Below are 67,190 nucleotides of genomic sequence, written 5' to 3'. Positions count from 1 at the left end.
GTGGCAATGGAATAGGTAGACGCCCGGGTTATCAGCTTTGATACGGAGCACCACATACGACTTAGGGTTGACATTCACCGTGTCTCTCTTCGGCGGTACGTTATTAGCATTAACATGTCCTACCCAGTTACCGGCCTTGCTCGCCGGACGGTCGATGATTTGGAATTGGTGTCCGTGCAGGTGGAAAGGGTGGATGGCGTCGTCGTGGTTGTTGAGGATGATCTCGAGGACCTCGCCATACTCTACGAGAAAGATGCCAACCTGTCCGTAAGCCTCGATCTGCGTGTTGTTCTCTCCCAACGACGTTGCAGTATACAGGGATGGGACCGGCTGCGCGACATAGGTCGAGTTATTGAAGCACGCCCGAGGGTAACCGTTGGCATCGTGGCAGTAGTCGAAGTCCAGCACCCACTGCTTATCGACGGGGCTGTGGGCATTCTGGTTGTCGTACGGCTTGAGGCGGGCGTCGTCGAAGGGATCGAGGGACTGTATGCTCAGTGTCCCGCTAGTGTCCTTGCTAGAGTCTGTTACCAGCATCCCCGTGAAATTGTACGGGTATTCAATCGGCCTCGGGGGGTTCGACTCTGTGTAGTCGACGTTTATGTCCAGGACAACCAAATACGGGATATTCCGGCCAGCGTCGTCCGGGATCGTTACCAAGACATCGGATCGCTGGCCAGGAGAGAGGCGTAGTTGCTGTACACTCTGCCTCTGCACATATGAGGCGTCTATTGTAATGACATCCATGCTTAAGGAGTCAAATTGGATGAAGGTGGAAAACATCGCGGCCCAGTTGATCAGGCGTAAGCGGTATGTCTTACCAGGCTCTACAGAGAGTTCGCCGGACCCCCCCTCGTTAACAAGAGTACTGTTGGGTAGCGGAGGAGCGAAGCCGATGTTGTTGGGCTGTATCATGTCCGACATAAGCGATGGTGTTTGATTGCGGAACCTGAACAACACATGAGCATCCCGGAAGGGCGGCCTCCTTCTCGCCAGCCTCAAGACAAATACACGCTCACCAGTCTGAAAGGGTGATGATGATATCTTTCTCATACACGTTCTTGTAGGGGTCTTGGGGGTCATGGATGATCAGCGCACCACGAAGGCCGTCAGGATACTGCCCCATGCTATGTGAGTGCCCTTTTCCCCGTCACGTCAGCGGCTGGAAGCGTTCCGGTGGTCGAGACTGTCCTAACTTACACCAGTATGTACCCGGCGTGTCTGCCTATCCACGTCCCTAGTCAGCATCCGAGTTCTCTCCTCCCTACCAATACAGATAGAATATCAAGTCTCACGAAAAAACGGTATTCAACGGTATGGTTCGGAGCCAGGGGGCATTGACTCGCGCCAACGGAGCCGTCCATGGCACCCGTGCCTATCTGGTTAATTCCGTGGAAATGAAGGCCTGTAGTTTGGTTCCCCAACTCGTTTAATAAGCGAACGACGACTGTATCGCCGACGTTGGCCTCGATCTTCGGGCAAGGCCAGACGCCGTTGATACCGATAACTGGCCTCGAAAAGCCATCCGGGCTGCCAGCGACCCAAGTCGCATTCCATTCATATGTCACCGTACCTGCCCACGACCTGGGGATCTGGGCCAGCACAACGAGTAAGGGAAGAAATCCCCTATGCATCGTGCCAATCGAGCGCTCTGTATATTGGTACAGGAGAAATGGGTCCTCGAGAACCCGAGAGAGGATCGTCTGGGTCGAATGTAGCGGCCTAGAGCATGGAGGAGATGAAGGTGGCCACCACTACCGTCACTTTTTAAAAGTCAAGTTGACAGCGACATTAACAGCTGATCTCGCGTCTTATGAGGACATAAATTACTCTTTCTGCGGTGAAAAATTGGTACCGCCACACCCCCCCCCCCCTCCTCTGTGGAGGCAGAGCAAGGTGGGCTGAACAGCATCCAAAACTAAGCATCAGTCTACGAAAGCCAGCATATCTAACCTTTGCGATCTAGACACACGGAATTAATATGATACGGCAGGTATTTCTGCGGTAGGTTTTCGCTGCGAGAGTGACATCCGCAGGGCACGCCGCCTTTGGCTTCCTCATCTAGACCTGCTGCCCAGGACAGAAGAGTGGCCAACCGATAAAGGCCATGGGCACGAGAGACGACCGCGGTTAATTTGCCTGTGCATAGGTTAGTTAAATGCGAACATTACTGAGCCTAAAGGGGCAGCCAGGGCGCATCTCAGGGATTAGGTACACACAGAAACCCCGAAGCTACGGGTCAAGCCGAAAACGCGACGAGATTGGGAATCGGCGGACTCGAGAATCACTACGTAAGGCTTACAATAAACGGGGGCTGGGAGGACCTAGTACGATAATCTCGAGATACTACCCCTGGGCTTGGACGGAAGATACGAACTCACCAAAGGCGCAAGCAACGCCTTCGTCGACCTCGCGCCTAAACTAGACGGTCATAATTCGAACCCTACAAGAGCACCCGGAGATCTGACGCATGCATGTCCGGTGTCTATCCCGACCATACTTGCAGCAGGTGGTTTTTCGATGACGACACGACAGGCCGCGGCCGATATACCTAGGTAGGTATGTGCTGGGAGTGCCTCCCGGCGACGGCCTGTCACGAACTTTCGCAGCCTCATATGAGAACTCGAGAAAAGCTAGATTACCTACCTGCATCGAACGCCCACTTAGCAACGGTGCTTGCGAGGTAGTGAGACAAAAAGAACCACGGGCGACGAATTCTGCACGACAAAAGACATCCAACACGGAGGGACAGGCTCTGCGTTTAAGCTCAGAGTCAGGCATGCCACAGACCCATGGGAGCCGGGGGCTTTTCATCGGGTGGGCATCAATACCTCGTCCCCTAGATGGCTCCTACATCATATCTCACGGTACCTTGTCGGGGACGAGAACCTTTTTTTAAGGATCGAACCATTTATCCTGCAAACAAGACATCCACCAGCCCCCTGGCCGGCACGGTTCGGCGAAATCAGGAGAATCCTAATTGTTAGGACCAGGGCATCACCAGGCGAGCATTTTGCATGGTGCCATTCGCAGCCAACGGGTTAGGAAGACAGCCGTAGGCCAAGGAGTAGAACTCGTTCAAAGTTGCGGGCGAAGCAGGGGATAACACCCCTACTCTCTCTACGTATATGAGCTACTTGCTTACAGCCCCTCCTTAGGCCTCCGCTGAAAGCATCGCTTCAATAGTCCCAGCATTATCCCGACTTAGACGGAATGGGGACCCGCTTTGGGAAAAATACACCTTGCCTACACTCGGCTCCTCTTGTAACCCTCCCGTTCCCCTTCTCCCCCTCCGGAGGGGTTTGTCGAACTAGCGAGCTTGTGATGGCACCCCCAAGAAAGCTATGGCAGGGCCGAGGGATAGTCCGGATCGGGGTTGTTCGCCCACATCCTGTTGGCGGAGCCGAAGACCGTCAGCGAGTCCCCGCTCGGCTCGAGCTCGAGGACGACGAGCTCGTTCTCGGCGCCGCCGGGCTTCAGCACGGTGCCGGGCAGGTACAGCGACTGCTGCGGGCCGACGACCCAGTAGCGGCCGAGGTGGAACCCGTTGACCCACACGTTGCCCTTGACGCCGTCCGGCACCGCCACGAAGGTGTCCAGCGCCGCCGGGTCCGGGTTCTCGGCGCCGCCGCCGACGCGGAACGTGCCGCGGAAGAAGACGGGCGGCGACCCTGCGGCGACAGCGTGCGGAGCGGCCGTTCCGCCACCAGTGGGCAGCTCGTCCAGTGGCAGCGGGTAGATGTCCCACCCGGACACGACTGCGGACCCGACCGTCACGTTGCCCACGATGCCCTTGTACGGGTCCTCGAGCGCCACGAACGTGTTCGATTCCCGCGACCAATACCCGACCCGGCCGAGATTCTCGACCAGCAGCCGGAGCGTGTCGCCGGGCAGCAGGGACAGGCGCACCTCGGCTGGCTCGATGTACGAACTGTCGATGACGCCCTGCCGCACGCCGTTGACGTACACTATCACCCGGTCTCGGGCCCGATCCCCCGGCTGCAGGACCCCCTCGAGGGCGGTGTCCACGGTGTGCTCGTACAGGATGAACCCGTAGGCCTGGTCCAGCTCCTCCATCGTCATAGGGGATGCGCTCGTCGCCTTCGCGCCCAGTGCGCTAAAGAGGGGGACCGTGGGCGACAGCGTGATATTGCTGATCTCGAGGAGGGGTCTGTTCTGCGGGTACTGGGGGATGCTGCCCCGGGGGGCGTACTTCTGGATGGTGCTGCGGAAGGCAAGGTACAGGTCGGTGATGCGGCCGCTCTCGTCGACGGGCGAGCCGTAGTCGTAGCTCGTCGTGAACGTAGCTGTGTAGTTTCTCCACAGCGCGCCGCTGCCGAAGCCGAAGTTGGTGCCCCCGTGGAACATGTACAGGCTGATGGAGTTGTTGGCCGCCAGCACGAAGTCGAGGTCGTCGACGAGCCGCTGCACCTGCGCCGGCTGCCCCTCCGACGTCTGGTGCGCGTTGGTCGCCCCCCACAGGTCCGGCGCGAAGGTGTAGTACTCGCCATCGAGGAGCGGGCCGAGCTCGCTCGGGTCCGTGATGTACTGGTCGCGCGCCGCGAAGCCGGACCGCGGGTCGCCGTCGATGGCGGCCAGCACGCCCGGCACCTCGCCGCCGCGGAGCGTCCACTCGACGCCGCCGTCGGTCGTATAGAGCGGGACCTCGAAGGCGTCGAGCAGGATGTCCCGTAGCGCGCGCGTGTACTCGTGGTCCTCGCCGTACGACCCGTACTCGTTCTCGACCTGGACCATGATCAGCGGCCCGCCCCGCGTCGCCTGCAGGCCGCGCAGGTCGTCGGCGAGGCGCCGCAGGTAGCGCTCCGAGGCCGCGAGGAACGGCGCGTTGTAGGCGCGCACGCGCAGCCCGGGCACGCGGCTCAGCCAGGCCGGCAGGCCGCCCCAGTCGCGCTCGCCGCAGATGTACGGCCCGGGGCGCAGCACGACCCTGAGCCCCGTCTCGTCGGCGAGGCGGAAGAAGGCGGCGATGTCGTTGGCGGCGCTCGCCTCGCCGGCGCCGTCGCCGACCGCCCACTCGCCCGGCCGCGGCTCGAGCAGGTTCCAGAACACGTAGCTGAAGATGGTGTTGAGCCCCATGGCGCGCGCCTTGGCCAGCCGGTCGTGCCAGTACGCCCGCGGGATGCGCTGCGGGTCCATCTGCCCGCCGATGATGACGAACGGCTCGCCTTCGAGCAGAAACGAGTGGCGGTCGTACGTGAAGGCGGGCACCGGCGCGGACAGCGTCGCGCTGGGCTCCACCGCCGCTAAGCGGCTCGAACCCGACGACGGGGCTGCCGAGGCGGCGAGGAGCAGAGCGAGGAGACGCGAAAGAGGCCGCATATTATCTGTCTGTTGATCCAGAGACGAAAAATGCTAAGAAGAATGACACCCTGAGACGGCCAGGTTACCCTTCTACCCTCCCCTCCACGCTTAGGGGGAGAGAGAAGACGTGCGGTCTCTCTCCCGGCGGGGTTGGAGCGGGTGCCCATCTTCGCACATAGCCGAGAGATTTTCGATCGACCCCCGCACTTTTGTCGGCCACGGGCACGCGATCCTCCCTCCCCTTGGAAATATGCGGTTCAAATGAGGATGAATCTGGTTTCGCGCGTGAACGTTACATCCCGCGGGCAGGGTAGCTAGCCTTCTTCTGCCCTGCTCTCGAGGCCGGACACGCCATCATCTGACCGATGTGCCCGCGCTCGCCCTCGTCCAGCGTTATCAGGAGGCGAGCTACGATTTTGCCGCCGGTGATGCGCCGAGTTACCTGTGAGTCGGGTGGTTTATCCAGGAGCTTCCAGCTGGGTGACGGAGGACCCGGGTTAGAACTATGTCGAGTTTCTCAGAGTTGCACCTAGTTTGGGAAAATGTAATAGATACCTAGGTGGAATTAGGCGAGCAGAGACCACATGGCAAGAGAACAGAGAGCTGCGAGAGAGGAGAGATGGAATGGACGAGGGTGAACGAAGAAGTTCTCCTATGCACTCACTCGCTCCGAGTACTTGCATATACCGGTTGATCGCATAGTGCCAAGAGTTATGGATTTACAAAGCAGGTATGGCCTACCTGCCAGCCACGGTGAGCTCCAAATCCACATCCATTGTATTAAGCCGGCGGTAAACTGGAGGAGGATTTCTCACCACAATACAATCGCCGCACAGAGCACAAATCGCCATATCGGCCGATGCCAGTATCGCCCTAGAGAGTTGGTGCTGTAGTCTGCATCACAGCCCCTAGGCAAAGTCCGCCTAGGCATAACCAGAGAGAATCAGGGGGACCATCCATCTATCCCATCCATCGGCCCAATCGTACATACATCGTAGCCAGATCACCTACCGACATATAGCCACGATAACAGCAATAGGCCCTGCGTCTCTGGCCGGCTATCCAGCCGTAGGTCGTAGAGATGATGTCGAGTTAAACGTCGATCACGTCGCACGTATTAGAACGAAACAAATCTAACCGAAAATAAAAGTAGATATTGCCGACGATGCTCGCTAGGCTAAAGTGCGAAGATCTAGATGATGCCGTCTAATTCTCGAATCCTGTGCGCTATATGGCGTACGATGCCTCTCCTTCCTTCGTCGTCTCTCTCTCTCTCCTCTCGGCCCGTGGCACTAACACCCCATCACCTTTTCTCCAGAGCGTCTATTCGTAGTCTAATTATCCCTTCCCCCCTAAATACCGTCCTCTCATCATCCCCTGTCGTATCCCTGCGGTCGGTGTGTGACGCGTCACTCGCCGCTAGACGTCAAAGATGCGCTCGACGCCCTTCCACTCACCTTTAGCCCTCTCCTCCCAGTAGTTATCCTTGCCGACCTTCATCCGCCACATCTCCTCGCCGTCGGGCGCCTCGGCCACCTTGACGAACCACCGCGGCCGGTGCTCCTCGCCCTGGGCCTCCATGTCCCGCCTCCGCGCCCGCTGCGCCTCCTCGAGCTTCACCTTCCACTCCTCCGCCTCGTCGAGCTTCCCCTGCTCCGCCAGCCGCTGGTCCTGCCGCAGCCGGCAGTCCGTCGGCGGCAGCCGGCCCTTCTCCACCGTCGTGATCTCGTTGAGCGACGCGCTGAACGCCGTCATGCCGTACGTGTTCGCCGCGTTCGGCACCAGCTGCCCGGCCTTCCAGATGTCCGGCCCTGTCGCCTTGCCGCCTTCCGTCGCGCGGAGCGACGCTGTCCACGTGCCCACGAGGCCGCTCCCCATCGACATGCCGCTCGCGTCGAAGCACTCCACCTCGACCTCCTCGCTTCGGCCGCCGAACATGCCCTTCGTCTTGAATTCGATGTTGGCTTTCGTTCCCGCCGAGTCGTTGCACACGGTCATCGTGCCCACCGGCTCGACGTATTTCTCGCCCATCACCACGTTGCGGAGGAACATGGTAGCCATGCTCCACGAGTAGAATTCGTCGGTGCCGTCCGGGAGCCGTAGTGCTACGCGGACCCGCCCATCGGTGGTTAGCTCGGCACTCTTGCCCCAGAACTTCTGTGCCGGAGCAGGGCTCTGCGTGAGCGACCAGAGGGCCGCGTCGGCGTGCATAGCAAGACGGACCGGACGGTGCACGACCTTTTCGACTATGAGCCGAAACCCGCCGGGAACCTCGCTCTCGGTGCGCAGAAGCTCAAAGGTCTCGCCCAGGAGGGGGTTGAAGGGCTTGCGCATAGAGCGCTCCTTGACACGGTTCACGCTGAACTGCGATATGGCAAAGGCGGTAACGTGGAGAAGTCGATCCTTGGGTGTTTTCAATTTCGCGGCCTCGTCGAGAAGCTGGGCGTACTCGAGCTGCTCCGAGACGCGCTGGAGAGCAGACAGCGGCTCGTTGGACGAGACCGGCATGCTAATCGTGCTTAGATCTTTGCCCACATTCTTCCGCACGAACGCGATCAAGCTGGGCGGAGGGACCGTGGCCGGTGGGATGGTCTTGCGACGGTCGACCGCGATGTCAACGGGTAAGGGATTGAGACTTTTCGGTCTCGCGGGGAAGAGAGCCAAGGCACCACTAGCTCCAGTGGTTCCTTCGCCCTCTCCAGTAGATAGAACTGAAGAGGAATCATCTATAGAGGCGTCGTCCGCTTCGGACTCGTGCGAATCCTCTTCGCCGCCACTTCCACGATTGTCAATCATCATGACCTGCGTTCTACTGTCCGTGTCGCCAGCCTCGGCGTCGAAAAACTCCTCGGTTGACGCAGTAGATTCGAAGCTCCTCCTCGATGTGGCGGACACCGGTATGGTTATACGCCGTCTCTTGCTGTTACCAAGTACCTTGGTAAACTCGGTAACGACCAGATCCAAGTCGTTAAGAAGTGCTGCACAGTGCTCCTGAGTGCGGCGTTCGTCGGATTCGCCGAGGCCGGAATTCTGGGTCGAGAGTGTCCCGTTTGGATTCGCTACACCCGGCGCTGGGACAGCCAAGGCCGACGCCGGCGAGGGGGCTGAAGTTGGCGTTAGGGTTGCGGCGGTTTGTTTCCGCTTCCAGAACGGACGCTTGTCCTGCGCTTGCGAGACGAAGTAGCCGTCGCTCGTCTCGGACACGGCGGGCGAGCCCGGTGACAGGTGAGAACTTGCCGGACGTGGCGGCTGCCTCTGGGCAACCAGATCATTTACCAGACGGCGCAGGGCGTCGCGCGTGCCGACGATGCGGCTGACAAGGGCCTCGACTTGCTGCCATTCTCGGTCCTCTTCCTGTTGCGTATTGGGGGGATGAACGTGTATCGTAGTGGCTACCGTGAGCGTGTCGGGAGATGGATCGAGCAAGGGTTCCTCGAGTCCCCGCGCAATTCTGCTCGCCTTTTCCAGGGCACGCGCCCATTCGTTGAAATCCTTAGCATTGGATGCTCTCAGGTGCCAGACCTCGGCCCCAGAGTCGATATTGATCTCTCTCCGTCGCTCGTCGGCAGCAATGGCAGCTAGACTCAGCGGAATCGCGCCTCGGAGTGCTGAGGAGTTCCTGTTGTGATAATACGACAGCGTGCAAGATAGATAATCGAGAGAGAAGAATCGTCGAGCGTAGCCTTGGCCCTTCTTTCTCCGCCTCTTCAACAAAATCCCCGTAAACGCAGAGCTGCCTCCGGTGTCGCTGCGGCCGGCTATGGACTTTGCCCGTTGGCGGCTGGCTCCGTGGCTCTGCAGGCTTTCGGTCGACTCGGCGGCGGCGGGGCCGGGGTGGGGGCCGGGCTTTCCCAGGCTGGTCTTGCTGGCATTCGCGTTGGAGGCTTGGAGGTTGGTTAGATGGTGCGCAGATTGCGGTGGTGCGTTGGTAGGGTAGGTGAGAAGCACGAAGGTGGCCGTCTTGGAAGTCTGTTTCGAGAAGGTGTTGTCGAAGATCAAGCCAAACATGCCGCCGTGGCCCCTGACCACGTCGTAGGTGCCCATGGTTACCTTGTCGGCCTCGCATTTGCCGTGCCACCTAATGGGAATGAATCCCTTGTTGGCCAGCTGTTCTTGTGCCGTGCTCGCATCTTTCTTCCCAAACCGGGCACCGCCTTTCCCGCCATCGACTTGTTCGTACGGGGCATTCGCGTCGTCAACGGCCGTGGCCTGGTTCGTGCCGCCGGTTCCGGGGTGCTTAACGATGCCGAAGTTGCTGGGACGGGAGGTTAGCGTTGGGAAGGGCTGGGACGGGACGGGACGGGGGAAGGGCACTCTGCTCACATTGACTTCTTGTGCGGCTGGACACTCCACGAGATGGTTCGGCCTTCCTCGACCTTGACCCATCGCATAATATAGGACTGTTCGAGCGGGATCAGGCGTCGGGTCTCCCAGCGTGAGGTCGGTCTAGCCGTAGTAACATACCTTGCTGTGAATCTCCAGCTGCTCTATGCCCGCCATTTTCTTCTTTGTTCTTCTTATATTCCCCGCGATCACAGGCAGGATATCGGCAGGATGGGGTGCATTCGGTATGTGATCATGACAGACTGTTCACTGCCGGGGAGGGAGAGGGACCGGGGCAGTTTTTGTACCTGAGACCCGGGGTTGCAACGGTGGTGTTCAAGGGACCCAGCAGCGTGTCAGCCTATCGTGTCTCACTCGGCTGCAAGGTGTAAGCTGGCAGGATGGAGAGATGGCTATCTATATCTCTGGCGATATAGCGCGGGCAGGATTCAGCCCTACCACGACCAGGACAACAGGGAGCAGCGCGCGAGCCGACCGTCCCCGATGCCCGGGTGTGCTGATTCGTGCCGGTGTCTGTCGCGGGTTCAACAGCGTACGAAGCTATACGCAGCCAGGAGAGAGCTAGGCACGGCAAGGGGAAAAGGTGTTGGGAGTTGAAGGGGGTTTATTTTGAATTCTCCTGGCCTGGGAAACAGGAGAAGGGCGGGCGGTGCGAGGTGCGAAGTACCGGTACGAAGCGATTCGGAGCGGATCCGCTACGCTAAGCCCGCGTACCTTGTACGCGTATTCAGGTACGTAAGTCTTTACCTGTAAACGGGTGCCTGGCCAGGTAGCGGGTACCTAGAGGCAGGTACCTGTCAAGCAACCTAGGTAGCTCGTAGACCCGCCAGCAGGGGTGTAGGAATAGGTAGGTATGCGACATCGCAAGTACCGACGGGTGGGTGGCCTGTATTCATTAGGTGCAGGTACCTACCTCCCTAAGGATATAGGTAGAGGTACCTACCTCCTATCCAAACTACTATTCACGATCCAATATATCGGTATTCCACCCTTGTTAGATCCATCATTCTCGTGCCAAACTCGCTTATCTGCATATCGGTGAGAGCAGCAGAGTCCCACAGCAGGTACCAGATACCTCGGTCAGCCCCGAAGATGCGGTAGCGCTAGGGTCGAAAAGCGGGCATCGCGCTACAAGCCACGGAACGGTGTAGGTACATATTGCATGGCAGGTATATCTTCATTATTCCCGCCAACCTCCCCTTCTGGTGAGGCGCCCTGGATATCCCGTGTACCTGATGTACAGGTATGAGATGAGACGAGGTAGCGTAGCCTATGGATGTTGGCTGATACCGCTGAGAAAGCCGACGTGGTGGAGCCGAAACAGCTGGCAGAGGCACAGCGCGTTGTCACCGATTCTCCTTCTATCGAGTCCAACCTCCTCTCTCCCATGGTTCCTCTCCTTTTCCTGGAAGGAGAAGACCTCTAGCTACCCATGGCCTTTCCCATGTCACGTAACCCCTGCAACCCCCCCCGTCGTCATCCCCCCTCCGCGCCCTGCCGCGACAGGAATCTGCCTCGGTGAGGTACTCTAAACGAGTTCCGAACGTGCCGAGCCCCGAAGTCAGCCGACCAAGGAAGCAACAGATGATTGTTCATCCAGACCATCCCAAAATCAAGAGACGGAGTCGATTCGTCTTCCGTAGGCGTCTCCCCCGGATTCCTGGCCTTGTACGGGGGTTGGAGTAGTTTGGAAGGCCTACTAGATATCTACTCCGCGACTGTTGGTGGGTTAACCTGAGGGGAGGGATACTTGTGTTATACTGCAGGTATGAGAGAACGTTCAAGTTGCAAGCAAGAAAAAAATTAAGAGCAGGAGTTAAGTAAAGAGCCTAAATTAAGCGGGAGGTAATAAAATCGGCTCGGGGTCTTCGTAGTTCTACCTCGGACGCCTAGCAGCAACCAATATTACGATATGGGACGGCCGAGGCGGAAAGTCTAGAGAGGTTTGTAAGCTCCCTACAACACATACCCAAAAAAAAAAATAGGGGCCGTATAGAGTTGAATTGGGAGTCGGAAACACGCCCAAACTCAGTCGGATGAAATGGCCGAAACAAGCAATCAGTCATAAATCATCTCGAGTAGCGAGGTCCTTTAAAACCGGCCTCTTCCCAAATCCCCCAGGAGAAGGCGGACACGAAGGCAGTTACACAGACGTGTATGTCTCTCGTAAGACTGAACTCTCTGTCCAGCCTAATTCCCTTTCCTGAGATGTGAGAATATCCTGGTACGGGGGCTATCAGAGCCGGCATTGTCTCGAAGGGGCGGGAGTGGCTAGCGGATGAAGAGCGACATATCTCCTGCCACCAACCTAGTCGTGCTTGGATTATTGGCGCTGGGCCTAAAAGTAATCCGCGTCGAACGTCACACCCGCAAAGCTTACCACGACTGAGAGCCGTCGATTAGACCGGGAACCCACGTATCAGCTAAGTTTTCTAGTAGTAGCAAGGTCGTACTGGCATCTCGACCGGAATGCCTTGAACAATGGCGTCTAGTTGTCGTGCTCTGCAGGGTTGACTTCCAACCCTGGACGCGAAGAGCTTCCACGTCCACGACAGGAAAGTGAGGTCGCTGTTCTCGTCCGCGAGGGGTAACGGCATCGTCATGGGTAGTATGACCCTCCGTGTACGCGTTATGTCTAAGGCAAGCAGCGCTCAATCAGAAGGCTGATATCATCTCCACGTCATGGACTATTCCCATGCCGGATAGCGAGGGCCAGGTCAGGTAAATATGTGAAGCAACGACAACGGCATGTGCTGGTAGTCAAGCAAAAAAAGGCTCAGCAGTTTCGGGCAACGATGCGTGGGGGCCATAGCAGCACGCGGGTGAGTTTCGAGGAAGCAAGGTATTCTTCGTAAAAGCATGGGATGCTGTGCGTTTTTGAACCTCTCTAAGACTATATGCGTGATTCCCGGCAGCCATTAACCGTAGCGATATCGTGACTCCAACGCGATCATCCAGCATACATAATTAACCCGCTAATATACATGCACGATAGTCAATGGCTAAACGCCCTGGCCCTGTGCCTGTCTACCTCCTCATCTGTTGAAGTTTGCTGATTTCGCTATTGAATCGCAGCTTGAAGCCGTTACATAGGGCGAGCATGTGGGGATACTGGTTCTTCATCATCTCGAATGCGTGGGGCACCACCTTCACATCCCACATGTTGATCGGCGATGTTTTGCTAGCCTTGAAGCACAGGTAGAAGTATCCGGCCCGTTTGGGGTTGATGCAGAACAGGTAGATTGAGCGGGTTGGGTTGGCGTCCGAGTACGATGTCAACCATTTTTCTACCTCGAAAATTAGCATTGTCATCATCCCCGCTCCGAGAACACCCTGAGTGCACTTACCAGCATCAGCGACACTTCCCTTCTTGAACTTCTCATGTCCCATAAGCTCGTCAACCTTCTTCGCCATCGCTTTGACGTGCTCCACGATGAGCTCGTCTAGATCCGAGTACGTGTATTTGCCGCCGATTCGAAGCGTCTTCCCGACCGAAAACTCCGTCTCTTTCTGCAGCTCGAGGACGTCGATGTGTTGATAGACGCCGTCGGCGACCTTCCAGGTGACGGTGAGATGGTCATTCCCTTTCGAAGACGGCCGAATGATCACATCTCCCGAGGCCTGAGAGCCGAGATACTCCTCAGCCTGAGTAGAGTTGAACGGTTTAAAGAGAGGGTGTTTGATAACGCGTTGTGTGCGACCCGTGGCCTTGTCCTTCTCTCGCAGGGCATCTTTATCGTCTTCCTCGAGTCTCACGTCCCAGGTTCCGCGGTCATGGTCGCTGTGCTTCTTGTAGGGACGCCGTAATGCGTCCTCGCGTAGGGTGAGCTTTGCAAGGAACTCCTTGCGGTTGAGATCGACAATCTTCGATTGGACGGTTTGGCCCACATGAATAGCGTCGCGAATGGACATATTGCTTCGGCTGACCTCGTGCGCTTCGATGCGACCCTCGATCCCGCAATCCAGCTTAGCGATAGCGAAGTCGTCTTTGACCACCCGGATATTTACTGGGACGATCATGCCTTCTGCGAGAGAATCTTTGGTTTCGCCGGTAAACATGACAAATATCTGGTCAGGGTTCAAGGTGCTGAAGTTCCTACGGAGCTCCTCGTATGGTGCCTGCAGTTCGGCTCTGATGGTCTCCAAAGTCGCGCGCTTTCTTTGGTTGTAATTCTTCTCTAATTGTTCGGCATATTCCTCCAGGATAAGCTCGTTAACTTTTTCTTGTTCGTCCTCCCGGAACAGCTTGCGGACTATGGCACCAGCTCCGTTCTCGTCAGTCTCGGCCTTCACATCTTCTTCGTCTAGCTCCAGAGCATCTGCGGCCATCTTGCGGCCAAGTTCGTAATCTTCGGGATGGACACGAGTGTTGTCCAACGGCTCCGAAGCGGGGTTTGTAGGATCGTACTCGATATAAAGAAAACTGGCGCAATTGTTCCAAACTCGAGGACCAACGACAGGCAATTTGTTGTTGTCTGGATCGCCGACAAGTTCGTCTCTCGAGGTTACCACCCCACCGTTAGTGTTGATGGCTTTGAGGAAACTCGTGGCTTTGCGAGGGCCTAACCCGGCCACGTAAGGAAGTAGGTTGGCCGTGTTGGCGTCGCTGACCGCCTCGTTGATATCGACACCGCAGAGATTCACCATGTCCACCATCGACGTCTCGAGATGTCTCAGCAGTTTTTCCTGCGGTAGAAGATGCTGGCACGGGTTGAATAGCAACGAAGTAACATCTTTACCCAACGCCGCATACTCCTTCATCGGGTTCTGGAGATACCTCGCGAGCGCAACACAATACCTCGTGTTGGCAGACAAGGTCGGGTGGCTGGCCTGCGCTCGCGGACTGTCTTTGTAAAGCCTCGCAACCTCGTCGTTGACGACTACGACCTCGAGGAGCTCGCTGCGGTAGTCATCGGTATCCGGGTCCGGGAATTCGGGGCCAGTGAGGTTCTTCTCATTAACGAGGCCTTCTATATCACGGACCAAGCGGTGAGTATCTGTCGAAAAACCGCTGACGCCTATGACATCTGGCTTTCTGCGCTCGATCAGATCAACAAATGCGTCCCTCTGCTTTTCGTCGCGAGCCAAGTTTCCGAATTTGCCATGCTCGATGACCCGTCCGTCCTCTTCGACCCAGACCCAGAAGATTGGGTCTCGGCTCGGGTCACCCATGCCATTGGAGAGAGCAAGGACACGAGGTGTGGTACCCAACACCATACCTTTCGGCTTGTATGGTGCTTGGTCGAGTCGCTTCGAATACTCTTCCCGACAGAGCTTCAGGAGCTCCTCTTGGCATGCAGTCCGTAACGAATCCTTGACTCCTTTGGCTATCACTCTCTCAAGCTTAGCGAAGGCTAAATCGAGCACCTTAAGGCGCTCTTCATTCCACGCGTCGGCGAGTTCGCTGTAATTATCCGAGGCAAATTCCACGTGCAATAGTCGTCGGAACTCGCGCTCGTTCTGCAGCCGGAGCCTGACCTCGATCAAGCCCTCCTCTTCAGCCCTCATCATTTTCAGAAACAGTTCAGGCCGGCGTGCGAGGTCGTTAATCGTCTGATTGATAAGGTACTTTATCTCGTAATACGGATGAGACTCGTCAATTCTCTTCAGACCTTTCTCCGTTCGATGGCAGCTGACTTCGCCCATCAGATAAAAGTGTCGTCGAACGTGCTTTCGCATCCGTGGGCTCATGAATAGCTCTTCGGCGTACATGTGTCTTGCCTCATACAAGACTTGGTCACCCGTAGGGAAATCACTGTCAGTCAGGCTATCCGCCAAGTCGATCGGTGAGCTTTGCACGTCATCCGATATCACCTTCTTGCCTTCGCGTAGAGCATTCTGTGCTAGCCTGTCGGGAGAGATGCCGTAGGCCTCAACGAACTTGTAAGCGCCGCTCTTGCGAATACGTTCGAAGATGGATGATTTCGCGCCGGGCCGTTTGGTTCCCTTGTTGACACCATTCGTGGCAGCAATTTCCTTCAGCTGGGACGCGTACTGGAAGTTGATATAGTCCTGCAGGTCCTGCAGTTCCTCCATAGTCACAGCCTGGCTTATCAGCTCCGGGACCATGTCGTCGCTCACCTGAGCAGCTTCGCGCAAGTTATCGTAAGTCCTTTCAAGCGTGCTGCGCTTGTCGAACAGTGATCGAAATTTAATGTCCAACTCCAAGATACGCCAAAGGTCATCTTGAGTGAGCAGTTTCTCTGCGTTGACGATATACTCTGGCGCTTCCGGATCGTCGCGGTGCTCCGGGTTGCGGCTCTTGCGGGCATGGATGAGATAGTCCTTACGATGCTGGAAGACGTAAGGCACCTCGAGGTCCTCAAGGACGAAATACTCGAGGACCTTACCAACGGCTTTCTGAAAGGGGCCATGCAAGTCACCGGAGAGTTGCTTCTTCGGCCACATGAGGTCGGCAATCCACTGTGTTTCCTCCTTGAGCTGCTCGCCTTGTATATTCAGATGCTTGAATGGTTTTCGATCGAGTTGGAATCGCTCGGGTTCGTCTTGGTAACGGATGCTGTTATCTTCGTCTGTCAGAAGCTTCTCTGCAAGCTGTGAAGGTTCGAAAACGTCTTTAAGTTCGAGGGTTTGCTCCTCTCGTTGACGCTCCTCCTCCTCTTCCTCTTCATCTAGAGCCCACTGGTAATCTTCGCCATTTCCGAAGATAGCTTCCATGTCCTCCAAGGCATCCTTGTCGAGGCCGGCCGGATCGACGATGCGGCCAATCACCCCTTTGTCTCGCGGGCGCGCGACTTCCATGTCTTCCCTCTGGCGCATGCGTTCATCTTCGTCTTCGGGGAAATCCTCCTCGATGAAGTCGTCGAATTCATCGGCGGCGGCCCGGTGGCTTGGTCGGGCGTAGTGTCGATCATCCACGAGGTCATCATCCTCTTCAGAAAAGATTTCATCAAGGCCGCGTCGCTCGTTTCCGCGGGTGTCATCGTCTCGGTGGCCACGCTTGAGCCTCTTGAACTTGCCCTGTCCAATCCGGTTAGAAACCAAGGCTCGTAGATAGCCCGACAACAGATCATACCTGCGAGGGTTGCTTGCGTTCCCATTCGGGGATGGATTCGCCAATCAAGTCGAGATCCTCCTCGTCCAGCTGTGCTTCTTCCTCGCGTTCCTGGCGGCGCTTGCGCTTCCTTCGCTTGCGACGTTCATCCTCGCCCTCGACTTGGTCCTCGTCTTCATCTTCGTCCTCGTCGACGATGAAACCTTCCCGAATCTGCGAGCTGCGTGGTCAGTGACGGCTAGCGACGATAGGTGATGGCAAGGGAGTAGGGCTCCGTCGTATCGTGGTGCGTCGCGTCGCGGCGTGGCATACCTTTCGGGCTTCTTCCTCATCCTCATCTTCATCATCCTCTTCGCTGGAGTCGTCCATCTCCTGGTTCTTGTTTCTGGATCGCTGCCGGGTTTCGCCCGTCTCTTCATCAAAGGAGTCGTCGTCCTCTTCGTCATCCAACTCAGCCTCGCCGGCGATCAGGTCTCGCATGGAGTTGCTCATCTTGACGGCCCGCCACGTGAGGAGAGGCGAGGCGCGGAGTGAGGCGCGTTGCGACGGTCGCGTACGGGAACAGAACCTGCAGCGGGAGCGGTTGGGAGTTTTGGCGGTCGGGTGATACAGACGTTCAAATGCGGAGCTGGTCGAGTTACTGCAGGTTACAGCTCGCCGATGGAAGAGAAAGTGAGGAAGATGAGAAGAATGAGCCGCGCCGAACAAACACGGAACTCAGAATATAGGTTGGCAAGGAAATTCTACTAAACGTGTAATGCATTACCGAGGCTAGATATGTAAGAATGCAATATAGTCATTTATGAAGTGTGGATATGTGCGGCCGGAACTGGAAAAACAAGTCCCGCTTCTTCAACCGGGAAGACAAGAATGGAATTAGAATACCTTCTTCCATCTCTACCTCTATATGCCTGCGGACGAAGTCACAAGATGACCAGTTGATACATTGCACACGGTACACGATACGCGAAGTATGGGTATTGCCTACCTGCCTCCTCTAGTCCCTGCCCTTGGCGTTCAGCCACATCTTCAATCCGCCCATCTCGTGAGGCGGTGCCTCCGCTAGTACCCACGTTTCAATCCTCATCAGATATGCAAATGGTTACGTGGGGACCGACGTCGTTGTGATCCCGAACATGTCCCATTCCGGACTCATGGCACGAGCTGGCGGAAACAGACTCAAGTCTTACCTGACTTGTAACGAAGGTCGTCTTTATAAAATTCTACCCCCCGCCAAAAAAGAACCCTCTAAAAGTGCCCATCACTGTCTTCACAAGCCGCTTAGTAATCGAGCTGTTTAAGGCGGCAGCGGCGAGAGCTTCGCGGGGGGAAAGGATAGTCTCTTCACTTTCAACTACATCGAAGATTTAGGCGCGGGTCGTCGTTAGATTTATATATCTACGTGTATTCGTAGCCGTATGTATCCCGCGACTACCTTGATCTCTCCTCTCGAAGGTACTCGTCTCCGAAGCAGTGAAATCGTATTCACCTCCCGATAGCTTGACGCGCGAAGTTTAAGATGCTCGAGCCCTGGTAGAATCGATACCCACCTCTAGTTAATGTTTAGCTATTCTAACTACATGGTACGAATATTATCTTAGCAACATAACTGGGTATGGTAGGTATTTTCTAGGCCGACAATCCTTCTCCCCCGTTGGTGCCAAAGGAATTAGTGGTAGTTATTACTCTTCAAGTCAGAGTTAGCACGCTTCGGGCGAGGTGTAGCTCGGAGTCCCGCCCAGTTAGGACTACGCCGTTCATAGCAAGTACGTATAAAGCTATCTCAAGGAAAGCCACCAGATTATACATATTATAAACAATGCCCTACCCGTATGTTCAACGCTTGCTGTAGGCGCAGACCGCTAGATCGGGTGGCCTTGTTGGCGGTCTACTACTAGTAGTGTAGGCGTGCACACGCATATTGATGTAAGTGCGGTGGTATTGACTGACTCGAGGTAACTATGCATGTACGTGTGGTGCACGCCGACCGAAGGAATACGCCCCTTGGGAATGCCATCTATATATATACCAATAAACATAAGAGGTAGTAGGTATATATATATATACCTCTACGTAGGTAGGTAGGTAGGTGGGTAGGTAGGTGAGGTAGCCAGCGCTCACGGGTCGCTCTCTGGATGACGGAAACGGGTTTCCTCGCAACTCGCCACAAATGGACGCGCAGTAATACCTGCCTACATAGGAACTATTGGAATGGTGCATGCATTGCTTGCTCTTGTCCTTGCCCGACCGATACCTATCGGTGAGAGAGGAATAATTAATTAGTGAATGGTAGAGTAGGAAAAGTTTTCACAGCATAGTCCCGATATCATGCCGAGCCAAAAGCAAAAAAAAAAAAAGGGTGTGAATAGCTGCTACATCGCCACATAGGTAGGTAGGTATGGAGATCAGTAGAGGTGTGCATTCTACCGGTGGCCGGGATATAAATGTAGGTACATACATATGCATACCAGACAAACGAAGATTCTCCACGGACCCGTCTTACGGGTTGCCTTAACTGCCTAGGTACATCTGGTATCTACCCGCCAGATTGTATCGTACAGATGTTCCCCAAGAGGCTTCTTAAAAGCGACGAGTCTGAGGACCAATCATGCTAGGTATTCCACATGACACACCAGAATCAAGCTGGAAGGGGAAGAAGACTGGCGACGACAAACCGGTGTGGAGTTGGTAGAGAATAGGCCTAGGGCCCGCGAGGAAGAGGACGCGTGCGTCGGGCGTGTAGGGCTCGCCAGCCCCCTAAACTTTGGCGTGTCAAGTAGATGAAGGGGAACGGGCTACGTCGTAGGCCTTATCGCAGGTAGGCTGGGCTGGGGTGAATAAGGGTTCGCGGATACGATATATTGACATACGAGATGCACCCACACTCGTGTAGTATACCTAGTTACCCCAGAAGTGAGTCTGGGTGTGCGAAACACGGGAGAGGTGAGTGAAAAGGGGGTGGCAGAGGGGGGTCATGGTTTCTATCACGGCATGTTACATGTAACCCACTTAGGCACTTGCCCAAGCAATCGGGTAGTAGAGGTGATGCTGGGTGGAGATGGAAGATGGAGATGGAATGGGGACCTCAGAGCTAGGAGGTTAGAGGTAGGGAGGAGGAAATTCTACATGTAAAGAGACAACTAAGCGAATTCGACCGCTTTCTTACACATGTCACTTGCTTCCCTCTTAGTATATAGGATTGATGCCTATCTACCTAACCTGCCTACATTCCTCCTAGCGACCCAGCGCCTCTTCTATTAGTACATAAGTTACCTAAGGTATGCATGCATGGCCGGGATACAATGAATGTCTCCCCTCAGATACATACAATTACCTGCCTCCGGCGTACGAGTAAGGGTAGCAATTCCATACGGGTGATACACGGCAAACCGACATAGGTTAGGTATTGCGGTTTCGAACATGCAGATACATTCACCGATCGATCGGATATCGAACCTCGTCGGTCTCAGTCCTACCCACATAGGTATACTGCTTGGATATACCTACCTACTCACACGCAATCCTGCATTAGGGACTCTTTCTGGTAACCCCCCTAGGATGAGCATTGAAGCTCCCATCATCACCACCTAAGGTATGCCTCCGATTTGCCAGCCCTGCAGGCAAAGGTACTCTCGGCTATGATTCCTACGAGCAGCACATGTGAAAAGCGAAAGGATGTGTATCGTACATAGGCCGGTGGAATCACCAGAGGTTAGGAGGTTCGGTCCCTGTCACAACCAGCGGCTTGTCGCATGGCTCTTCTGTCACCCACATGGGACGACACCTCTGTGTAGGTAGGTAGGTAGGTAGGTAGGTACATAATTGCTACCTGGCAGCACGTAGGTGCGGACGCACACATCACCACGGATACCTCAGAGGCAGGTACCTCAAGGGTACCCAAAAGCCACCGGACCCAACTTCAACTCGCAAGGCGCCAAATTCTTCCTCAGTTTCGTCACTTCACCTCCGGACCCCATCCCTTCTCCCACCTCAGTAAACGCTTTGAACCAGACCTGGCGATGTGGTTTCAGTCTCGAAAACCGTTACGTAGCATCGTCCGTCTCTCCGTCTCTCCTCCTTCTCACACATCCACCCCTTGGATAGGGAACCATTCCACACGTCTTTTGCCATCCTTACCGCCCGCTCCCCGTCTCAGTTCCCTCTGATAACTGCCACTTTGTCTCCTCTTCTTCACCACCTCGACTCTCCCTCCCCTCCCGTCTCACCAGCAGCTGTGGTGCTTTGCCTTCTGCAGCTGTCTCGATTCCGGTTCTGTGTCTCGTCACCTGCATTGCCCGATTCCCATTGTTGCTCCCAGACCAATCAACCGCCCAGAACCGCGTTGGGGATTCTTGGCCCAGGTTAATTATACATCCTATCAGGAGCCTCGAGGCCTGGGACGACCGAGCACCCGGCCAACCGACCAAGCCGTGTACATCCCGCCCGCCAGAGCTACGAGAGAGCTACGAGGCCTCAAGCAAGCGAGCAAGCAAGCAAGCAGACCCGCGCAGGGCAGCAGCCATTGTATACCCGGGACGCCCTTCGACAGGTAGGTTGGCACAGATGCCTGGTGTCTCCATCCACCACCAACCAACCCGTCAGTCAAATTAAATACCCGATATCGTGGGGATCTGCTGGCCGGCGATTGGGTTGGTAGACCGCTTCTGTCGGTTTGGCGGGTTGCCTACCCTACCCTCTATTCCATGCTGGCGATCATTGATTACATACCTACCGATTCTCTCTATCGTCTGTCCCACTCATCGTCCCAGTTGGTCTGTCTACATTGTAGAGGGCATGGGTGTGCGATGCCTTCCTACATCGCAGGTATTATGTGTCACCCATTCCCACTTGTCACTTGGCTCCATCGTCAACTCGCTCTCAGTCCCTTCGCACCCAGGCCATCATCATTGTCCTGTCACTCGTCTGGTCGTCCACACCGAATTGGCAAATATCAATTTTTGGCGCCTTGATCTCTCCGGCTTTTAATTTTCCCCCCTTCTCCCTTCTTACCGATCAAGTTGATCAACCGCCGTTTCTACCCTTCCACTCGCGAGCTTGGTCCACCTACGCCAGGAGGCACCTCGACTAATTATATACCTACCGTAGATACCGAATACTGTTCCTTGCCTCGAGGAGCCTGGACGGTATTCTTCTCACCAGGTGGTAGGTAAGAATTTCAGGTCCCGGCCCCGGTCCCCCGTCCCACTAGCCCACTATCGTCACCAACAAAGTCCACCAGCCTCAGCGCTAGCACGCACACTTACCAGCACCGAACCTCCTGGCCAGATCCACCGCCGCCGCCAATCAGCAACGCTACGAAAGTACCATCGCCATCGCGGTCACGGGCACGGGCACAGACACCGCTCTTGTCGAGTACTTTCGTTTTGTCCTTCTCCATCTGCACACTGCATCTTCCTGCGCTTCCACAACGCCTGATCTTTTTCATTTACTGACCTCGCATCGTCGGCCCCCTCAGCCCAGCCCTCCCTGTGGCGTATCGCACAGCCGTTACACACCTAGTCGTACGTCGCCCTTCCTGCAACATACGGGGACCGCCATCCTCGTCGGGTCTCAATTCCATTCCCAACATTCGATCTCGCCTGGGTTCGTGAGGGGCAACCCCGGGACGCGCGAGGGCACAACCGCCGCGACCCGTCCGTGTACACTCGTCTAGTCGGGCCAAGTCATCGCACCGCCGCCTGCTTCTGGATATGCACATCGCCTCTCCGACTAGGAGCTGCGCTTGTTTGGAACTGTCTTAACGGTCCTGCATAGTGTCCGATCCCCCCCGTCTCGGAACTCGACCCGCCTCGGATATCCCTCGACCCTCTGCCCATCATGTCCGACTCATTCGCACCGCGCTCGATGAAGCGCAAGAATGTCAAAGGTCTGGCGCTAGCTCCCGCAGCACCCAAGCCCTCTGCGAACAACACCGACCGCCAGCCTGACTGGGGCTTTGGTGGCTCGCGAGCGGACGAGGTGGGCCAGGAAGCCCAACTCGAGATCGGTATCGAGTTCAACCTCGATCTTCGGCAAGAAGATATTGAAATTGTGAAGGAGCTCGGATCCGGAAATGGAGGCACAGTTAGCAAGGTCAAGCACTTGCCTACAGGCACGACGATGGCTCGCAAGGTAATTGATTCTTTTACGTGACAAGATCCCCCCACACTCCGGCTCGGGGATGGGAATTGATCGAGAGTCTAGGTCATCCACGTCGAGGCTAAGAAAGAACTACGGAAACGAATCGTGCGCGAACTCCAGATCATGCACGGTTGCCATTCCGACTACATCGTGACGTTTTACGGAGCCTTCCTGAACGACCACAACGATGTGATAATGTGCATGGAATACATGGATGTCGGGTGAGCACGGCCGAAGCACGCGTGATGGTCGATGCGGAACTGATTAAGCAATCATAGATCACTGGATAGGGTCTCGCGCCTTTTTGGCCCGATTCGCGTCGATGTGCTTGGTAAGATCGCGGAGGCGACGCTCGGCGGTTTGACGTATCTGTATTCCAAATTACACATCATGCACCGAGATATCAAGCCTTCCAACATCCTCGTAAACTCGCGGGGGCACATCAAGCTCTGCGATTTCGGAGTGTCCGGAGAATTGGTTAACTCTATCGCCGATACCTTCGTCGGCACGTCGACGTATATGGCCCCCGAACGAATCCAGGGCGAGAAGTACACGGTCAAGTCGGACGTGTGGAGCTTCGGTCTCAGCATTATGGAGCTGGCCATCGGCAAGTTTCCGTTCGCTGCGAGCGAGCAGCTCTCGGATGGGGATGGAGCACCTGCCGGGATCCTGGACCTCCTTCAGCAGATCGTTCATGAGCCTGCGCCAAAACTGCCCAAGAGCGATGCCTTTCCGTCCATCCTAGAAGATATGGTTCAGAAGTGCTTAGCAAAGGACCCCGACGAGCGCCCGACGCCTCAGGACCTCTGGGTGAGTGAACCGCGTCGAGATTTGCGCTCTTCGCGGACTCGATACTGACGGCATACAGGAACGGGACCCGTTTGTCCAGGCCGCCAAGCGGACGCCCGTAGACTTGAGACAATGGGCCGTGGGGCTGATGGAGAAGGACAATCGCAAGTCACATTTGGTTCCCCAGCTTTCGCCGGCTACCCGAGACCTCCTGCGAACGAACGAGTCTCCTGCGTATCAGAACGATGACGCCGCGTACACGCCCACTTCCGGTGACATCCCGATCGCGGGCGCCATCATTTCGCCGAGAGATCATCAAGGCCACACACAGAATCGATCACCCACGCGCAACGGTGTGGGAAGTTTGGGACGCGCGGCAGGTTCCCACGCTCATCCTGGCCTGGGTCCAAGGTCATCAACATCTTCCTCCATCCCCAAGGTATCGAATGCGGATCTCTCGCAACCTGCAGGCACCGGCGCGGGATCGACATTCACTTTACCCGTAAGGCCTGCCCCTCCTGGCGGACCATTGCCGCCACCCCCTCCGAGAAAAGAAACTCCGGACGAGCTGCGGCGGGAGAATAGGCGGCAGGCCACATTTGGGCCATTGTCAAATGGCGGGTACGGTAACGCCGGCTACCCGTCGAGATAAACGGGCGTCGCCAACCATCCGTAGAACACATCGAATAGCGCGGATACTCAAGCCAGCCTTATCCACCCCGGGGACCAACAATCCTTCCTCGTCAGGTATGACGAGCATGACCCCCAACACCCTCGGTGCTCGGTACATCGTCATCTCGGCTCGCCGGGACTCCTTCCCCGCCCTACGTAGTTGACCCCGCGTGACACCCGTGCTTTAGAGCACAGGCAGGCATAGTCGTTCCCTCTCCCTAGGAGAACATGTCCTCGGGCATCCTCGAGAGGTGGCGAACGGAAAACAGAAGGTGCTCTCGAAGGAGGGTGGGACGGCTAGTGTCCGTACGCTTCGTGTATATAGCATTTCCGCTGCGGCATCTACTTAGGACCCGAAGTAACACGTTATAAGAATAAAGAGAGAGCGAGAAAATACAGGATTGCTATTTATGCACGCGATTGCGGGCCTCTAAATGCTCCGTGCCGTCTAATTCTATCATGGACGCAGCCGCGTTCGATCTGAATTCCCTTGTGGCATCAGGCGAACTGGGCGGTCTAAGGCAGAAAATATACCACGCCGCCGGGTACGGAACCAGTTTATTTATCGTGTCCGTCCGAATATCCTGTGTCGACAGCCAAGTAAGCGACCAGGTGTTGAACCAAAGGTATAAAAAAAGAATTTAAAATAAGCAGGGTAGGCCACTCGGGTTACTGTCTTTAAGACTATCACTTCACCGTCTCTTCGATTTCTACCCCCTCACCACCCCCGGTCCTCGTCCCTGCTGGTCAGGGGGAAGAGACGGCAGAGGCGGGGGTCCCGATGTCGCGGCCGACGAAGCCGCGCTCGAGGACGTCGACGAGGTCGTCGAGACGCTCGATGACGAGGTCGGTGTGGTCGTGGTCGGCGAGGTGGCGGTTGACGTCGTTGACGAGGAGGACGGTGGCGGCGCCGGCGCGGCGGCCGGCGGTCATGTCGTCGATGGAGTCGCCGACCATGATGAGGCCGGAGGCGTCGGGGGCGTCGGCGGGGTCGGCGGCGGGGTCGGGGACTCGGAGGAGGCCCCAGCGGCGGGCGATGAAGAGGATGCCGGCGGGGTCGGGCTTGGGGGGGCGGAAGTCGCGGGTGACGACGGGGGCGAAGAGGCGGCCGGGGAGGAAGCGGGCGAGCAGGTGGGCGACGGGCTGCTCGAAGTTGCGCGTGCAGATGCCCTTGGGCAGCCCGCGCGCCTCGAGGTAGGCGACGAGCGCGAGCAGCCCCGGCTGCGGCTCCTGCCGCGCCATCGCCCGCCGCTCCACCGCCCGGATCGCCGCCATCGCCGCGTCCCGCTCTCCCGCGCTCGGCAGCCCGTACACGTGCTCCAGGATGTCCACCTCCGGCCCGATCCCCAGCGCCGCGCGCATCTCCGCGAACATGTAGTTCTGCGGCCGGCTGCAGGCCTCGTCAGCGTCGGTGAGGAAAAGGAAGGACGGAGGATGTAGAAAGGGCGGTAACATTGTCTTGATGACATACATGGGCGTGCAGGTGATGGGGAATGGATATGGTGGTGGTTCTATATATATAGACATAGGTATATATATACCTAGGTACGTGCAGCACTCACCAAAGGGTCCCATCCATGTCGAACACTACGCCCTTCAGCTGGGGCAAGCCATGGTGGCCGGCGGGCGCGTCACCGAGCGGCGCGAAGCGTCGGGGGGCGGGCTGGGCCATGGCGGAGAGGAATCTGCGCGGGCCGAGAGCGGCGGGGCGGCGTTGTGCTAGTAGCGATGGAGCGCGGTGCCAGCGCATCGAGCAGGCCGCGAGCCGGGGAAGTAGTTGGCGGCAGGTAGGTTATATATAGGTATATATCGGCGAGCTAGGGAGTACGTCGATTATCGCGGTTCCGGCCACGGCGGAGAGCTGGGGAGACTTCGTCACGCGATCGGGGCTGGTGCGACACGGCAAGCGTGCCCGGATCCCATCGCCGGCTGCTGGACGGACGCCTGCGACCCTGCGCTGGGAACGAGAGGCACGAGGGTTGTGGCAGGGCTAAGCTGGCTGATCGCTGATGACCGGGGGGAGGAGAGGGGGGCGAGGAGTAGAGGGATGGCGGGACGGAGGGGCAGGCCCCGATAGAGCACTAGTGCCTCGGTGCCTGGCACCTATGCGACAGGGTCAGCTGACCCGAAGTCGGCTGATCCAGGCTAGCATATCACGCTGGCGCTTCCGCACGCATACCTATTACCGCGAACCAGGACCACGGTGCTTCTTCGCTATTTTATACCTGCCTAATAGGAAAAGATAGTTTCCTGGAGTGAGTACCAAGGATGGGAAGCAACTCAAGGGACCTACGCGATCGGGTCTCGATTCAGCCAATGGCATTACACACATCAGTCTCGGGGATCCGTATGACAGACGCATAATAGGTAGCTGCTTATTCTGATGCATCATTTGAAGAGATGCGCTTATACAGGTACATCTCAGTAGTGATCGCACGTTCGAGCCAAGCTTCCTCCTATGTACCTGCGTAAAGAGGCACAGATAGCTCTGTCGGTGGTATGTTTTAATAGGTACTAGGTACTCTCTCGTCCATATTCCTTACCTGCCTGGTAAGCCCTCGACCGCATTGTTTTTAAGTATCCTGTACTTATGCACTTATTACGTAGAGGGGCCGCATTCCCCGCCAGATCGGATTAGCGATTTGGCCGCCGACTTTCCCTCTAACACCAGCTGGCAACAATTACCTGCCGTAATCAATCATCCCCCTTGACAACCACCACATCCGCGTGGCCCTGAGCTCAGGTACCAACCGACAGAACTGGTAGAAGAGACGAAAGGACGAACCCGAAATGGCAGACGAAGACAAAGCAAAGGCCGAGAAGCTGGCGGCGGCCAAGAAGCGGGTATGACCTGATTGCGCCTCCTGACGTCTGCCAGATGGATGCTGAGCTTCAATCCCGCAGGTCGAGCAGAGGAAGAAGCAGATGGCCAAGAAAGGCGCCGGTTCCAAGCACAATAAGGAAGAAGAGGCTGCCGAGGCCAAGCCCGAGTCGACGGCCGCCAGCGCTGCCGATGAGCCTACTGCCGAAGACGCCCCAGAGCCCCCCGCGACGCCGACTGCCTCATCTCCCTCCCAGCCGTCGAAAGTGCGATCTCCTTCCTTTCGCCAGGGCGCGTCACCGTCCACCGGCTTCCCTTCGGGTCCTGACGGCGAATCGGCCCCCGATATCTACCGCAAGCAGGTCGCACGCATAGAGGATCTGGAGAAGGAGAATAAGAGGCTCGCCAAGGAGGCTTCTGATTCGGAGAAGCGGTGGCAGAGGGCCGAGGAGGAACTGGCCGACTTGCGCGAGGCTGATCAAGATGGGCCCAACGGCCAAGTCGAGCAGCTGGTATGAGCGGAACAGAGCACTTCGGTGCGCGTTAGGAACCTTCAGGACCCTACGCTAACGGGATCTACCATAGAAAGCAGAAATCGCGGCTCTCCAGCGTCAGAACTCGCAGCTCCAATCCGCGGCCGCGAAACGCCACGGATCGTCGCCGTCTGTCTCCCTATCGTCGCCTCCGGGCGAGCTCCAGGCCCAACTTGCTTCCAAGTCCGCCACTATCGAGACCATGGAGCTGGAGATATCGCGCCTCCGCGCCCAGGCCGAGCGGCAGGCTTCTGCGGGCGGCACCGACCGCGAACAGATCGCAGCCCTCGAAGAGAAGTTGGCGCGTTCCGAGCAGGCCGCGATGAAGGCCCAGCGCGAGCTCGGCGACCTGAAGCGCAACCTGGAACGCACAACCGAACGGGTAGTTAAAGAAGGCAGCGAGCGCACCAGCGCCGAGACTAAGCTCCGAAGCCTCCAGGCTGATGTAGACAAGCTAGAGGGGGAGAAGGCAGAGCTCGAGAAGAAAACGGAAGCCCTGGAGAAGAAGGTCGCCGCTCTGGGCAACCTGCACAAGGAGAACGACGCCCGGTCGCAGGCTCTGCGGAAGGAGAAGGAGCGCGCAGAGAAAGAGGCACAGGAAGCGAAATCCAAGATCGAGAAGTTGCAGGCAGAGAACGCACATCTGCGAAAGAAGGACGCGGCCGAGGGCGGTGGCGACGACGACGGGGTCGACGAGCTGGAGAACGAGGAACGGCAGCGCATGGAAAAGAAGATCCGAGACCTCGAGAGCGAGATCTACGACCTGCGCCGCGGCATCTGGCACCAGCGTCGCAAAGAGATGGAGCCCGGCGCGGAGGACGTCCTCCTGAGCCCTAGCGCGGGGCAGTTCACCAACATCGACCTCGGCGGCAGCACGTCGCCGGGGCCTCGGAAGTCGGCCCATAAAGGCGGCGGGTTCGGCGACTTCTTCACTGCATTAACGGGCGGCGCCGGCACGACGGGGCCCGACGAGAAGGGCCACCACGGTAATGACGACGGGTTCCTCGAAGACGACGACGCGGAGTTCGACGAGGACGCGTTCCGGCGGGCGCAGGAGGAGGACGGCCGCAGGCGGCTCGAGCGCATCAAGGAACTCAAGCGCAGCCTCAAGAACTGGGAGGGCTGGAGACTGGACCTCGTCGACGGGAGGCGCGGGGGCGGAGGGGTCGGCGCCGGAGAAGTGTTCGAGGTCTAAGTGCGAGGTCAGGATACGAGATGGCGAGGATGCTATTCGTCCTTGCAGGCCATGTCCCTAGTGAGCAAATGAGGTAAGGGAAGCGTAGCCGAGTTATCTACAATCGGAGTGTACGAATGGAGGAACGCATCCATTCCCGTCGAATTGGGGAAAAGGAAGTAAGTCGCGGGGAGATGGGTCGGGACGGATGAGCATGCCTACGCCAGCGTGTATGTTTTGGCGCGGACACGGGAAGCCATTTATTCACCACTATCTTCTACGACCAACATAGAACCAACCAGCTTTTGCCCTACTCACTGCTAGGTCAGGTTTACTACGACTGGAAAAATACAGCCCCCATCTGCCTTTGCGATTTCGTTCCCGTTGGTTACGAGCAAGGCTGTAGTGAGGGCTCGTAATGAGAGCCTAGGGACATCCCAGCAGAGGAGCCGTAGGAGTTGAAGCTGACTACTCAGAAATCAGGTAGCAAGGCTCGCACGGCATATTCCCTTGACGGCCAGCGTGACTTGCAGTCCCTTAACACTTAGTCAGGCGAGAGGAGACGACCGAGACACAAGAGGCGCCACATGTGGTGAGCATGGCTTGTGGCACGGTCTCACCGACGGCACGAGACCGATTTAGAACCAACGACATACTATCTAACCGAGTGGTCCCCTCGAGACGAGGATACAGGTAATTCGTTTACCACTTACTAGGTGAGCATCGCCTCAACAAGATCGCCTCGGAACTTCATGAATTATGTCTCGTATTATGGGTATTATTATACTATTGCTATATGTCCACTCCCTGCCCTAGGATGCTAGAAATTCCCAAGACGCATCGGTATCCCTTTTGTCTTGCCTTGATGGTGAACAGATACGCCGTCTATACATGCGGGAGAGAAGGGGAAGACGAAATCAGACGCTACCCAACGGGGGGAAAGAGGGGGCTCTTCGCAGCCATCTAGCCTAGTATACCTACTGATCGAACTCGCCGGCGTACAGAAGCCCCCGCGGGTTCATCTGCTCCCAGATGGCGCGTGGGTCCAGCTCTGCGGCTGCGCGGGTAGCCAGGACCGTCCCATTACTAGCGGCCAGCTCCCGGGCGGCCTCCTCCCGGGCGAGTTGGACTGGAGAGGGTAACCTAATCAGCGCAGGTCCACAAGCCGGGACAACGGAGAGCAAAGGAGGAGAAGGAGGAGCGAGAGGAGGAGAAAGGAAGTGAAAGAGAGAAAGACTCACCGTGAAGGTACACGGCCGTTCGCTTGCCGGTGAAGAGCGCGTGGGGAACGTTGGTGACGTTGTCGGAGTTGGCGTCGCCGACAGCGTAGACGCCGAGCACGTTGGTGACGAGGCCGCGGGTGGGGTCGACGGCGAGGCGGCCGCCCCAGAGCTGGACGCCGAGGGCGGGGCCGACGTCGGAGCGCTGCTCGTCGGGGAAGCTGGTGAAGAAGGCGTCGCGCTCGACGCTGGGGCCGCCGCCCACGAAGTCGATGCGGAAGCGGTCGAGCTCGGGGGCGGTGGGCAGGCTGGGGTCGGCGGGGTCGGCGCCGCCGTCGCGCAGGCGCGTGACGCTAGCGATGGTGCGGTTCTCGACGGTCGCGTTGTGCAGCGCGAGGTAGCGCTCCCAGCCGGGGAAGGAGGCGTCGGCGGCGGCGCGCTGGGCCGGGGTGTCGGTGCCGTTGACGAGCGCGACGAAGTCGGAGTTGAGCGTGGCGATCTCGCGCACCAGCCCGGCGGCCTCGCGCAGCGGCGCCAGCAGCCCCAGCGCCTGGTCGGCGTGCTCGTGCCCGTCGCACCACGGGCACCAGAAGATGCCCTTGCCCCAGTTCTCCGCGATGCCCGGCGTCGCCGGCAGCAAGTCCCGCAGCCCCGTCGCGAGCACCACCTTGCGCGCCCCGACCGCGCCCGCCGTCCCGTTCGCGAACGTCGTCAGGACCCGGAACAGCGTCTCGGCGCCGCTGCTGCCGCCGTCGCCGGGGACCGGCTCGACGCTCGTCACGGTGCCGTTGATCGCGGACACGGTGCCGTAGTGCGAGAGCTGCTGCCGCGCAGCCCAGCGGTAGTACGCGGGTGTGACGCCTGTGCGGGGACGAAGGGGAGAGGGGTCAGCGTAAGGGAGGCGAGGGAGAAGAAGGTAAGGGGAGGGAGGGGGACCGCGTACCGTCGAAGCCGATGACGTCGTGCATGTGCCGCGTGGGCCCGTTGCGGTACTCGCCCGAGTCGATGAGCAGGACGTTGCGCCGCACGCGGGCGAGGCCGCTGAGGGCGCTGAGCCCGGACGGGCCGCCCCCGATGATGACGGCGTCGTAGGTGGGCTCGTCGCGAGGCGCGACGGCGGCGGCCCCCGCGAGGCATAGCAGGGGCAGGGCGGCGGCGCCCAGGGCGAGAACGTTCTTCATGATGACGGTGTGGGATATATATATACGCCTATATGCCTGTGGTATATGTGTGTAAACCTTGGGAGTCGACGACAGCGTCCTTGGAGCCGCGACGTCGTTCTAGCTGCCCGTACTGGGACACGATATGGGGTAGGGGAGGGGGAGAGGCGCAGGTACGTGTGCTTGAACAAAGAAGACCTTGACAGAACGAGAGAGCAGCGGCCTTTATAGTAGCGGCCCGGCACGAAGCCTTTGTCTGCATGGGACCGGACGCAAAGCTGGCTTGAGCAGGATCCTGTGCTCGCCTTCCCCATCGCGACAGATGATCCTTACCGCATGCTCCTACGGTGGTAGTGTTGTAAGACAGGAACGGCTTGGCAGATCACGACATCTCGCGTCCGCTATTCTGTCGACGTCTGCTACTGACTGCGCCGTCGCAGGGTCGACCGGTGGGATCTTGTTTGCAGGTTGCTGGAAAGCAGACCGAGTCTCCCTCCTATCCGACGCCCATGAGTACTACTGCAGTGGCAATTTGCGCTCCGAGGATCCCTGCGTTGCTAGCGGCCGCGCGTAGGCCGCCCCGGATGCCACGTAAATCCGGCTATGCCTACATAGCAGCAACGCAAATCGAGATTGGCCAAGGGGGGGAAGCCGAGGCGGGCGGGTGAGTGAAACTGTCCGAGGCACGCACGAATCCGAAGGTATCGTCGAGTCCTCGGCAGAAAGACATACTTGGGGATTAGTACCTTCGACGCCGGCTCTCGACGGTGACGAGCTGAGACGAAGTCGAGAAGGTGAGGATCGTCGAGACTATCGTCGCCGGGATGGTTATCCGGTCCCGATCTATTTGCGCCCAATCTGCGTATTGGCCTACAAGGGGCCGTCATAGGTATAGTGTCCGCGGGATGGGCGGCAAGCTCCGCAGAAGACCGCCAGTCGAAGCATTGCTTTTCATCGAATATCCAGCCGTCTTGGCGGAGGCGTTCCCAGCCGTTGTGGGAACGGCAAACCGGCGCCTCATTCTAGGTACCTACCTATATCATAGCGCACAGAAGAAACCTCTCCCCCTTTCCAGAGAGATTCCTGGCCGCGGTGAGGGACAAAAAAGAAAGAGGCAGACGTGGGAACGAGTTATCACGTTGGAAAGATTGCGTAGCGGAAGACGCAAAAGAAACAGAAGAGCAATTAATTTAGGTCGAAAAATAAAAAAAACATTACCTAACACCTACCTACCTATGTATTTCGGGTTTCTCCATTCCACTCACCACGCAAGCTTTCCCCTCCCTTGACAACCCCAAGTGACCGGCAGTCCGATCCGCGCGACGGTTTTCTCGCACCCGTCGATGCCCGAGACCGTCGATTGGACGCGAAGCTGACCGCGGCCACGAGGCGCGTCGATCGCTCGAGCCGAAGGACAAACCGCGCCCGCGCCCCCCCTTGCCTCCCTCTCGCGCTCACGCCCACGCCTACTGGCATGCGTGGAGGACCCATGCCCGCACACGCATGGGCGTGACCGGGATGCCGACGTGCATTTGTCGACGTCGCTGACTTGCCTGATCGGGGCGGGCGCTCCCTTGTCGAGGGACGCCTGGGAGAGAGGGAGCCCAGAACCCACACACACGCCCACACACACGCCCACACACACCCACGATGTGCGCACGCCCACCCCCAGCTCGACCAGTGCCGGCCTCGCTAGTCCCGATGCGGACGCCCCGCGGTGGTGGCGCGCGGGAGATGAGCAAATCGATACGACTTCAATATAAATAGAGGCTTGCGATAATGCCTGCGCGCAGGTGATGGGTGGCTCGAGGCGTCGGGGCGGTAAGAGAGGAAATACGCGGATATGATACCTAGGTAAATATACCTACCTAGAAACACCTGCATACCCATATATCTAGATGTAGGTATAGGTATATGGATAGGTAGACAGATCGGTAGATCGCCCGGGTCCGATGCAGCTCTCTCTCTCTAGGCCTGTGCTCAGGCATCCGGAGTAACACGTCGTCGTGCCCGCGAAGAGGCAGAGGGAGAGAGAGACGGGCACCTCCCGCGCCACACCTACCTACCTACCTACCTACTCATACTTACTTACACACATATCTAGCATGCCGCAACTCCGTGCCAAAGCAAGCTGATACAGACCTGTCGTAACAGATACTACCCAGGAGCGGCCCAATGCCCAGGGCAAACCTGCCACGCAGCCGGGGGCCGGGGGGGCGGGTTAGGTATTTTGTCTGCATGCTACGTCGTAATGTAGGCAGGGAACACGCGGATTTATTTATACCTACTCATACAAACCACCCAGGGAGGACAAGCTCCCCGAAAGGGCCGACGACTCGGCTCGCGAGGCCCCCAAGAAGGGCAGGTAGAGGAGCCGCAGCAAATCGCAGGATCGGATTGCACAATCGCGCTCCTGGCCACAAACCTCGAGGGTAAAACCCGAAACGGGCCAACGCTACCTACGGCATAGGCAGCACCTCCATTATTATTATTATATCGTCTCGCTCCCCGGCCTCTCCCTTTTCGTCTGCCCTTTGTTCCTTTCCGTTCGCTTCGTCTTCTTCTCGTTGCCTCGGTTGCGTGTCTCAAGTCGGCGGCTTCTGCAGAGAGTCGCGGGCATCTGACGGTGATATAACCGCCAACCGCCCATGTAGTCGCCAGACCGACGGGCAGGTCACGCGTAGCAGTTGCGCCGAGTCCTGCACCGCGCACTCGCGTCTCTGGCAGAGTGCGGTAAAACCACCCGTAGGTGCACCAGACGGTCCGCGTGAGCACGCGACCTCTGGGGCAAGAGCCCACGTCGCGCGTGGGTATGGACGCGTGTCTACTGCTCAAGTAGGCGCGCATTCTCTGCGGTAGACGCTCGGGGTGCCGATGTGCGCATCGAGATATTTAATATCGGATCAATGCCGGGGACGCCCGTAGACTAGATAACCGCATGCCTCGCTCGGGTAAGAGTTTAGTAGTCGCCCCGTGGCGGGGGCCGGTTAGCTGCATTATTATGCGCCGACCTCCCGGCGCGGGGACGACATTCAAGGAAGTCAAGGCGAGACGATGTAGTTGCAACGACGACGACGACGACGGGCTGATGGTATGTTGTCTGCCGAATCAGTTGCCGGATTCATGCGGGACCTCATTACTCAGTTTCTACAGCCAGAGCAGATCAAAAACTAAGACGATACAAGCAAAAGGAGCGCCCTGAGAATAATCCAGCCGTGCTCCGGCCGCGCACCAGCGAGCCGAGAGCAGGTGTCCCGCTGCGGCCAGGTCCGTCATATACAGTTATATCTATCTATCTGGGGTGGGCCCATTCTGCTGATGCCCATGTAGTTGTCGCAAACTGCGAGTCGTCTCGTCTCTCATCTCATATCTCATTCGCGTACAGGAGATGGCCTCGTGAATTCAGGACCATATTCGGAAAGCAGAGAAAAAGAAACTCCCGACTCAGGAGACATACTCGTGTTGTCCTCCCTCCCTCAAGGCCCGGATGCGGGCAACCAGCGACAAATCTCCCGCCCGTGTCTTCCTCCACCTAACAAGGTACGAAAACGTCCTCGAGGTGAATGTATGTACGATTAAACCTCCCAACGCCGGTGTGTTTGCATGTCTGTGTAGCCCTGGTCCTATCCCCGATACAAAGACGACGAAAAAGAAATAGAAAAACAGAAAACTCCGACAACGATGCAGATACGCGGGGTGGGGTATTATCGTAAACCAGCAGCAACAAAGGCAATTTGAAAACAAGGAGAAAAAAACCGAGAGGAGGAGGAGGAGGGGGGAAGACCCGGAGGGTTGAGGGAGCCGGAGGGGAGGGTTAGTCCTATCATGCGCATCGTGGCAGCACACCCCGGCCCGCCCTTAGTCTTCGGAAGAGTCGCCACCTACGACGGGGTCGTTGGCGCCGACGAGACGGAGGCCGGCGCGGCCCTCGAGGTGCTCGCGTAGCTCCTGCATCTGCTCCATCATGGCGATCTGCTGGCGCTTCTGGGCCTCGACCTGGCTGCGCAGGTGCTGGTTCTCCATCTGTAGGCGCTTCACCTGGTCGTGCAGGTCCGTGTCGGCCTTGCGCTTCTCGCCCGTCTTCTCGCTACCGGCTGCGACTCCGACCCCGCCGGGAGAGGGAGCGGGAGCGCCGCCGTTGACAGCAACGACGGCAGGAGCCGGCGTCTCGAGAGCGCGTAGGGCGACGAACTCGTCGGGCTCGCCCTCGACCGACGGCGGGCCGCTATTGCCAGGCGTGTGGACCCGGCGGAGGTGCTCGTTGAGGTTCTCGAGGCGCGAGAAGCCCTTGCCGGTGTGGCGCTTGCAGTTCAGGTGCGGGCAGTTCAGCGGGTTCTTGGGGCCGCCGTGCTTGCCGTGGACCTCGCGCTCGTGCCGGAGGAGACCACCCGAGTACGTAAAGCCGGGCAGGTTCTCGCAGCCCTCGGCCGGGCACTTGTAGGGGCGGTCGTGCTTGTCCATATGTTTACTAGAAGAGAGGCAGTTAGACACGGTGTTGCAGCGCCGGTTGGAGAACAAGAAATCAAGCAACGAATTTGTCGGCCGACTTACCTCCACTCGCACTTTCGGCCGAACTGTTTAACCGGCTCGGTGCATCCAGGGAACGTGCAGCAGTACTTGCCGTCGAGATTCTTGGTTGCCTGGCGTTGTGGTTTGGCGATGGGTCGCATGCGCAAGGGCGACGCCGGATCAGTTTCGGCTCGGGCGGGTGGTGACAGACGTCGCTCGGGAGTCTGAGGCATGTTCATTATGCCGGAGGAGTCTGGGGAGGCAGGCAGCATAGGATTTTCGTCGGAGGGGAACCCGATAAGGTCGGGTACCACATTAGGAGAGAAGCGCCGGTCTCCATCCTCCACGAGGTCGCCATCATCAACGACCGTCGAGTACGGATCGTTACGCAGGGCCGATCGGTTCTCGAATACGACGCTCATCTTGAAGCGATAGCCGGGGAGCGTCTGGTTGTGCGGCCGGTTCGTGCCGAAGGTCTGGAGGAAGTACAGGCGGAGGCGATCGTTGAATCGGTGGCGCTGGGGAACGGTATATCGGCGGCACAGGCCGTGAGGGTCCCCCACAGGAGACGTGAAGGCGAAACCGTACTCGATGCCCTTTTTCTGAAGGGCTTCTTGGATGGCGAGGATGTGGCTGGCAACTTCGCTTTGACCTAGGATGGGGAGAGATGGAAGAAAGAAATGTCAGTGCCGGCCCAATACAATAAAAGCTGTGTACAAGAGGGAGCCGTTAGAAAGTCTGGAGAAGGATGGATAGATGGATGGATGGGCTGGAGGTAGAAGGGATTCGGGATGTCGGCGATTGGTCAGCAAGCTTGTAGCCCAGCCACAGATGGGGCTTGGTCGGCTGCCCTCGCCACAGCCCTGTGCACAACCTCCTGCACAACCTCCTGCACAAGCCCAAGATCTTGCACAAGCCTGAGAGGGGGAAGTACCTAGGTACTTAGCAGCCGTAGCGGGCAAGCGGCGGTGGGGCTTGGCGAGGCGGAAAAATTGCACAACTCAATATGAATTTCACAACTCCCTCCTCTTCTGGCCTTCTTCTGACTCCTCCCTCCTTTTTCTACTCACCTCGTACTTCGTCGGCAGCAGGCCACACTTCGACTGCGTATGTCCAGTTGCTGTGATCGTGCAAGTTGCCTGGCCTCCGCTCGAGCTGCATTTTCGGCTGGGGCACTGCCATTTTTTATATTAGCGAAAGGCCCATCGCCGTGGCAGGCCGACGTGACTCCTTTTCGCCGCGAGGCGGTGCTTCAGCGACTAGGCAGCGTCTTCCTCCCCCAGCTTCGTCACCCGGCTTCGTCCCCCCCCAACAGCTCGTGGCATGACTCACCTAGAAATTGATCACCCCCGTCCAATCGACGCTCTAGTTCCCGACCTGCCGGATTGACATTCTGCTGAGCTATCCCTGGCGATGTCTGCTGTATCTGCGCCTGCTCGGGATACGCATACGGAAATAGCGCCTGTTGCACGCCCTGTAGTGCCAGCTCTGGCCCTCCAGGCATCGCTGTCGGCATCGTGAACGCCTCTGCCTCGTCCCAGAGCATGTCGCCGTTGCCCTGGCCAAAGTACCACCCCTCAGCTGCTGAGCTGACGAAGCCGTCCTGTGCCATCTCGGCCCCTGCTGCCTGCTCTTCCTGGGGTGCTATCTTCCAATCGAAGTAGTCGTCCTCCATCGCCGTCCAAAGAGATTGGCTATCGGCCATGACCCCGATGGAGACTGCGAGTCACCAACGCTCCTTTCGGCCAGATAGGACCAGGTGACGTTGGACGAACCGCCGAAGTAGGCAATACGAGGCGCGGGCGTTGCCCTGACTGTCTGACTTATAGATCCAGTGTTGCCTCTTTGAAAGTGCGACGCTCTGCTAGAGCCAGGTGATAAAAATAGCTAAAGATATGCGTCTAACGTTCAAGAGCTTGACTTCCTCGTCGGTGTAATTGTGTAGCGGCTGTATATCTACAAGTGTACAGACGATGCAACATCTTTGACTCGGTCGAGGGTGTTTTGAGTCTTCAGAGGAAGTTGTCTGATGCCTTAATAACTATTCCGGCACGATCAAAGATCTAAACATCGAGAACGGGCCCGGGGCAGCGACGCAATACGCCAGCCGCGCCTAGCATCAAGGCCACCAATTCCATGGCCATCGGGTGCCTAGTCTTATTAACCACTCTTCTCTCGAAAGAACGAGCGCAGCTCTCTCGAGTCCGTAGGCAGAATCAAGAGTCGAGTGCAGATATTCTAGAACAATCAGGATTGGGCCCTAGATATCTTCTAGGAACCACCTCTCACAAAGCCATGCCTAAGAGCTAGGACTCAAGACCTCATGGCGCACCTAAAAGGCTGCTCTGATAACACTCATATTAGGTCATTCGTGCATTCTCTTCTAAGGGGTGCTGGAGATAGCGTCTTTTATAGGTCCCGGGTCCATTCCTCTGACAACACAACTCATTTCCAAGTTACATATCCCGAGCGGCGATGCTGGGAACGCAGGGAGAGCGCGGAAGATAATATCGCACCCCTCTCTACTTGGCTGTAATGTGACCATGCAACTGGGGGATATGCTGGATACAGGTTGAGTCATGCATGCTTAGGATTGATCCTACGAGTTTCTTAAGCATTTGCCTCCATGGGCTCCGGAGTAAATGTAGTTACTCATCCCCTCCCAGCGGGGGCAGCCTACAAGACTGACGGGCCTGGATGTTTAACCGTCAGCCACACACGGATAGGCAGACAACTTAGGACACTGGACGGTCCAGAGGTCTTCCACATAGCCGATGGCTTTGTTATATGCAGGAACGGAAAGAGGGATAACATGCTTATCTCTGTATTTCAACCAAGTTGATCGCATCGACTCTAGGCAGCCAGACGTAAGCAGCCTATGACTGAGTGCTCTCCCTCACTCCCAACTATGCCACGTATTTCGTTAAAAAATATAAATCTAGTGGATAATGGGCGAGCAAGCCAAACGTAAACACCAGGATCAGGGGTCAAAGAAGACGTACCAGGAGGGATACAATAGAAGTGTGCGAATCGTTTCTTCAAATATCGCATTGTTCGCCTGCAGCACATAAGGGACTTCAATACCACTACTCACAGACGCCAGGCTACTTTCAAAATCTATCCATTCTTGGAATAGCAGAGCAACGGAACTCGCAGCAAATTTGAGAACATGGCACTTGACGAGATACTAGAACTAGTCCTTCTCCTGGTCAAGTTTCTGGCTACTTGGTCTTTGATGATGACCGTCTTTGCTCTCGCCTTCTTCTGGTGTCAGATTCTGGAGTGTACCATTGAACTCCTAAAAGTTCTTTTCGTTATTGGGATTTGTTGTCTGTTGATGGTAAATCCCTTGTTGCTGGTCATCGCCATAGCGCTCTACGTTAGTAGACACTATTGCTGCTGGATGTTCACTTTCTCAAGGCTTCGCTTTATTGATGAGCGTACCGCACCAAAGGCTTGTTAGTAAGTAACTCATTCGTTTAGTCGAAGTGGCAGTAATACTACAATTCCTTAGATATTACTTCAGTAGCACAGAAGCTGCTCCCCAAGACCATCTAATGTTACCCATATAACTATTCCCTACTATTATGTACGAAACCATCTCGCTGGCTGACGTGACTCCTCAAACCCAAACCAGATACCTACATAAACAAAGACCCCAGGCTTAAAGGAATTTATGTCTACCAACAAGGAACAATGTTCCTGTTAGCTGTCGCCATAATAGCATTGTCCTTCAGCATCGAGTTCTTTGTCTCCTTGTCGAGACAAAAGAGCGGCTGCAGGACGCTCTCACAGGACTAGAACGGACGCTATAATAACTCGGGTGGGAGGCCATTTTGTGGCAAGGTCTATGAGGAACCATCACTGGCAAATTCCAGACTACATACACATTGGCATTATCGTAACCATCACAGCAAAGCCAGCCTAGCGGAACCATCCCTGTGGGTTATACACGCCGTTGCAACTAATACTTGCCATGGCGTCTTCCGTTTCGCTAGCTGCTGCTAAAGCGTACGCATCCGTGGCGGCGGTATTTTCGAGGTACACAGAGCACCTAAGCTCGCTGGGCAGCAACCCTACACTAACCGCTATTATTGCCACCATCGCGAACTCGACCACGATCTGCGTCGGGCTCTGGCTGTGGTTTAAATACTACCGGCCCCGGGCGGGCACCACCGACCGCGCCGGCGGCTCTCCCACCACCGCCAGCACCGCAACGGACGTAGTCTCGGTGACCTCGCGGACAACCTTCGGCAGCGAAGGGGTGACGACGACGACGACGACGTCGCTGACGTGCGGCGACGACACGAGCGAGTCGTCGACCACGACGTGGACGCAGCCGGGGGGGCTCCTCGCGAACGACAGCGCCTGCCTGGGCTTGCTGCAGGCCGTCCAGGGCCGGGTCGGCGACTTCTCGCGTGCCATGATGTTCACCGACATGATCCTCAGGTCCTGCACCGACCTGCAGATCGCCGCGCTCATGACCGACCCCGAGGCGCTGGCCCGCGCGCTCTACTACGCCGAGAGGCACGTCGAGAGGCAGCAACGATCTCAGTGAGTATTATTGAGCGCGATTTCCGAGCCGGCGTCGGCGTTTCCTGGTATCAGTACGCGCAGAGGGTTTCCTATCGAAGGCAGTTGGTTAGTTCTATTCTGGTTGTGGATTCTGCCAGGCTTAAGAGGAGCGGGTAAATGATCTAGGGGGACGTCTGGAAAGACATTTACGATCGTAGTTCGCTCAGTAGGTCGTGGTTTTCGGGGTTCGCCGAAACGGTAAGTCATGGACAACGTGATGAAGGTAAGTGGTTCACTACAACGACCTCTCGATGTGACACGAATAAATTAAATACTCTACACCTCCCTTTTGCAATGTCCCTCTACCTATGTTGAGAATCGTGACAGTGTTGCCATATACGGTTGTAGTTAACAATTTACGTAACTGCATTTGCTTGATTTGCGTCTCTCCATTGCCGCAATACCTAACCATCCAAGACTATCAGGCCAGATTGAAGATAAAAACTACGCCACGAATCGAAACAACCATAGGAGACGCTTTTCTAGGGAGAACAAATGTGCTAGATAGAAGTGAAGATTTCGGGTAGAGTTCTAACAAACTCGTCTGGGAACTTGATCGAATTCCGGTAGTAAGTAGATCTGTGAGGTAAGCAACGGAATAAAGGCCCAGCGACCACGAGACTCGCTTGCTACCCGCAGCTGAGGGTTGACAGAATAGAGATGCCGCCGAGATAGGTTTCTAGAGATATGCATCTGGAGCTCTCGGTCCGAGTTGAAGTGTACACGGGGCAAGTGTACACTAAAGTTCAGCTTGAGATCACCACATATCCACACAGACTGACCCCGAAGAGCCCGTGTTCTTCATCACACACAGCTTTTGCGAGCAGCTAGTGCCCATCAGCTCAGCAACGAAGGCGCGATTTTCCCACACTCGCAGCTGTGTAACGAATAGGGCATCGAGGCCATACCGTCCGCCATAATAGCGCGCTCCAGGAATATAGCGGCAACGACTAAAGGGATTATCTTCCTCGGCGTGCCCCATAATGGCAGCGAGATTCCCTTTGCCGTATCGTGCTTGGTCTGGCCGACTGTTCCTTTCGTGGCTCGTTGGCAGAGATTCTTCAGGGTACCTGATATACCTCGATTCAGAGTTCTAGGACACCGATGTGACCCCGTGACAGGTCGTAGAGATTCAGCGATATGCTTGGGACACCGTCTGAAAGGAGCCGGGAAACGGAGAGACGCCCGTCTTGAGATACGGTAGAATACGGATATCTCTCTTCTCTCTCTCTCTCTCTCTCTCTCTGCCTCCGATTGAAGTGAATCCCTATAATAGAGGCACAGAGCTAGGTAAAGTAGCTCAACTGTCTATCTCCCCCGTCTGTGGCTCTTAGCTCCGCCACGGTAGATTGATTGCTCGATCTCCGCGCTGGCCTGCGCTTGAACACATTCTAGCCCCTTTGACGCCAACTTTGAGACATTACCAATGGCCATCGGGTAGACGTAAAGTCGCGCACTGTCGCTCGCCACCAGAGGGTAAATCCCACCCTCCAGTGATTCGCGTCTGTCTCCGTAGCCGCGTCCCCCCATCCCTGGGTCTTATCGTACACGGGGCGCGAAAGATTAGTCGTCGTTTGTAGTCAAGGACCGTTTTCCTTCTTTTCAGGACGTTGATAACGGATTCACCGCTATTTAGACGCCGTCGGGTACCGTAAGGGTGGCGACAACCCAGGGGACTGCCCGGTGGCGGGTAGCCGACCGGATCGCCGGAAGCCCTGACGGGGGGCGATGCCACCCACGTGTGGCTTGATATCTCCCGAGTAGCCCTGACGGGAATAGATGGCGCCATATCGTACACATTACCTTATCGCGAAGTCATACACCTGCCGTAATAACCGGTAATATTAGTAAAGATAGGTAATGCCTGTCCGTGTTTAGCGAAGCCTCGAAGTAACGCTGTCTGTTCACGATATATGACGCGAGAGCAGCAAGGGACGGCCCAGGCAGTCCTGTTTCCTCCGTAATGGAGGCTGCCCTGGCTGGGGGGCGAGGACCTCACCCGCGCGAGACAGGTCCATAGAGTATGGATAGAGAGAGGCCTAGGACCGGGATATTATCGGGGAAGCTAGATCCCGCCAAGACGACAGCAGTAGTAATTAAGACTGATTGCAATAGCAGGCCTCGGGTGCTTAGAAATATCCTCATAACCCAGACGGAGGGGAGTTCGGCGGGTAGAACTTCCAGATAGAGGTAGGCGGCGATAAGTCGAGGCAAAGCTCTGTTTATTATGACAGCTTAATATTCATCCCTCATCGCATCAACTCCTCATTGGACGATATAGTCAAGGATAACCAAACAGCTTCGTGTTAGTTATAGCTTCTTATCTAGTCTTATCTTGCCCTGAGCCTGATGTTACTTATCTCATCTCGTTGCCAAGCCGGAGACTGAGCGAGCCCCTGCTGCAGTATCGGCCTATCCCACCATGGGATCGCCCGCATGCACGCCTACAAGGCGTGCCAAAGCGGATACCTCGTCGGCAAAGAGCCGAAATAGAGAGCCGACGTCGAGGGTCGACATCCTTCACCCAGCGAGCTGGTGAACGCGAAAAAAGACCGGCGTAGCTCCGGTATAGTGCGGTTATTTGGGCTAGGTGGGACGACACCATCGAGTATCGTCGAAAGCCAAGCAATGGGATGGACTACGCGGCCGAAGAAATCGTATCGTAGGCACGCTGCCTCGCTGGGAGCGATTGCGTGCGCAACGACCCATCACCTATGACCGGAGAGGGGGAGAGGGAGAAGAGGGGCGAGGAGAAGCAGGAGGAGAGGAGGGCGGTTAGAGGACGGGTATAAGTTCTCCATGGATCCCACCAGGAGATGATCAACAGACCCCTCTGTCCGTACAGGTTCGATCCAGCAAATCGTTGCGCAATACCCCCCACGCGAACCATGACTCCCCGACTGGAAACGGCGGTAGCTGTGCTGCTGGCTGCCTCTGTCAGCGCCAGCGCACTGCCAGCTCTCGGGTTCGAGAGACAGTCGATGCTGTCCAAGTTCGTCGCGCGCAGCGGACTCTACAAGAACTCTTCGGCGGAAATCTGCTCGACGTGTTCGCTCTACGAGCCGGCGGAGACTGTAAGCGCACCCAAGTCCAACGTCTGGGCGCAGATATCTGCCGAGGACAACACGGCCGTCTGGAACTTCTTGCACGACCCGGCTACTGGTCTGAACTTGACCGATCCGGAAACGGCTGGGATTAACGACAACTACGTCTGGTTCATCGATACCGTGCCGGTGAACAAGACCGATGTCCTCCCCTACATCGACGGGTCAGGGCCAGCGCCGAGCTCTTATGCGCGAGTCATCATCTTCGAAGGTGGCAAGCTGGAGCCTGTGTCCCAGGAGTACATGGTCGGGCCCTTGCCCGTGTCCAGCCAGACCACCATCCAGAAACTCGACTATCTCTACAATGGCGGAAAGGGGGGCACCGTGCCGTTCAACGCTAGGTACTTCGACTCGAAACGGAGTAAAGCCTCGGACCCCTTGCTCGCCTCGGTGATGTCCAGCATCACCGACATCACTACCGCTCTGCTAGGGGGTGTCTTCCTGGGATCCGACCACCCGAACTCTACCCTGACTGATACTGGCACGAATCCCACTTCATTCGACGGTAGCCAGGCGTTCCAGATCGCCATGTTCAGGCGGCCCGGGCCGGCTACCTTTCTGCAGCCGCTGGACTTCTTCGTCTTGCTCGACATCACCGGCACTGACGCCTCGCTATACAAGCTCAAGGGCCTGGTGACGAACACGCGGTTCTTTCCGACGGTCGCCGACCTCCGCGCCGCCTTCGAGGCCGGCGAGCTGACCGAGGAGTTCTACCAGCCGGACAACTACGACTGGGCCCTGGTGAACCTCGACCCCGAGATGGGCGTGCGCGACCTCGAGGACAAGTTCGCGCCGCAGAGCGTCGAGCTCGGCGGCAAGCGCTACAAGCTCGACGGCGAGCAGAAGTACGTCGAGTACATGGGCTGGTCGTTCTACGTCGCGCACACGAGCACCCTCGGCGTCATGCTCTTCGACATCCGCTTCAAGGGCGAGCGCATCCTGTACGAGCTCTCGATGCAGGAGGCGGCGGCGCAGTACGGCGGCTTCCAGCCCAAGTCTGCCACGACGGTGTACCACGACACGTACTACCAGCTCGGCGCCCAGCTGTTCCCGCTCGTCGAGGGCTTCGACTGCCCCTTCGGCTCGACGTTCTGGGACGTCCCCATCCACTCGGGCAACGGGACGACGGTGAACCCCAACGCCATCTGCCTCTTCGAGTCCGACGCCGGCTACCCGCTCTCGCGCCACCGCGCCGGCGGCGGCTCCAGCGCCTACGGCTTCCAGAACCTCGGCGTCGTCAAGGCCTCGCTGCTGACGGTGCGCTCGATCGCGACGGTGGGCAACTACGACTACCTGTTCGACTACGCGTTCCACGTCGACGGGTCGCTCGAGATCACGGTGCGCGCGTCCGGCTACCTGCAGTCGTCCTTCTACTACCGGGACCAGGGCAAGTGGGGGCCGCGCATCCAGGAGGCGACGCAGGGGTCGCTGCACGACCACGTGCTGACGTGGAAGGCCGACTTCGACATCATCGACACGGCCAACAGCCTGCAGATAACGGAGCTGCGCGCGGTCAACACGACGCAGCCGTGGTGGCCGGAGCTCGGCACCTTCGAGCAGATCGAGCTGAACGCGTACAACGTCGAGACGGAGCGCGAGCTGTCGTGGGCGGAGAACGGGCAGGCGGCGTACTGCGTCAACCACGCGCGCGAGACGAACCGCTGGGGCGTGCCGCGCGGGTACCGCATCATACCGGGCAAGTCGCCGATCCGGCTGAGCACGCTGGCGTCGCCCTTCTCGCGGCGCAACTCGGCCTTCACGCACGCGCACCTGGGCGTGACGCGCCAGCACGACGCCGAGGTGTGGGCCAACAGCGTGCAGAACCTGAACCTGCCGTGGGCGCCGCAGCACGACTTCACACAGTTCTACGACGGCGAGGGCGTCGAGGACGCGGACCTGGTCATCTGGCTCAACCTCGGCATGCACCACTTCACCCGCAGCGAGGACATCCCCGTCACCCTCTACTCCGAGGCCGTCAGCAGTGTCATGTTCGCGCCCCAGAACTTCTTCGACCGCGCCCAGGACGGCGACATCCGCAACCGTCGCTGGTACGAGACCACCGACGACGACGCCACCACCCTCGCCAGCAACACCTTCGGCATCGACCTGCCGCAGTGCCGCGTCGAGCTGAAGGAGCCCGTCATTGCGCAGATCCTATAATAATTCTACTGTGAATGTTCGCCGCGACCGGGGGAGTGGAAGAAAGTGAGGAAGAGGAGGAGAGAGTAGGAAAGGGTAGCACGACGACGAGTAGATGAGTGAAATGAATGAACGAGATACCTAGATGAAAAATATTAGTGATAATGATATTACGAATACGATGATCTCGATTTTCATGCCGACCATTCCAATCCACGACGACAACGATGTGATTCCTGTGCCTTGCTTGTCTGCGCACTCGTCCCCTTCGCTTAGCCGTTGTCGCGTACGGAGTCGTGGGGGCCAAACAGCCTGTCCAATAGTCTGTCAGCGATCCCTGCCGGGCAATGGGTGCGCTGTGGTTCTGGAAATGAGGTCGACCAGGATAGCTAATAACTATTAACTGTCGCTGTTATTATTAGAAGTAGTCTTTGTGTACACAACACTTAGGCCTGGTCAACACTAGCTTGCTGGCCTGACTTCTCATGAGATCTCTAGTTTCTCCCGATGGAAAGGGGGAAAGGAGGGAGGGAGAAATGTCTGTATGGGAACCGCGATTCCCTTCAACTACCATTATGGCGATACAGACATGTTACCGTAGTCTACGTAGTTAGCTGCCGGCACTACCCGTAGGATCGCAACGAAACCAAGCTACGTTTACTTCTTGGCGGATAGTATCGTCGTCTTGTAGAGTCGAGATCAACGTGGCAATAGAAAACTTCTCCAACTCCCCTAGGTTCACCTATCTTTTATATCTTTTAGGGGGAACTGTAGGTGTCTGGGTAGGGCACCGGACTACATCCGGGGCACGGCGGGGGGTTATACGGCAAAACAGGGAGCGAGGCCTACTAGAAATCTGGCAGTATGGTAGTACTGGTCGCCGGACACGCTAGGACGCAATGCCCCCAAGGTATCCTGGGGCCGGGATGGTAGGTATGGTCAGCCCACAGCTATTAGGTACTTTTACCATTATAACCACCTCCACCAGAAAGGTAGGGTCAGAGCCACCATCTTGGAATGTTCGTCGCACTTCTTTTTGAGAGCAAATGCCATCTGGAAAATCGCTTGGATGAATCTCTCCTTAGCCTTATTGCATGGGGTTGGCTACCACGCCGCGCATGAGGATCGAGGCAACCCTCTAGTTTCCCGGAGGAACTCGGCCCAATCCCGACGATGGTATGTGCGGCTCGCTACCGATGAGAACGGGAGCCCGGTTCGCATGTAGTGGCAGCCTTGCTGTCACGCGCTTACCTTGCTCTCTCTCTCTCTCTCTATGCTCTCTGTTTATCAGTTTTCCTGTCTGTTAGCCGTTCCGTTAGCCGTGATAGGAAGAATGATCTAGCGGGCTCCCTTAAGAGTCGGGAGAGTGGGGAGAAAGGCAGCGAGCTCGACGATAACGTCAACACCCGCAACGGTGAAGGCGGTTATAGTAGCACTCGACGACAAGGAGTCTAGCGCTTATGTATCGATGCGCACATACGACGGCAACCGAGCGAATGCGCAGCGCAGCGTTTTTGGGGCGAGATATCTGCAGCCTCTCGGCCGTGAAATGCTGTTGGCTTATACTATAGGTGGGCAATATGAAGACTGCGGGTTGGTATGATCAGGTCCCGTACGAGACGATCGAATCGGGCAGGTCTGCGTCGGTAATATAGGTAGGAAGGTTAAATTGGCGCATCTAGGACTTCTACCGATGGCGCTCTCATCCCATCTATACGCAACCCGGCCGGTTACAGACGACCCTAGCAAGCTGGGTTCCTTCAGGGGTTGGGATTAAATACCACGTATTGGTGCTTGTTTACAGGCGGGGATACGCCGAACGACCTGCGTACAAACGTCCACAGCAGACCTAATTATAAATGAGCCCGCTGGCTTTCCTCGCGTGCAACATCTAGAGGAACCAGGCATCGTCAATCTCGAACTGAAAATGTCGAACTCGGTTCTACCTGAGGGTGGGGATATACCATGGTAATGAAGCTATTCCGACGTATAAATTGCTCATAAATTTATGCCGATACCCACGCGCATCAATTCCGACGCAGAATCTGGGTGCGATTGTTCCGTGTCTGCCTACTTGCTAGGTGCACTATGCTCCCGTGCGACGCGGGATACAACTCCGCAGTGCCTATAGTGTACGCGCCCAGATTATCAGCTGGCAGAGAGCTGCCTACATAGGGTATGTGATGAGCGAAGAGAAGAGGGACCTTTCTCCATCCCCTATTTTTAACCGGAGGGGGAGGAAGGATCGTAGTCAAATCGGGCCCCTTTTCGGAACGCAGGGAACTCTTCGCAAGCGGGCGTATCCATATGTGGATGGGGCGCATCATAGATAGCGACCCAATCTCTTTCAACCTTGGTACTCCGCTGTCTGGCGCGGTTGCATTCCCCCGTCCGCCTCGTGAGGCTCGTTGGGTCAGCTCGCTGGGGTTTCGAGAAATCCTGCCAGGCTTCGAGTCGTTTCAAAGGTCTTCCTATTTAAAACATCGACGCCATAGATGCTGCCGCTCCCCCTTCTATGACGAAAATAAGTGCTACTTCGGGCCATGTTTGTCTCACTGCGCTCCCTGCGCTCGTTGCTTGGGCCGCAACGATGGGTAGCGGTGCCGACATCCGCGCTGGTGAGATCGACACCGCAAAGCAAGCCTCGCTTGGCAGGGGATGCCGATCCTATCTAGCCGTTTTTGTGCATGCCGAGACCTCGAATCGGGGGAGTAAGATTTGGGTGGACCCTGGCGCGCGCAGGCTTGGGACGAGTGTCTTGGCGACCTTCTCATGCTGTGCGTCGATAGACACAGTATCAGGCAATAGACCCAGCAGGTAGGACTCTGCGAGCTGTTGAAATAACAACTCTGCGAGGCCCACGCCTCTGGGGGAGGAGCTGACTTAAACATTGTGTTTTGTTTTTCCTCCGTGTTCAACAAGGGCACATTTGGAATGTAATCAGGGTCGTTTTCCCCTTCATCATATCGGACAGGCCACCAAGGGAAACGAGCGAAGCAGAGCCATGACGTGGGTACCTCTAGAGAAGGCCGCCGGGCAATCATCCACGGAGCTATTACTATCGTCGGGAACGTCGCGAGCAGGCTTTCTGCGCACCAAGAAAGCAATCGCCATTTTCGTCGGGGTAGGATGTGTTATCGTTCTCGCGATCGGTGAGTCGTCTCAAGCCTAGAAGACGGGGAGAGCTTTTGACAGTGCACTAACACACAGAAATCTAGTCCTGGGAGTGGTAGGCGTAACTCAAGCGAATAGGGTTAATTCCTCGTCTGGGGAATCCGAAGCCGAGAAACAACTCGTCGGCGTCTCGTCATCATCGGTGTCTCCAGAGAAGGCCAGTACGGCAGCAACGTCGACAACGGGAACGGCGCTAAATGCAGTCCTTCCAGAAGCCTCGTCGTCGCTTTTGTCAACGTCAACGTTTAAGACGCAGACGACGAGCACCCACCCATCCGTAAAGACATCGACATTTACAACATCGACAACGACATCGACCACATCATTTGCGACAGGCTCCATCGACGTCCCCCTGCGGATTATGGCCCTCGGCGCCTCCATCGTGAAGGGCGAGACTTCCCCAGGCTATCTGGGGTTCCGGAAGCCTATGCGGGACCAGCTGGTTGACTTGGGCTGCACCGTGAACATGGTGGGCTCCGTGCGGCTGGGCGACTTCGTCGATAACGACGTCGAGGCGTACGGTGGCAAGAAGATCAAGGAGATGCACAACTTCGCCAAGAAGGCCGTGCCGCGGACGTTGCCTAACGTCTTTCTAATCAACCTCGGGACCAATAATCTGCTGCAAAACAAGGATGTCGATAAGGTCGGCTCACAGATGGAGGAGATGATCGAGTATCTCCTGACAGCCTCAGACCGGTCCACCGTCATTCTGAGCACGATGCTGACCAATAAGGTCGGCAACCTCGAGCCCAGCGTTCTCGACATGAACCGCCAGTACCGTGACATGGCGAAGAAATTGGTGGCGGCCGGCAAACCAGTAGTCCTGGCCGAAATGCACCCTAGCGAGGGCGTGCCAGGGGTTCCGACGGCCGACGAGATCGGCCCCGACGGCTCGCACCCTACCGTCCAGGGCTACGAGACCATGGCCCGCGTCTTCGTCAGAGCAATCCAAGAGGCCGCCGCTAAGGGATTGCTTCAAAAACCCGCCGATAACGGAGTCCCGGCGGATGGGGACGCCGAGAGAAAGGGGTCCGGTCGTTGAATAACGACAAAATCCACAGTCGAACATATCGCGCCCGCACGCATACACACACCTATATATATATACATATACATATAGTCGGCGGGTGTCTTTGAATGAGGGCCGGGAGACTTCCGGCCGCCGCAGCCGTTGGGAGCTCGGGGCACAAGCAACCATGACACGAAAAGGAGACGTGGGATAACGACCATGAGAACTACCGATTTGAACGTCGGGACCTTGGCCGCCGCCGCCGCCGAGAGGTAGCTTGGACTTTCGCTTGGGCAACGACGTCCTACTATTCGCTTCAAGGCACGGTGAAGTCCAACGCAGAGCTTCTAGGCTCAGCAATGAGCAACAATGGGTGTCGTCCCGGGAGGCCCCTTGATCGATGAATAGGAGCCTCCGACGGATGGGGTTGGATAAAGCGCCGGAATAGCCGGCCTTCGGCAACAGCCGTCTTGGCTGGTACTATTGTCGCCACGAAGTTGTCATCAACTTACGTGCGACGCCTAATTAAATACCCCTTCTGCTTCCATCCTGGAAGCGGTTATAACTCTTGAATGAGACATCCATACTTACTACTATATCGTGCAGCACGCGTATATTCGATTACGGGTGATTGATTCGGTAGGGTCCTCGCAGTGGGCTTAAGATCGTAGTGAGGCACTACGTGTGTCGGCAGATAAGAGGAAGGGTTTTGGTTGGCGTGAAGCGCGTGAATCAGACAGCCCACGTTACGCGACTCCAAGCTCGAGAAGGGCCCTGGCACGACTTCCTGGGATCAACATTGACGAGGATAACCGAGAGATAGTCTTAGCCGGCTTTGGAGATGGCCCTAAAGGGTCGACATGATAGACGGCTAAACCCCGCATCGCCCGATGGTGACGCTCTGGGATCGAATCACAGAGGCACAAGGGGAGACCTTGTCGCGTCGTGTCGCTGCGTTGTAGCTGGCAATAGGCAATCGCCTCCTAGAGAATATTTGTCGGTAACTTGATTGCGAACGGACTGCTGCACCGAGGCGGATAAATTCGAGGCATTTGCGCAGAAATAAAAAGAAATTTCCGGAGGGCCGCCACTGACAACAACATGGTCAGCGAGCAGGGCGCGATCCCGGTCGTGGACTTCAGCGCGTGGTCGCACGGCTCGGCGAGCGACAAGAAGCGCATTGCCCAAGAATTGACCGACGCATGTCGTCGAGTCGGCTTCGTGTATATCGTCAACCACGGCGTATCTAACGACGTCCTCGAAGAAGCATTCGGGTGGTCCAAGAAGCTCTTCGACCTACCGGAGGAAAAGAAGATGCTGGCACCTCATCCACCAGGTTAGTAGTTAGTTCCAGACCCGCCCTCAGTTCGAGGTGACAACGCTGACCAAGGCGTCCGATTTTCCACCCGTATGGTAGGCCCCAGTGTTCACCGCGGATATTCGTGGCCAGGCCTGGAAAAGGTGTCGCAAGATATCATCCGTGAGGGGGACGGGCGGAAAGAAGCCGAGAATCGGAAAATTGCAGACTTCAAAGTCCGTACCCTCCGATTCTAGCCACTTGCTCCGAGTATTTGGGTTGACCTAACTGTTCCCTCCTTGGTTCGCAGGAGAGTTACGAGATCGGGAGCGAGCACTCCCAGCTGCAGCCGAACATCTGGCTACCGGAAGATATCCTCCCCGGCTTCCGTGAATTCATGACGCGGTTCTATTGGAAATGCTTCGGGGCGGGGAAGGAATTGCTGCGCGCTCTGGCACTCGGCATAGGTATCGAAGACGAAGACTTCTTCCTGTCCTTCCACAGCGGCGGGAACAACCAACTACGGCTGCTGCATTATCCGCCGGTCGAGGTAGAGAGGCTGTCCAGCAACGTTGTCGCTCGGATGCCGGCTCACTCGGACTGGGGGACTATCACGATGTTGTTTCAGGACGAGTGCGGAGGCTTGCAAGTCGAGCACCCCGGCAAACCGGGCCACTTTGTCGACGCGATGCCGATGAAGAACGCGGTGGTGATGAACGTGGGCGACTTGTTGATGAGGTGGAGCAATGGTGAGTTAGACTAGAGCCAAAGTCATGCCCTCCCCCCGATCGGGTGTCGCATCATGTGTCCCTCGAAGCGAACCGTTAACGGAAGAGTGTAAACAGATTTCTTGAAGTCGACGCTCCACCGTGTTACCTTACCACCAGCTCCCGGTCGGGGGCAGGCGGAAGGGGTGCCGATGACCAAGCCGCGATACTCGATCCCATACTTCGTGTCGCCGGATCCGCAGGCCGTGATCGAGTGTCTACCTGTCTGCACCGACGAGAAGCACCCGGCCAAGTACGAGCCAGTTACGCAGGAGGAGTACAGGCGGATGAGAGGGAGGGGGCAATACGAGGAGGTCCCGGTAGCGTCCTAGGGGGTTATCTAGAGAGGTAAAGCCATACTTGGATGTTACGGAATGGGGGAGACGAGGCAGAGAGGGACGGATGGATTTGGATGCCATCATCATGGTAGGTATGCTGCAGGTACCTAGGTACCTACCTGTTGGTCGAGGCCGTGCATACGCAGATGTACCGAAGTATACTAACTACCTAATCAGATACCCTAATCGTGCCTACATGCAATAAAACTAACGGGTATTGCTGCAGACGGCCGCTTAACCTCTTTAACGGCAATCTTTTCCATTCAGTATAGAAATAGAAACACGTAAATAACCCATCTTAGGTACCTAAGCACCCATTGTTTCCGTCGCCCATCGATCGACGTTCCTTACCACAGGTGCCCACCTACCTAGGTACCTAGGCACATGCTCAGCAGGTGGTAAGTATATATATGCCTGGCTAAAGTAGAGCCAGGGCTAATCCAAGTGGATTCGAGGTGGAATTCCGCCCGCGCCCCCGGTTACCTGCCAGGTATAGGCAAAGGGGTCTTCGTGGTTGAATTCGTCGTCCAGGTACCTCCAAGATCGGTTTTACCATCCAGAATCGGAATAGGAATCTAACCTAAGCCACGCCGCTTTTAGCCTAAGCCTAAACCTAAGTCTGGCTTAATAAGACCCGCTTTTCATAACCTAATATAAATAAACTTATATAATTTCTAAATACGTATTACCGTAATTACGCTAAAAAGACCGTTTAATATAAAATAAACTTTAGTATGTAAGCTTAACCCCCTTCTACGGACTATCCCTTCGCGGACTACCTAAAAAATCCTTACTATTACTACTACTACGTAAGTAATTAAAGCTATTTAGATTATTAAAACTAATTAAAACCTTCCGATTACGGCGTTATTACTTTAATATAATCCTCCGCTTACGATCCTTCGTTTTTAGTCGTTTCCTGCGCCGTTTCTTATTCGTTAGGTACCTTCTCGTCGCTTGCTTCGTCCTTATATACGATCCTGCCTTTTAACGACCTTTTCGCTTACCGTATATTAGCCATACGTACGAAGCGCTTACCTAGCGCCGGGAGGACCTTCCGACGGGTCTTAGGAGTATTACTATAGCCTAGTACCGATCGAACTAAATTATAGCTATAAATAACTATAATTAATTAATCGGCTAGCTAAAAACGGTAGCTAGGAAAAGGAAAAACTAATAGAAATGGATAGAGATAGCGAATAAAGGCATAATAAGAAACGAGTAAAGAGCTATAGATCCTAATATCTATAAGTTTAAGTTTAATCGATAAAAAGATAAGTATAAGACCTATATAAATATATATTTAAAAGGCTACGTAGCTTAGTTCTACCGTATTATTATAATAATCGAAACTCTTAATATCTAGGATCGTATTACTTAAATCCTAGATTTCGAGGCTAATAAGACTTTATAATAGTAATATATTTTCCTTATCGGGGTTAGCTATACCGCGGCTATAAGATAAATCTAATTATATTTATAAAGGGTTATCGATTCCGTTAGTTTCCTAGATAAGTCGGCATTAGAGTACGTCGTCGCGTTAGTAGCTATATTATCCGACGCTTAACGTTATTTCTCTTTATATATTTTAAATAAGGTAGCATTACCTTCGTATTATTACCTTCGTACCTACGTTTAAAGTTACGCTACCTTAATTACCCCTAGTTACGGCAAAAGAATAGACTTAAGTTTATTAATTTACTATTACTACTAACGGATTAGTTTAAGCTTCGTAAAGAATTTTCCGTATCCGTAAATATAGTAATTTATTTTCCTACTTTTAACTTTAACCGTTAGGAAATACTATATCGCGTAACTTAATTACGCAAGGGATTAGCGATTAATAATACGAAGTAAAGTATACCGATATAGTCTTATGGAAGGCCTTTTTAGCTATTATTCCTCGCTTTAAGGTAATAAGCTCTTCTATATCTATATAATTCTATTTATTATATCGAGGAATGCTTTAGTTATTACCTTATCCGTTATAATGGATGTAAATCTAAAAGAGAACCTAAAAAAAGGACTCGAGGTTATCTATAAAGGAATAGTCGTCGCCGGAGAGGATCCCGATTACTATAAAAGCCCTCGTACCGGTTATTTCTTTAGTACTTAATACTTATAATCGATCGGTCTTAATAGCGAGATCGAGATTAATTAAAAACAAAGGCTAAGAAAGGTTCTCTTTATCCTTATTAATTATAAGATTATTAATTAAGATATCCCGATAAAGAATATTAGCCTTATATAAAGACTCGTATCCTTTAATATATCCTTTTAACGCCTTAAGTAAGGCTACTTATAAGCTTACCTTATAGATTAGCTTCCCGTAATCGCGTAAAATAATGCGTCGGTAAACCCGGTTTAGGAGTAGACTTTTAGGTTTTATAGGAAACGCCGAACCCGAACTTAAACGGGACTTTTTACCGGGCGGGAGAGGGGCGCTAACTTAATAGGATAAGCGTTTAAGGCTCGTAGAACTTAGGCGTAATCGAGAAAACTAGGCTAGGCGTTCTTAGCTATAGTTATTAGCCTTTATAACGTTTAATCCTTTACGAATATAGCCTTAAATATCGTCGTTATTATATCCTATATAAACCGTCGTATAGGCGTAATACCGCGCGATATTTTTCACGCGTTTCTCTATTATTATTTTAAGTAATTTACCTTCGTCGTTACGTTTTAGAAATTACTATAAGTCCTTAATAATAAGCGGTATTATTTTATTTCCTTCGGGGTATGCTTTCTAGTAGGTAGTTATACGGCTTATTATACCTAGTATCCGCCTTATAAGACTATCGATTATGATACGCTTTATCGTATTATTTCGCTTAATATCGATATATTAGTAGTAATTTAATTTTATTATAGTAGGATCGAAGCCGAACGATTAATCGTTTATTTAAAGGAAACTAAGGATAGTTAATATAAATAGCTACCTTATGTTATAAATATCGAATTTCTTAGATACGATAACGCTAAGCCGGTCGAATTCCTAAAGCCGTATTTAACGTTTATATAAGGTAAAGGCTAAAATAAAGCGGCGAATAGGTTAAGAAATAAATACTTCTTTCGCGAATCTTCCTAAAGTAAGCCGCGCCTTAGAATCTATGTCTTTTTTAGGATTACTCTTTAGTTCCTTAGGTATTAAGATATATAATTAATCGTTCCCTACCGTCGGGTTATCCATAAAGATAAAATCGGGTTTCCGCTTCGTAACCGAGCCATGAAGCGGTTTATTAAGGTAAGCTAACGGCTTCCGTATTATTTTCGGCCTATAGTTCTACGCTTACCGGATAATTTAATTATATAAATCGGTTAGTTAAGTAATAACGTCGTTCTAGTTAGTATCCTCTAGCTATTTAATCTAACGACCTTTTCTATAGCGTAATAATATCTTATTAATATATTTCTAAAAGATATCTATAGATATTACCTCGAGATTTAGAATATTACCGAAAAGGGCTTCGTAAAAATTCGGAATATCGACGTATATAACGCTAAGTTTATTTCTAAGGACTTTATTTATATTAACGCATAATTTAGAGGAATTTATAAAGCTACTTGTTTTATATACCGATAGTATTTATAGGAAGAAGGAGACGGGTTTTCGCGGAAGGGTAGATTCGGTAACGGCGTAGTAGACTTATTCCTAGATTTCGATATCGGATCGGTAAATAAAGACGGCATTTAAAAAAGGCTTAATTCGGTTAAGGTAAACGGTATTAAAAGCGAGTACCGGAATAAGATTAAAGATATTTTAACGTAGGTTATTATAGCTTATTTAGGAAGGTAGATAACGGGAGGCTAGGTAGTTAAGGAATATAAAAAAAAGCGTAAGTATAATGGTTTAAAGATCTAAGTATATATTAAAATAGTCGATAGGAAGTAGGTAGTTCGTATTTACCTTTACGGTTAACTATATCGAGTTCGATAGGATTCTAAACGACTACGTTTAATAACGTACCGCTTAGAGGGTAATCCCGAATAATATCTAGCTAGTATTAATCCATCGTAACGAAAAAGTATATTTAGCGATAGTAATTAATAAGGAGAGTCGGTATAGCGCGTTATATATTCGGTCGGCGATATTTACGTTATTACGGATAACTATATTAATAGGTATACGGATTAAGTTAATATTTAATGAAGCGTTATCTTTTTTATCCCGCTATATAGACTATTATAGGCTTTATTTAGGCTATTAAAGCATAGGTTAATTATTAGGCATTAGTTTTAGGATAAAGTAAGGAATAGGCTATAGCTTCCTTATATGCGACTTCCTAGGAAGTCGCTCGGTTTCCGGGTAAAGGCTAAAGTAGGCTTAAGTAATTAAAGCGCTAACGAAAATATATACTTGCTATAAGTAAAATATACCGCGGCTATAGCTAAAATAACCGTAAGCGCTTTAAAGCCTAGCTATAAGTACTTTACCTTTATAATAATATTTTATATATCCCCGTTATCCCTTACCCTAAATAATTATTTATAGCGAATTAATATAGCGTCCTATTTTATTAGCTTTAAGAAGATTATCGCGAAGGATATAATAATTATCGCTAAGGTTTAGAAATACTTTTAAACGAAGTTATTATAGGTATATTTCTTATACTTCCTTTAAATCCCGTCGCTATAGTTAGTTAATGGATTTCTAGGTTAATTAGGAGTAGCTTACCGTTAAAGCCGGCTTCGAGGACGGTATTACGGCTAAAGCCTATTATAAGCTACCTTCCGATCTAAATAACCCCGGCGATACGCTAGGAAAGCGATAGTACTCTTATAACTAAGCCGTTTCGATACGATTAAAAACCGAAGATAGAAACGAATACTACCTTTATAACCGCTTTACGTCTTATTACTTATTTAACCTTAAGGATGGAAAGGGTTAAACTAATAGCTTAATATAAAAGGCTAAATTATAAAATGTATTAAAGGAATATCTTAAATAGTAAAGTCGCTTAAAGACGGCCGAGATATTACGTAATATTACGTAGTATAATAGGTTAACGAGGCAAAGTAGTTCCGATCGCGTCGTACTTTACCTCGCGTAGCTTACGTAGCTTACGTAATACTAGCGTAGCTATTTAGATTTACTAACGAAGGGTAGGTTAGTATACTATTTCTTTTGTTCCGCTTCGAATTTATTTATCTAGGCCGTTTCCTATTAATATACCTATTCTTCTACCGTAACTTAGCAGGCTCCTTAACCGATAATATAGTATTTCTAAATAGATAAATTCCTCGATAGTTAGATTATTTAAGAAGGCTAGGCTAAGAAGAAGAGAAAGAAGAAAATAAAAGCCGATAATATAGGCGTTACTTTACGGATTAGGTTACCTTTTAATGTTATAGTAGTACGGTAGAACTAGGCTACGTAGCCTTTTAGATATGTATTTATATAGGTCTCGTATTTATATTTTTATCGATTAGACTTAGATCTATAGATATTAGGATCTATAATTATTTATTCGTTTCTTACTATACCTTTCTAGCCTTATCGTTATTCTATCCTTTCTAGTCTTTCCTAGCTACCGTTTTTAGGTAGCCGATTAGTTAATTATAGCTATTTATAGCTATAATCTAGTTCGATCGGTATTACGCTAGTTATTAGTAGTTAGGTTAACCTCGTTATACGTATCTCTTATAGCGTACCTACGCTACTCCTGTTCGATGGTAACCACCTAGTAACTCGTCCGTAACCTTACCTTATCTTAGGAGCGACCTTTTGCGATCGTTTTTATAGTTAATAGGTTTAGGATACGTCGGTTAAGAGATTCCCTGATTTTTAACTAATTAAGAGCTGTTTTCGTAGCTCTAGAGCCGTTTTCGTAGCTTTCGGATTAAGCCTTTTTAGGTTATAGCTTTTTAGGTTAGGCATTATTAATAACTACGCCCTCTTAATAGCTTTTGATTAACTTACTTAAAAGCTCGTTTGCCGATTAATAGATCTACCTTATCCTCGTTTCTCGGTAGTCTTTTGGTTTTACCTCCGTCGTTTTTACCCCTGATTTTTTACTCGCGCCTAGGTAGTAGTTTTTAGTTAATCTAACTACGTTACCGCTACCCCCCCTTTTTATAACATACGCTTGCATACGCTGTAGCTAAGCTTATTATATCCAACGAAATACCTTATAAAACTTAAGGTTTAGGCGCGAACTTATTTATAAAAAGTCTTAGAGCATTATCGATTTATTAAAGTAGGTTTTTAAGTATTAAAATAACTAAGGAGATATTTATATTACCGAATATTTAACGAATCTTATTAAAGAATCGATTTACCGCATCCATTTCGAAGAAAATATTAAGTTAAACGTACTTAAGAAGAGTCTGGATTATTTTTAAACCAGGTTAACAAAATCGGACCCCGAAATCGGTAGGAATAATAAAAGCGTTAAATCTTATCGAGTTCGGTCGGGAGGCGATCCTAACTAAAAGGTATATAACGGCGTTAATCTATCGCTATAAACCTTAATTTACCTGCTAAATATTTAAAGAAATATAGCGGTTTTATATATTTTAATGATTTCTTTATCGTAATCTATGGATTATCGGAACTATCGGGACTATCGGATAAACTTTATCTTCCCTTATATATATATTATTATAATTTAATACGATAATATTACGTAGCTAGCGAGAGCTAAACTTAGGTTAATAAGTTATTCGCAAAGAGAGTAATAGAATGAGGATAAGAAGGTATATATTAACTAACTAGAAAAGAAGGAAAGCTACTAAAGAATATAAAGCGATTTATAGGTATATATAGTAGTACTTAGCTAGCTTAAGTAAGCTAGGTAGTTCCTACTAGGGGTATATACTTACGTAATATATCCCCTAGTTAAGCTTACGATAGTAAGGTTAACTATAGTCCTTTACTTACGATAATAGCCCAAGAGATTATTCCCTAGTCTCGCTATACCTCGTTAAGGTTAATCGACTACTAAGTACCCTATCTCGGGCTCCCTTATATTCCCTTATCCGTATATATTCCGGTTTATTATTAATAATATTTTCTCCTAAGTTATATACTTTTCGTATCCCTTACTTAATATTTTATAGTTTATTATAAATGAAAATAATTATTCGTATAATTATTCGTATAATTACTCGCTCTCGATTAAGCGGTAGTTAGCTATATAGGTAATATAGTAATAATAGTAATAGTAATAGCTCTAGTATTAATACTAAGATTTAATCTCCTTTATTACTATCGCGCGCGCTCGCGCGCGTTACTTATGCTAACCGATTCTACCGTTTTTCTTACGAAGGCGGTTAAGTATAAATATATCTAGGATTTCTCGCTCTCGAATTAAGCGTACTTCTCTCTTTTCCTTTCTTCCCTAGGTTATTTATTATAGGTATATACCCCTAATTATAATTAAATAATTCCATTAATTACGCGATCGTAAGTTAATATAACTAATAAAGCTTCGTTAATTTATTATCGTAAGGTAAGTCCGCTTCTTTTATAGTTTACGTAAAGCGTAGCTCGCGTATTATATAAGTCGTAATATACTTTTATTAAACGACCGTAAGATAATAGCCTAGCTTATTACGGTAAAAGTTATTATTTATAACTAATATATTACTCTTAATATTAAAGTATCCTAAGATAATAAAGCGACCGTTAGTTATTCTATATTAATAAGTAAAAGGTTATTCGAGATAATCCGTTTATTACTTATTCGTTATTTACCGGTAATAATATAATACCGTAATTAACGATCTTTTAATATATTTAATACTTAAAAGCTTCGTAAGATAATACTAACGCTTTAAGGTACCGTAGCCTCGCTAAAGTAAAGGATACTCGGCCTTTTCGCCGCGAGCTCCTAGCCTATCTTCCGTATTCGTATGGAAAGTAGCGTTAGAGCTTCGGCCGGTAGCCTTACTCGCCGCGGAAGAATATCCTTTACTCCCGGGTCCGGGGCCTTAGTTATCGCTTAGCCCCTTAAAGATCCTTTTATCGACGAAAGCGACGTCGATATAATCGTACCTAGCGCCTTTACGTAACGTACCTAAGCCTTAATTACTCGCGTCCCTTAAGGTACCGTATCCCGAGCTATTAAGGTCTTTACCGACGAATTCTCTAAGGAGAAATCCTCCGAGGAAAACTCCCCCTCCTTATACGAGAAAGTAATCGAAAAAAGCGACCGCCCGGTTATATTAATTACTCGTAAGGTTTCCTCGCGTAAAACCCGAGCTTAAACTTACGTATATTAGGTTACGTCCTTTAATAATATCGCCGTTACTTACGTAACCTAAGCGATCGTTATTATTATTATACCGATCCGTAGTAATATCGTAATATAAAAACGAGAATAAAAACGAGGCCGTAACGCTTCCTCGGCTTCCGAAGCTACTACCGTTCCCGCTACTTCCTTTAACCCGACCGTTCCGGCGGTTCCTTTTAATACCTCCGTCGCGCCGGCCGCTCCCGCTTTTACTACCGTCGCCCTAAGAACTACTTCGGTTATCCGTAATCGAAAGTACGGAGTTCGCCGTATAGTCTTTTACCTAACTTACGTACGTAATACGGCTTAAAATAAATCTACTAAAGAATACTTCGATTCTTTTTAAAGTACCGACCGTTATTATCGCTATTTATCCGGTTACGCCTACGTATCTTTATAAGTATTCTTATTCCCGTACGTCGAGGTCTAGAGCTAATATTACATAGGACCGACGCTTTAATCCTACCGGTTATTTACCTTATCGTCGCCTATATCGAGGGTTCTACCGATATATAAGCCTTATTCCGCGTTATTTAATATTCGTTAACGTTAGTTATAAGCCCTTAAGTTTATTACGATAATAAAGGAGCTCCTTACGCTTTATTAAAACGAAGAATAAATACCCGCGGTTTCCGAAACCGTAAAGTCGCGATAAAGCGTAACTAATTCCGGTTAATTTACTTAATTAGGCGTAAGCCCTTCGGCTACCGGACTATCGACCGCCCTTACCGTATCCGCCCTTAGCTTTATACCTATTAGTCCTTCTTTTATTTTAACCGACGTAAGTAACGCTTCCGCCGGTTTATCGACCGTAATACTTAACGTAGCCTCGCTTATTATCGCTTCCGAGTAGGAGTTAAATATAAAAATAAAGGACGTTAAAGGAGAAGAAGGAGAAAAGAAGTCTTCCGAGGACGAAAAATAATCTTCTAAGGAAGTAATATCTAAGATAGCTCGCGCTTACGCGCTTATTTCCTTCGAGTAATACTTATACGAAGTATTATATCGATAGGCCGACCGCTTATACGAGGAAATTATCGAATACTAGAACGAATCCGCCGGTATTCGTATCTCCCGCTAGTCCGGCCTTACTTATTACTTCCGTAGTTAAGTTCTTTATTTTAAAGTAGCCTTCCTATATTAGGATTTAAAAGTAATATAAGTTCGGTATTTAGCGGTAAGAAAAGCTATTTTTATATAGCGGTAATATTTTATACCTATATATTAGTTAGTTAAGGAAAGAATTTACGTACCGTTAGTACTTACGGCGACTCTTTAAGTATTATTATAATTATTTTTTCGCGAGCGTTCTATAGGTTAAGTAATACTTTAAAATACTCGAACGATTAACGTAGTAAAGCTTTCGTAAGTCCGTTTATTAGTATTTAGTTAATAAGGAAATAAATTACTTCGAAGGTACCTTTTTAATACTCCTAACGTAGCTATATATTCTATATATCTATATAACGTAGCCTAGTATTAATCCTTTCTTTTTTCCTTATTACTAATCTTATCGTTTATTAGTTATCGCTATATATCCTCTAAGGTTCTCCTAGCTTTAGGGTAATATCCCTAAAGAAACGTTTAAAAGCTATCGTTTCCTTAGCTATATACTCTAGTACGAGTAATTTAGCTTTAATCGTCGATATCGATACTATATCCTAGCGAACGGCTTTCCATATAATCGGACCTTTAAATAAAAATATTACGTATCCTTAAGACGACTTTTTTAACTTAAAATCGTTTATAAACGAAGCGTTATTACTAATTAAAAGTACCTAAGCGTTATTACTCTTACCCTTATACCTTATACTAAAGAAGCGAATAATATATAGGTATTTAATCGTTTAATTAACCGCTTTAAAGTATTAAGGTCCTAAATTAGTTAGGAAATAGGATAATTAAAACGCTACGAAAGCGACGTTTAAGCGTATTATAATTACGCTATAAAATAATAACCCTACTTTCTCCTAGTATTTCTTAACTTATTATTTTAAAGTAACGCCTATATACTTTACTAGCTCGGTAATTAATAATAATATTATCGGAAATTAATTATTATCCGCTAGTTTAAAGCGTTTAGTAATCTTTTCGATATAAGCGTCGTATATTAAGGTTATAGTTCGTATTTTACGATTACGTATTACCCTAATCCCTAAATATTACTTTACCGGTCTAAGTTCTTTCGTTTTATAAGTATCCTTTAACCCCTAAGCTACCTTTTATATTATCGCTTCTAAGCTTTTATAGTTTATAATTAATATATCGTTTACGTATATTAATACGAAGACTTCTCGTTCTTTTATATAAAATAAGCACGGCTCCTTTAGAGAGCTCTAAAGTCCTAGGCGGTTAAGGGTACTTTCTATCTCCTTAAACTAAAGTAGGAGTAAATCTCTAAACCCGTATACTACTTTTATAGCGAGGGCGTATTTTCCCTCTTCCTTAAACCCGTTTAGTAACTTTATAGGTATAAGGTCGCTTTCCGGTCTTATTACGTTAAGGAACGCGTTTTTAATATTATATTAATTAACTTCGAGGTCGAATTAAGCTACGATAGCTATTATTATACGGAACGATTTTATTACTAACGTAGTTACGTAAGTACTCTCGAGTAACTCTTTAGGCTATAAATTTCCTCGCGCTATTAAGCGCGACTTATAAGTAGTAAGGAAATTATTTTCGTCGAATTTATAGTCGAAGACTTATATTAATAAAATTAGCTTTATTTTTATCCGTTTACGATTAATAATACGCTATACTTTAATATATAGGAAGGCTTTAATCTTAAATCTAGCGTTTTTTTTAAATCGCTTTCCTAATAAATACTTATCTAAGTCCTTTTATATCTTTAGCGGTTTAAATAAATCGTCGCGGTAAATTCTTATCTTACTAAGCGATACGCCTAATCGCTCGGCGTTCGTTTAATTAACGGCTACTACGAAAATTAAGTATAGCGTAATATACTTATCGTAGCTCTCTACTTACTATCCTTTTAATTAATTAAGCTAGAAGGTTATTATAAAGTCGAGCTAGCGATTTCTTAAGAGGTTATTCTTAGCCGTTAGGTTATCCGATATTACGTAAACTTTAATACTTAAGCTATCTATTACTTTATTCCTTTCCGGACTTTCTCCTCTCTTTCTTTTACTATAACGAATAATAGGAAGATAAACCTTTCTCTTACGTTACTTACGCTAAGTAGTTTATAAGGATAGGCTATATTACTCCTCTTCTTCGGAAGAAGTACGCGTTTCTCTAGTTAATTATTCTAAAGGCTATTCCCGAGTATTTATTCTATCGGCGAAGTATACTCGCCGCTCCGGACTTTCGGTACTTTTACTAGTAGCCGTACTTAACTTTAATTACTTTATACTCCTTATCGAAGTACTCCTATTTCCCGTAGCTTCCGCGGATACGATTAAAGTAAGTCTTAAACTCGGGAGCCCGTAGAATATATCCGCTTCTTCGTTTAATTTCTCCTAGGTTCCCGCTTCGAGTTATTCTTATATCTCCTGCTCGATTAATTCGAATAGTTCTATTACCTTTTACGGTTATTCGTCTTTAGACCTAGCCGTTTCGTATTTTAAATTATCGGAATCTATCTTTAGTTCTTCTTCTTTTAAAGGCTACCCTACTCCCGAGCTAGGACCGGCGGACTAAGTCGTATTTAGATCCTAATTACCCGAGGTAGGCTCGCTACCCCCGAGGGGAGTTAGCTCGCTATTTAACTCTCGATTAAATAATACGAACGAATCCTATAAGTCTAATACTTCGATAATTAATTAAATAACGTTATTACTTATACGTATCGAGAGATTTATTCGATTAATTTCTTCCCGTTCGAGTTACTAAGCTTTTAATTCATTAGTCTAGCTATAAAACGTTTCTTCGTTAAAGACTATATCCTTAGTTAGGATTACTTTACCTAGCCTAGGAACTTAAATTCGGTATAGGTTACTAGCATAATATCCTATTAAATACCCGATATAAGCTCGTAGGTTTATCTTAAACCCTTTCCTATTAAAATCTTAAGTACGTTCTTCTATTAAGGGATACGCGCGATACCCGTATATATAAATACCGTTCTAATCCGGTCGTAGGTCGCTCGTTAGCTTCCTTACTACCTTTAAAGTATACCATCTAAAGTACTACTTAAACTAAGTATCTAAAAGCTCGTAAGGTATACGAAGATTATAAGCTTAGTTAAGGTTAATATTAATTAAATATACCGCGGCTTTAACGATTTCCGGCTATAGTTTCTTTAGTAGCCTTATTCTAATCCTTATCTTAATCGACTTAACGATAATAATCTATCTAGCTCTCTTACCCCTACCGGTTAGCTCCTTAATATTAACCGGCGGGAGTTCGAGATTAATGCCCTCTTTTATTACTTAGATCTTATATTTAAACATACCTTTAATACTTATTACTAAACGCTTATTATCGTAACGTATCTTATAGATTAAGAATCGGAATTACTTCCGAACCTATCTTTTAAAGAATCGAAGAGTTCTTATTACTAGTAAACCTTACTTACTCTCTAGGGTTTTAACCTATAACATTCCGTTAAATTTATCCCTAATTACGATAAGTTACTTAGATCCGTCGTAACCTTCCGGGTAGTTAAATAAATCCTAATATACCTTCTAAAAAGAACGTAGCAAGCGATATATTAATAAACGGCGCGAGATTACTCTCTTACTTATCGCTTAACTATAATACTCGTACTTAATTATAGGTATATCGTTAATCTTAACGTTCCGGGCGTTTTTAACGAAGGCTTTAAGCGCTTTAGGACTAAGATACCCTACTCGCTAATACTAAAATGCCTCGGAATCTTCTCTCGGTTTAATAATATCTCTCGATCTTCTCTACCGAACGTTTCTCTCCGGGAAATAAGGTACTACTACGATCGACGCTACGCTACGTAGAATACTCGATGGTATTATAAATGATATTACGGATAGGACTTACGAATAAGAAAAGAACTACTTAAATTCGAAAAAGACTAGGTTAAAGCGTCGCTTTAGCTTCCTTACTATAGTACTTTTCTCGAGGGTTTCATTCCTTAAAGTATAATTTAAACCGTAAAACTAAATACCTATACTACGAAGTTTCGCTTTAAAGATAATATTAACGTAGAAATCTTTAATAAGTACGACGTCCTTAAGCTCTAAATTAAAGATAGGCTTATTAAATTAATCCAAGATATATTTCTCGATAATCCTACGACCCGTACTAATAATAAAAAAGCTTATAGTATTAGCTTCGACCGTTTATCCGTCTCTAGCGGAAATAAACGACCCCTTTATTAGAAGATTACGATTATTAACTAGGTAAACTACTCTATAATTATCGAAGACGGTACTTTCCGATAGTAGGTATCGGACTAGGTCTATAGTAAAGTAAATCCTAATCTAAGTAAATAGGTATATAGTACGTAAGTCGATTACTATTACGTTAATATTAACTAGCTAAGTAATAGCGTTATTTCCTCCCCCGTTCCCGAAGCGATTATTAGGTATATTATTTACGGGAACGTCCTATCCCTAGCGGTTAATCTAGTTTCGAAGCTTAACGTACTTAGGTAAGTCGTATCTAGCCTTGATTTTTCGTATAATATTAACCGGGATCGGCTTTAGGTTACGTATAGTCTAACTAGTAACGGACTTCTATAGGATTCCATAAAAGTAAGCTACTTATAAGTATAGTTTACCTTTAGACTTGCAAGGGTATTCGTAGCTCGTTAATTTTCCTTAGCCGCTATTATTAGCTAATTTCGCTCCTAGAATCGGTCCTTAGTAGGCTATTGCGAAAATTCTATAACCTAATTTACCTTTCTACTTATTCTCGGTAGCGAAAGCGCTAAATACGATGCCTAGTTACTTAAGGGTCTTTAGTTATTCGCCGAGTCTATTAGTTTTAATAAGAGCGATTAATATCCGTATAGCCTAGTCGATTACGATCTTAGCTTTAATTACTTCGAGGAAATCCTTTACTTCTATAACGCCCTTAATTTCGTTAATATAATAAACGCGAGCGCGAAGAAAGGCGTATTACTATATAACGTAGAATTACTTAGGATTATAGGTACCTACCTTTACTTTTTAAAATACCTTACGGTATTCTCGCTTAACGAGCGTTTTAATAGCGGCTTCGGTAGGAATAATCTACTTACGGAAGATCTTTACGAGATTTTAAATAATCGGATTAAGGTCTAGGAATTATATCTCTATATTAACTACCTTAAAAAAACCTACCGAAATAAATACGAGAATCTAGCTATAAAGGACCCTATATTACTTATTAATAGCTATAACCTAAGCCTCGATCGTTATTTACTAAGAAACGAACTTATTATACGCTATCGTTTATTACTCTCGAATTCGTACCTTAAGCCTTAGTAGCTAATCTCCTCGGTCTTCGGTTAGGATTAACGCTTACTCGTAAACGGCTTTCTTATAGTTTTCTTTAAGGAGTTTATTCTCTTAAGTAATATATTCCTTAAAAGTACCTACCACGACTCGAGTAGCGTTAAACTTAGCTCCATCTAGATTAACGTCCTTCTAGATACCGAACTAAGTAGCTATCGACTTAAGAATTAGAAACTACCGTAGCTACTTATCGTAAGCTCGCAAGTAAACGTTAACTAGAATCTTATTTAAGGAGAATTCGGACGTATTAATCGTTATAGCGAAATAAATAAGCGACTATCTAAAGCTAGATACGAAAGTAAAGTACCGGTTTAGAAATAAGAAGGGAATATAATCGTAAGGTCTAAGAAATGGATAAATATATTACTTACTTACGCTAGAATAACCTAAGTAATAATAGCTCCTTAGAAGTACCC

General features: G+C 52.0%; 14 protein-coding genes across 14 annotated transcripts in view; 7 read left to right on the top strand and 7 right to left on the bottom strand.

The window, feature by feature from the left end:
* The window catches only part of GGS23DRAFT_588045 (putative ferroxidase), a 2,152-nt gene extending 278 nt beyond the window's left edge, over positions 1–1,874 (bottom strand). Inside the window, exons 1-4 of the mRNA XM_051517528.1 lie at positions 1,296–1,874; positions 1,201–1,225; positions 1,020–1,140; positions 1–949 (exon numbers count right to left, since the gene is read on the bottom strand). The exon at positions 1–949 is cut by the window's left edge and continues 278 nt beyond it. Of these exons, the coding sequence (XP_051367610.1) occupies positions 1–949; positions 1,020–1,140; positions 1,201–1,225; positions 1,296–1,634 (1,434 nt within the window). The 5' untranslated portion in view covers positions 1,635–1,874. The remainder of the gene's footprint in view (positions 950–1,019; positions 1,141–1,200; positions 1,226–1,295) is intronic.
* A 1,204-nt stretch (positions 1,875–3,078) lies between these two features.
* On the bottom strand, positions 3,079–5,582 carry GGS23DRAFT_386068 (glycoside hydrolase family 35 protein). Its single transcript, XM_051513478.1, has one exon. The coding sequence runs from the start codon at positions 5,338–5,340 to the stop codon at positions 3,343–3,345; it is 1,998 nt and encodes a 665-aa protein (XP_051367609.1). The 5' UTR covers positions 5,341–5,582; the 3' UTR covers positions 3,079–3,342.
* Positions 5,583–6,454: 872 nt separating this feature from the next.
* GGS23DRAFT_588042 (Oxysterol-binding protein-domain-containing protein) lies at positions 6,455–10,286 on the bottom strand. Its single transcript, XM_051517527.1, has 3 exons — positions 9,787–10,286; positions 9,646–9,722; positions 6,455–9,577 (listed from the first exon to the last, which is right to left on the bottom strand). Exons 1-3 carry the CDS (start codon positions 9,820–9,822, stop codon positions 6,742–6,744), a joined length of 2,949 nt encoding a protein of 982 aa, XP_051367608.1. The 5' UTR covers positions 9,823–10,286; the 3' UTR covers positions 6,455–6,741.
* Positions 10,287–12,511: 2,225 nt separating this feature from the next.
* On the bottom strand, positions 12,512–17,594 carry GGS23DRAFT_588040 (transcription elongation factor Spt6). The gene is made up of 4 exons (XM_051517526.1): positions 16,994–17,594; positions 16,703–16,894; positions 13,014–16,647; positions 12,512–12,953 (listed from the first exon to the last, which is right to left on the bottom strand). The coding sequence occupies exons 1-4, from the start codon at positions 17,171–17,173 to the stop codon at positions 12,694–12,696; spliced, it is 4,266 nt and encodes a 1,421-aa protein (XP_051367607.1). The 5' UTR covers positions 17,174–17,594; the 3' UTR covers positions 12,512–12,693.
* Positions 17,595–22,519: 4,925 nt separating this feature from the next.
* On the top strand, positions 22,520–24,263 carry GGS23DRAFT_607887 (kinase-like protein; the record flags this gene model as incomplete). The annotated part of the gene is made up of 4 exons (XM_051520117.1): positions 22,520–22,813; positions 22,886–23,043; positions 23,101–23,632; positions 23,691–24,263. 4 exons carry the CDS (start codon positions 22,520–22,522, stop codon positions 24,261–24,263), a joined length of 1,557 nt encoding a protein of 518 aa, XP_051367606.1.
* Positions 24,264–25,030: 767 nt separating this feature from the next.
* Positions 25,031–25,955, bottom strand: GGS23DRAFT_600919 (HAD-like protein; the record flags this gene model as incomplete). Its single annotated transcript, XM_051519142.1, has 2 exons — positions 25,031–25,673; positions 25,846–25,955. The coding sequence occupies 2 exons, from the start codon at positions 25,953–25,955 to the stop codon at positions 25,031–25,033; spliced, it is 753 nt and encodes a 250-aa protein (XP_051367605.1).
* An 874-nt stretch (positions 25,956–26,829) lies between these two features.
* Positions 26,830–29,460, top strand: GGS23DRAFT_588016 (uncharacterized protein). Its single transcript, XM_051517525.1, has 3 exons — positions 26,830–27,127; positions 27,188–27,616; positions 27,690–29,460. Exons 1-3 carry the CDS (start codon positions 27,074–27,076, stop codon positions 28,830–28,832), a joined length of 1,626 nt encoding a protein of 541 aa, XP_051367604.1. The 5' UTR covers positions 26,830–27,073; the 3' UTR covers positions 28,833–29,460.
* A 323-nt stretch (positions 29,461–29,783) lies between these two features.
* Positions 29,784–31,362, bottom strand: GGS23DRAFT_385543 (FAD/NAD(P)-binding domain-containing protein). Its single transcript, XM_051513476.1, has 3 exons — positions 30,975–31,362; positions 30,053–30,892; positions 29,784–29,940 (listed from the first exon to the last, which is right to left on the bottom strand). The coding sequence occupies exons 1-3, from the start codon at positions 31,210–31,212 to the stop codon at positions 29,789–29,791; spliced, it is 1,230 nt and encodes a 409-aa protein (XP_051367603.1). The 5' UTR covers positions 31,213–31,362; the 3' UTR covers positions 29,784–29,788.
* A 3,359-nt stretch (positions 31,363–34,721) lies between these two features.
* Positions 34,722–36,374, bottom strand: GGS23DRAFT_385493 (uncharacterized protein). Its single transcript, XM_051513475.1, has 2 exons — positions 35,743–36,374; positions 34,722–35,659 (listed from the first exon to the last, which is right to left on the bottom strand). Exons 1-2 carry the CDS (start codon positions 36,120–36,122, stop codon positions 35,050–35,052), a joined length of 990 nt encoding a protein of 329 aa, XP_051367602.1. The 5' UTR covers positions 36,123–36,374; the 3' UTR covers positions 34,722–35,049.
* Positions 36,375–39,676: 3,302 nt separating this feature from the next.
* On the top strand, positions 39,677–40,258 carry GGS23DRAFT_600915 (uncharacterized protein; the record flags this gene model as incomplete). The annotated part of the gene is made up of 1 exon (XM_051519141.1): positions 39,677–40,258. The coding sequence occupies one exon, from the start codon at positions 39,677–39,679 to the stop codon at positions 40,256–40,258; it is 582 nt and encodes a 193-aa protein (XP_051367601.1).
* Positions 40,259–43,163: 2,905 nt separating this feature from the next.
* GGS23DRAFT_607884 (amine oxidase catalytic domain-containing protein) lies at positions 43,164–45,539 on the top strand (the record flags this gene model as incomplete). The annotated part of the gene is made up of 1 exon (XM_051520116.1): positions 43,164–45,539. The coding sequence occupies one exon, from the start codon at positions 43,164–43,166 to the stop codon at positions 45,537–45,539; it is 2,376 nt and encodes a 791-aa protein (XP_051367600.1).
* A 2,400-nt stretch (positions 45,540–47,939) lies between these two features.
* On the top strand, positions 47,940–48,431 carry GGS23DRAFT_385348 (uncharacterized protein). Its single transcript, XM_051513472.1, has one exon. The coding sequence runs from the start codon at positions 48,034–48,036 to the stop codon at positions 48,337–48,339; it is 306 nt and encodes a 101-aa protein (XP_051367599.1). The 5' UTR covers positions 47,940–48,033; the 3' UTR covers positions 48,340–48,431.
* Positions 48,432–50,268, top strand: GGS23DRAFT_385349 (carbohydrate esterase family 3 protein). The gene is made up of 2 exons (XM_051513473.1): positions 48,432–48,670; positions 48,737–50,268. Exons 1-2 carry the CDS (start codon positions 48,523–48,525, stop codon positions 49,732–49,734), a joined length of 1,146 nt encoding a protein of 381 aa, XP_051367598.1. The 5' UTR covers positions 48,432–48,522; the 3' UTR covers positions 49,735–50,268.
* A 534-nt stretch (positions 50,269–50,802) lies between these two features.
* GGS23DRAFT_600912 (thymine dioxygenase) lies at positions 50,803–52,097 on the top strand (the record flags this gene model as incomplete). The annotated part of the gene is made up of 4 exons (XM_051519140.1): positions 50,803–51,037; positions 51,119–51,234; positions 51,309–51,747; positions 51,844–52,097. 4 exons carry the CDS (start codon positions 50,803–50,805, stop codon positions 52,095–52,097), a joined length of 1,044 nt encoding a protein of 347 aa, XP_051367597.1.
* Positions 52,098–67,190: the final 15,093 nt, after the last annotated feature.

The sequence above is a fragment of the Durotheca rogersii genome (genome assembly GCF_024521655.1).
Source record: "Durotheca rogersii strain YMJ 92031201 chromosome Unknown GGS23scaffold_40, whole genome shotgun sequence".
In the NCBI taxonomy this organism is placed as follows: domain Eukaryota; kingdom Fungi; phylum Ascomycota; class Sordariomycetes; order Xylariales; family Xylariaceae; genus Durotheca; species Durotheca rogersii.
This window is presented reverse-complemented; position numbering and strand designations above follow the sequence as displayed.

Coding starts and splice junctions, on each gene's coding strand:
- GGS23DRAFT_385493 (XM_051513475.1), bottom strand. CDS start 36,122: ATGAGCGTCGTATTCGAGAACCGATCGGCCCTGCGTAACGATCCGTAC. Junction 35,660..35,742: donor GGCCGAAAGTGCGAGTGGAG/GTAAGTCGGCCG, acceptor CCTCTCTTCTAG/TAAACATATGGACAAGCACG.
- GGS23DRAFT_385543 (XM_051513476.1), bottom strand. CDS start 31,212: ATGAAGAACGTTCTCGCCCTGGGCGCCGCCGCCCTGCCCCTGCTATGC. Junction 30,893..30,974: donor CGACGTCATCGGCTTCGACG/GTACGCGGTCCC, acceptor GTCCCCGCACAG/GCGTCACACCCGCGTACTAC. Junction 29,941..30,052: donor AACGGCCGTGTACCTTCACG/GTGAGTCTTTCT, acceptor TACCCTCTCCAG/TCCAACTCGCCCGGGAGGAG.
- GGS23DRAFT_588016 (XM_051517525.1), top strand. CDS start 27,074: ATGGCAGACGAAGACAAAGCAAAGGCCGAGAAGCTGGCGGCGGCCAAG. Junction 27,128..27,187: donor TGGCGGCGGCCAAGAAGCGG/GTATGACCTGAT, acceptor TCAATCCCGCAG/GTCGAGCAGAGGAAGAAGCA. Junction 27,617..27,689: donor ACGGCCAAGTCGAGCAGCTG/GTATGAGCGGAA, acceptor GATCTACCATAG/AAAGCAGAAATCGCGGCTCT.
- GGS23DRAFT_386068 (XM_051513478.1), bottom strand. CDS start 5,340: ATGCGGCCTCTTTCGCGTCTCCTCGCTCTGCTCCTCGCCGCCTCGGCA.
- GGS23DRAFT_588040 (XM_051517526.1), bottom strand. CDS start 17,173: ATGAGCAACTCCATGCGAGACCTGATCGCCGGCGAGGCTGAGTTGGAT. Junction 16,895..16,993: donor ATGAGGAAGAAGCCCGAAAG/GTATGCCACGCC, acceptor CGCAGCTCGCAG/ATTCGGGAAGGTTTCATCGT. Junction 12,954..13,013: donor GGGAAGTGTCGCTGATGCTG/GTAAGTGCACTC, acceptor TTTTCGAGGTAG/AAAAATGGTTGACATCGTAC.
- GGS23DRAFT_385348 (XM_051513472.1), top strand. CDS start 48,034: ATGACGAAAATAAGTGCTACTTCGGGCCATGTTTGTCTCACTGCGCTC.
- GGS23DRAFT_385349 (XM_051513473.1), top strand. CDS start 48,523: ATGACGTGGGTACCTCTAGAGAAGGCCGCCGGGCAATCATCCACGGAG. Junction 48,671..48,736: donor TGTTATCGTTCTCGCGATCG/GTGAGTCGTCTC, acceptor ACAGAAATCTAG/TCCTGGGAGTGGTAGGCGTA.
- GGS23DRAFT_588042 (XM_051517527.1), bottom strand. CDS start 9,822: ATGGCGGGCATAGAGCAGCTGGAGATTCACAGCAAG. Junction 9,723..9,786: donor AGCTGGAGATTCACAGCAAG/GTATGTTACTAC, acceptor CCGCTCGAACAG/TCCTATATTATGCGATGGGT. Junction 9,578..9,645: donor CAGCCGCACAAGAAGTCAAT/GTGAGCAGAGTG, acceptor CTCCCGTCCCAG/CAACTTCGGCATCGTTAAGC.